The sequence below is a fragment of the Adiantum capillus-veneris genome, chromosome 23, assembly GCF_014529385.1.
Source record: "Adiantum capillus-veneris isolate H3 chromosome 23, ASM1452938v2, whole genome shotgun sequence".
Lineage (NCBI taxonomy): Eukaryota > Viridiplantae > Streptophyta > Polypodiopsida > Polypodiales > Pteridaceae > Adiantum > Adiantum capillus-veneris.
Window position 1 is genome coordinate 82,706,761 of NC_140953.1, and position 72,089 is coordinate 82,778,849.

Sequence of the window (72,089 nt, forward strand, 5' to 3'; positions counted from 1 at the left end):
TTTGGATTACAACGAGAATTCAAATGCTTCAAGCGACTTATAAAGTCTCTCACCGACTCTCCTTCCTCTCATTGGGCTTTCTGGAGCTGAGAGGCTACACCCCAAAGCACTCCCTCTCGTATGTATTCTTTTAAGAATAGTCTCCTAAGAGTAGGGTAAATCGTTTTTTCTTCCACCCTTAGGGTTCTATACCAATCCCCAGCCTTTCCACTTAAGGTTAGGCTTAAAGCATTGCTCTTATGTAGGTCATTGTGTTCTCCTAGAGAATCGCATATTTGTTCAAACACTTCGATATGCCTTCTCACATCCCCGTCTCCACTAAATTTTTGTGTGAGCTTGACTATTTGTACCGCCTTACTTCTAGGCTCTCTATCAGGCGTGTTACGCATATTCTCAGCAATGGATCGACCATTAGCTTGAGCAAATGTTTCCAAGTCACCTAAGTGAGCAGGTACCGTGGGTGAAGGTGTTCCAGAGACTACATGTGGAGTAGGTATTGGCATTGGGCTTGGCGCATAGGAAGCCCTTGGGTTCCATGTTGGGTACGATGTTGTGCCATGTGGTGGTCCATAGTTCATAACAGTGGCCCTAGGCATAGCAGACGTCAGATGTGACATGCTAATGCTAGCCGGTATAGTCCCATGGGAATCAGAACTTGTGTATTGTGGTTGTGGAGCATAGGTAGTTGAAACAATGGGAGGGGTAGGGACTACATGAGTGCGTGGACCCATAGGTGCATACAATTGGTACGCACTTGTAGGTACTGTTGCAGGCATTGAGCTACCATGTAGTGGTGCTTTACTAACAAACGAGGTCCATGGTGTGTTTCTTGGCATGCCCATCATTCAGGTAGGCATGGTATCCGTGGTGTCCTGACGTTGCGTTGGTCCTCAAAAATCAATTTTTAGCTACGTGTGAAGCTAAAACTCGTTTTTTTTAAAGGCGACTGAGGCCTAGGCCTAAGCGTGAGCTTGGGCTTGGGTCTGGGAGATATTCCCGATCCTGGTCCTACCTTTAAAAATTTTTATTTTATTTTTTTGTTTGTTTGTTTGTTTGTTTGTTTTTTTTTTTTTTTTAAAGGATAAGGCCGCCGCGGTCTGCGCGAGAGCAAACACACACACTCTCTCTACCTACTTCTAACTAATACACCTACTCTTACACACTCACACACTCTATTAACTCTCACTAATCTACTTCCTACTTACTGTACACAGAAAACTAACTACCTTAATACACAGAGAATAAACACAGAACCTTTGAAATCTCTATTAACAACGAAAACTAACTACCTTAATACACAGAGAATAAACACAGAACCTTTGAAAACTCCATTAATAAAAAAAACACACAGTATAACACGAAATCCCTCTTCTCAACACACACACACACTCCTTCCTTACCTTTCGTACAATACAAATTGCACCACAGAGAAGCACAAAGTGCTACTCGAGCTTCATGTATGGCATTCCCCGGCAGCGGCGCCAAAAACGTGCGCGTATGTCGCACGTGTCAATGCAAGGAACTTGCCGATACACCGTGTGCGAGCCACAAATGGCTCCAAGCACACAACAAGCCTAAACTAGTAAGCTCAAAGAAGGCGATGGTGTGTCACTCACCGCTCTACGCTTGCTTCGAGGAGGATTCCTCGCCGCGAAGAAGAAGGAGCCGCCGCTTTGCCACGCTCAACCACTTCGCCACCGCCGTGCCTTCGTAATGCTCGATCGCCCACACACTCTCTCTCTCTCTCTCTCTCTCTCTCTCTCTCTCTCTCTCTCACACACACACACACACACACACACACATACACACACACACAAGGACGTGAAGAAGAAGAAGATGGAGATGGAGATGGAGATGCAGCAAGAGCACTCTTCTATTGCACAAATGAGAAAATGAGTGGATTTAAGGTTTAGTTGACTTTTATATGAGCTCACCCCATTCACACTTGCGCGCCCATGCTTAGCCAACTAATCCCTTGAATGTTCCAGTTAAAGTGCGCCTCTCATCGACGATCACTCTTACCCTTTTCCTGTTGGACCGACAAGCCCGGTACCTAACTCTACCAACTTGGAGCCAGTCCCCCCTCCAAAAGGCATTTGTATTATAGATTCTCCCATCAAGAGAGACTTTGTTACAATACAATCTTTGTGTTCCTTGTGACCTTTGTGATGCTATGAAGATGGAAAGCACGAGCTTAACATAAACTTTGCAAAAAGCATTAACTATCCCAAGGCCTCAAACACCTTCTGTAACATTTAATGGCCTAAAAACTTGTGTGTAGCGGAAATTAGCATGAACATAGTGGGTATTTCATTAGAATAGATTCCTAATGATAATTACAAGAGTGCTTGGGTGGAGAGAGCAACAAAAAGCATAACACCTAGTTAGATAGCATGAACAATACTTTCAAAAGAGAGAGAAATTAAGCTATTGACAACAGTAGAGGACCGGATTTGCATGGAGCCGGTCCGCCCTCCAACAGGCTTTGTATTATGGTTTCTCCCATCAAGAGAGACATTGTACAATACAATTCTTTGTGGTCCTTCAAGATTAGCTTGTGCAATGAAGATGAAAGCTTCATGCACTAAGCAAAACACTTAGCAAACAGAACATCAATTATCCCCGGTCTCAGACCCAAGACCTCACACACCTTCAAAGATGGTGAGAGCTAGCAGGGTATGAGAGTAGATTGAGAGGAAGAAGGAGTATTCTTACGAGAAAGATGTACATCTCCTCACATAATCACTCATATTAGCATAGCTTAGCTTAGTAATTAGCATGGTAGAGGAGATGAGCATGCATTGAAGCTTGGCTCTTGGTTGGATTTGCATCACAAAGCCAAGAGTTGTTGGTGTAGGCCTCCCTTCTCACAAGCTTGGAGTTGGTGGTAAGCTTTCCATTAAAGCTTGACAAGGAGAAGAGTCTTCTTTACTTCACACATGAGATTGTGTGAGTGTGTGTGTGATAATGCCCTGCAAAAATCAGCCCCCTCTCTCTCTTGGGCGACCCCTCTTGCTATTTGCTCTTGTTATCCTCTCATTGGACCTCCCTAGGGCTAGCCAATGACAATTAAGCAGTATAAGTGATAGCCTTCTCATGTGTCCCCCTTTCCCATTTTGTGAGAGCTTCAGCTAATTCAATAATTCAATTAAACTCTCATTGGACCCCTTTGCCTCCTAGCCAATAGGAATCAGGCAAGCCATTGGGCTGCTGAATGCTCATTGGACCCCTTGGGAGACTGTCCAATAGTCTTCTAGATGACTTAATTCTCATTGGTTATTTTATTAAGTGTTTTTAAATTAATTAAACTAGATTTACTCTAGCCTAATTCTCATTGGTCCACCTCCAAGGCCATCCAATAGGAATTGGGTACAGCTTGTGGGCATCTGGGCTAGGGTGCTGACATGTGTCCCTCATTCCCTTTGTGTAAAGGGAGCTTGTGTGTGTGTGTGTGGCTTTCTCTCTCATCCCCTACAAGCAAGGATCGCCCCCTCCTAAGTAGGTATTGGTAAAGACTTTTTTGGACACACACAAAGCATCCAATTCCCGTATGGTTGACCTTTGGACACAACCTTTGAATTTTGGAACCTTAGCATTTTGGAAGTCTTAATGGGCTGAACCTTAGGGTCTTTTTAGGCCATTGTTGCACATGGCTCTTTTGCAGATGGCCCCCCCTTTGGATCCCTATTTTCCCTCCTTTGGATCCCTATTGTGGCCGGTCTGCTAGCTTAACCAATATTCTAGCTTTTTCTCCCCTGACACTTCCCCATATTAAATGATCAGTTTAACATGAGAAAATCATTTAGGAGAATTAGATATTGATTATTATGACATTACCTCTCTCTTGAAATCATAGTCGTCCTCGACTATGGTCTAGAGAAGATAAAGCATATTCATGAGTCCTTTTCTTAGCGGGTAGAGGATCCCTATGTTACCCTACGACATCATTCCACAATGGATGACTAGTCGATTTGGTGCTTGAGAGCCTGAGACTGCTGCAAGCATGTTTGCACATTAGTCCTATCCATCTTCCATAGTAGAGTGACAAGCTCTACTTGGTGTTTGAGAGACGTCGTCTCTGCAAACTTGATCTAAGCATGCATACTACTTCATTTTTGTGCACAATAAAGAAAAAGAGAGTCTTATAAGACAAAAACTTTGTTCATTTTTAACATTTTTTACATTTGCTTACTCTTGGGAAGCATTGTAAGCATTGACAAGGTTTAGGTTATCCTTTAATTGTATGCCTTGCATCCATCTAGCATCTTCAAAAGGATAATTCTTAAACTTAATAAGATATCGTCGGATAGTCTTACCGCCTCTTAGTACCTTGTCTTCATGTCGGAGAATGGACTCAAGCTGCAGTACCTCTTCTTGGTCCTCGATCTCCGGTGGGTCTTCAATAGTTGGTTCTTGAGGTGGCTCTCCTTTGTAAGGCTTTAATAGGCTCACATGGAAAGCATTGTGTATGATCCAATGATTGGGCAACTTGAGTTGATAGGCCATCTCATTGATTGGCCTAAGAATATGGAAGGGACCATAGTACCTTTTTGCTAGTTTAGCATAGTACTTTTGGTGTCTCGTAGGATTCTTGCCCGTCATGTGCCTTATTGAGCCTTGGGAAACTTTAATAAGACCTAATCATTTTCTTTAAAGGCTTGGGCTCTTCTTGTAGGTCTCGGATATACTTGTAGGTCTCGGCTATACTCATCTGCAGCGAAGATCTTCCCATGTACCTTAAGTAGCAAGGGACTTTTTGATCTTCCCTAAATTACCTCGAAAGGTGCTTTCCCGTGGAAGTATGTACAGTGTTATTGTAAGCATACTCCACTAAGGGTTAAGTACTTCTCCCATTGGGATCTTTGATCTACTTCCGTTACATAGGCTTTTAGTAAAACGAAAATTGTTAGGTTAGCTATTTCACTTTGGCCATCCGTTTGTGGATGATAGGCCGAAGAGAAGTTTAGCCTTGTCCCTAAATTTTCAAAGAGACCCTTCCAGAAATTACTGATCATTCTAGGATCTCTATCCAACACTATGGACATTGGCAAGCCATGGTACTTGAAAATTTGTGAAATGAAGAGGGTTGCCATTTGATGGGCTTTGATAGTCTTTTTGACATGTATAAAATGAGCTTGTTTACTGAACTTGTCTACTATCGTACATATTCACGTATTCCCATGGATAGACTTAGGCAATCCAAAGATAAAATCCATGGATATGCTCTCCCATGGTGAATTAGGGATTGGCAAGGGTTGAAGCAATCCAAGTTGCTTCCCTCTATCAAATTTTGTCTTTTGGAATACCACACATTTAGAAACATACTCTTGTATGCTCACTTTCATGGTAGGCCAATAGAAATATGTTTCAATTCCCTTTAAGGTAGACTGAATCCCTCTATGCCCCGCATAAGGTGGAGCATGAGATTCATACATTACTTTCTCACGTAGTGAGTTAGTGTCATAAAATCTAATATCTAATATCTAACCAACCCAAATGATTTTCTCATATTAAATTGATCACTTAATGTGGGAGAATAAACGGGAACAAGTGTTAAGATAGAGACATGTGCTTATAGATCTATCTCAACACGGGGCCAATGGTAAAGGGGCCCAAATGAGAGATGGTCTATCACAGAGCAAGGCTAACCAATGGAGCATAAGACCTTAGGGTTAGCTTCATTGAAGACCTCCAATAATGTGTGTAAAAGTCCTTTGACCTTAGGTAAGCTAGGGCTGAGCTTGAGGCGCTGGGACTCGACCCAGCTCGAGATGCTTGTCCTGCTTGTCATGCTTGATGACTAAGGTGATTGAGGTTCTTAATGATTGAGATGCTTGAGGTGCTTCACATGCTTGAGATTCTAGGGTTGCACTTGAGGTGAGAACCCAGCCCAAGCTTAAAGTGCTTAAGAGCCAAGCTCGTGGTGGGAACTGGGCCTATACATGAGGGCCTTAAGGTGTCAAAAAGTCAAAGATTCAATCCCTACAAGGAGGGGGCGAGCCCTACATGAGGGGGGATGGGAGAGAACACCCACACACTCACACAAGGCATGCATGGTACAAAGAAAGCAAAAGGGACACTTGTCAAGTTCCTCCTCATGTTGCCCTTATGGTGTGCCTGAAGCCTATTGGCTGGCCACCTAAGGGGTCCAATAATAAATTAGGAGATTTAATTAATTAATTTAGCATTTATCTAGCCTCTCTCTCAAAGGGGAAAGGGGGACACTTGTCTCAAGGCTACCCTTGCTGCTTGTAATGCCTCCTGCTTATGATTGGCTAGGCCTGGAGGGGTCCAATGAGCTTCAAGCATGAGCTACAAGGGGGGGTCGACCCAAGCAAGCTAGGGGGTTTCTTAGGGGGTATACTCACCCACACACACACTCACAAACACTCTCATTGTGCGCTATGCAAAGTGCAAGAGCTCCCTCTCCTTCTCCAAGCAAGTAGAGGTTGAGAGCCTACACCAACACTCTTGGCTATGGAGTGCAAATCCAACCAAGATCCATGCTTCAATGCTTAAGCTTGCCATCTCCTTCTTCTTCATTACTATGCTATTATGTATGCTAGCAACAAGAGTTATGATAAGTGATGAACTAATTCTTTCTCCTATGAAATGTTTCTTCTTCCTCTTCCCTACCCTCATTCCCTGCTAGCTCTCTCCACCTTCGAAGGTGGTTGAGGTCTTGGGACTGAGGCTTGGGATAGTTAAATCTTTCTTCAAGTTTATGTGATGCTTGTGATGCATGAAGCTTTCCATCTTCATTGCATCACTTAGGTCACAAGGAACACAAAGATTGTATTGTAACAAGTCTCTCTTAATGGGAGAAATCATAATACAAATGCCTATTGGAGGGGGGACCGGCTCCACATAATCTGGTCCTCAATTGTTGTCATGTTCTCTAAATTCTCTCTCTTGCAAAATTATTGTTCATGCCAAGTTAACTAATTGCTATGATTATGTTGCTATCTTCAACTATGTTCACCCGCTATGCTCACAAAGTCATTTCTCAAAAGTACTCTCATTAATTTCTGCTACTCTCAAGTTAAATAGACCAATTCCATTACATTGGTATCAGAGAATTTGGTTTCTCTTTTCTTGCTTAAGAAGAGAGGTCCTTAAGTAGCCTATAAATGGTTGATGTTGTTAATTATATTAGGGTAAGTGGAACTGGGATCTATTATCGGTTTTGTTGAGCCCACTATGTGGGGGATGGTGCACACCTCGGGAGATTTGGACTTAATAATGGAGTCTTTTTAGACTTGCCTACGGCTTTACCATTATTGAGCCATAAGAAGTCCGAAAGGAGCTAGCCCTCGGCAACTGTGCTATGTTAAACCTACTCCTCTACTCTCTATAATTAACCACTTTGAGCCGTGGTTGTAGATACTTAAGAGCCGATTTTCAAAGGCTAAGAGGAGTGGCAACTAAGGTTTTGAATTGCCAAAGCATACACTAAGTACATACATAAATTTTGTTAACATGGTTGACAATAATCAAGAGAGTAGAATGAACATTGATAGTGATTTGATTTTGCACATGAAGGTGCTAATGATGATGCTCCCATGTTTGTGAATTATCTCATCACTAGGTTGCAGCAAGCTATGGGCAACCCTGCTTTGCAAGCCGAAGTTACTCAACAACTTCGTGCTTATGGAATTTCCCTTCCTCTCCAAGAGGAGAGAGATCTTAGGAGGCCTCTTGAAGAGACCCCCAAAAGAAGACTCTCTCCCATTCGAGAGGAGGAATCCAAAGAGCAAGAAAGCAATGAAAGTTTAAGTTCCTCTGAAGATGTGGCTCCACGAAGACGGCGGTCTAGACGATCACCCACTCCTCCCAAGAGGAAAAGATCAACACATAGTCCTTCTCCTCATCACTTTGAAAGGCAAGAGAGGAAACAAAGGAAGAAAAGGGCTAGGAAGAGATCACCCTCTTCTCCTTCTTCTTCACCTTCCTCCTCTTCCGATGAAAGTTATGGCTATTCTCCTAGAGAATACAAGAGGGGAGGACATCGCAAATCATTTCCTGCATGGCGAAGGTCACAAAAGCTAAAGAAGTTCAAGGAAGGAGGAAAGAGTATCTCTTTTCTCACCTATGATGGCACCTTTGGTGCTACCGACAAAGTGTTGGCCTTCATCCAATAATTTGATGCGGCCTTTGGAAACGAGGGCTTCACAGAGTCCTCCAAGCTACGCCATGTAGCTATGCACTTCCAAAAATCAGTTTATCAATGGTGGGCTAGCCTTCGTGGCAATGGTGAAGTCCCAAAGACCTGGAAAACTCTATGAGTTTCCATCATGAAGCAATTCTTTGCAAGCGATGCAAAGGACAAAGTTCTTACCGAATGGCGCAGCTTGAAGCTTCTCTCTCATGAGTCTGTCCACAAGTACGTAGACAAGTTTGGGATTTACATCTCAAAGCTACTGTCTTTCAAAAGATAGACTTTGCTGAGTAAAGATAGCAATTCTGTGTGGGATTACCTGAAGAGATGGCCGAATACATCAACTCTCAACGGCCTGGTACTATTAGTGAAGTAATCCATCACACCATGGTTGCTTCACACATCAATTTCCATCAAGGGGCTAGACGTAATGTCAAGCCCATGGAAAACAAAGACAAAAATTATGCAAAGGGGAAAACCAATGTTCAAAATACTTCCCAAGTCACTTCCAACAACAACAACAATCGGTCCAAGGAGAAGGGAGTTTACAAAGGTAAAAATAAACTCTCCCCCGAAGAGCTTGAAGCTTTTCGCAAGGGCCATAAGTGTTTCAAGTGTGGGGAGCAAGGACATGGCTATCGCTCTTGCCCCAAGAAGAATACTCGCAATGAGACTCCTAGGGATTCCACCATCGAAGCTCCAAAAGAGGATACTCATTGCAAAGGATCATCACTTTCCTATGCTTGGGGAAAGGTAAGAGAGCATGATGCCTTCATCTTGTTTGACCCTGGCTCTACTCTGAACTTTATATCAATGGAGTTGGCCACGAGGTTGGGCATTCAAGCTTTTGAGATGGGAGATATAGTAATGGCTGATGCAGCTTTCAAGGGACAGCCAGCCTCCGTTACTCCCTTGATTGGGAAGTTGAGGCTTCATGTCCAAAGCTATGTCGACAAAGAAGACTTCTTCATCTCTCCTCTCCAACATGAGGATGCTATCCTAGGGTCGCCATGGTTTGATTGCATGGCTGCCAACATGAAGTTCCCTGAAAGGAGAATCTACTTCACCTACAAGGGAAAGAACATGTATATGGATGCTAGTGAGCGTGGTCACACTATTCCACTTGTAAATCCTCTTTCTTTTGATAAGTCAATGAAGAGCTCAGTTTCTGCGTACATGATTTTTGTCAAAGAGTCTCTGAAAGATACTAATGTTTCATCAAATGTAAATGGTAGGAATCAAGAAGAGTTAGACTTGTCTAATTTTCTAAAAGGATTCCAAGATGTGTTCATCGATGATATCCCTATGGCCTTACCTCCAACACGAGGGGATGATGACCATCGCATTGAGCTCCTTCCAAGAAGCTCACCGCCTAACAAACCTCCTTATCGAGTCTCACAAGCTCAACAAGAGGAGATCATGAGGCAAGTACAAGAATTGGTAGACAAAGGGATGGTGAGGCCTAGTTCCTCTCCCTTTTGTTCTCCAGTCCTTTAGTGCAAAAGAAAGATGGTACATACCGTATGTGTGTGGACTATCGAGCACTAAACCATATCACTATAGAAAACAGATTTCCCATGCCTCGGGTAGAAGATCTGTTTGATAAGCTACAAGGCTCTACCTACTTCAGTAGGATTGACCTTAAGAGTGGCTATCATCAAATAAGGATAGTGGATGAAGATATCCTAAAGACCGCGTTTCGCACAACATTTGGTCTTTATGAATATCTAGTCATGCCTTTTGGCTTGACTAATGCACCAGCTACGTTCAATCATCTGATGGAGAAAATTTTTAGACCTTATCGCAAATTCACTGGAGTGTTCTTTGATGATATCATCATCTACTCCAAGTCTTTGGAGGAACATAAGCAACATCTCCAAGTGATTTTTCAAGCATTGAGGGAGAACAAGCTTTTTCTCAACCAAAAGAAAAGCGAATTCTTCCTTCAAGAGATTCAATACCTAGGTCATATTATCTCTCACGATGATATCCATATGGATGCATCAAAGTTAGAGGTAATAAAATCATGGCCTAACACAAGAAATCTACATGAGGTAAGAGGCTTTATTGGTATGTGCGCATACTATAGACACTTCATAGCAAAATTCTCTCAAGTAGCAGGACCACTACATGACTTAACTAAGAAGAACGTTAAGTATGTATGGACTGCTAAAGAGCAAAATGCTTTTGAAAAGCTCAAAGAGAAGCTTACTTCCCAACCAGTCCTTGTGCTTCCGGATCTCTCAAATCCATTTGAGGTCCATTGTGATGCTTGTGGTGATTGCCTTGGAGCAGTTTTGCTTCAAGAAGGGCATGCCATAGCATATGAGAGCCGAAGGCTCAATACTGATGAACGAGTCTTGGGCATTTATGAGAAAGAGCTTTTAGCTGTTTTACATGCCCTAGACACATGGAAGCACTACCTATTGGGGACTCCATTTACCCTATGAACCAACCACCAAAGTCTCAAGTATTTCATGACGCAAACCAAGCTTTCCGACAAACAAATGAGGTGGGAAAATTTTCTTTCACAATTTAATTTCCATATTGCTCACATAGCTGGTAAGCACAATCAAGTGGCCAATGCACTTTCACGACGACCAAAGTTAATGCGGTGTCTATAGCTACTCACAATGATCTATCCTTTATGATAGAGGAGTATGCTATTGACCCTAACTTTAGAGACATAATGTCAGCCCTTGCTTTGGGGAAGAAAGAGGAACCATTCACCTTGCAGGATGGTTATCTTCTCCACGGCAATAGGCTATGTGTTAATCATTCCCTTCGTGAGAAAGTTATGTATGAATCCCATGCTCCTCCATATGCGGGGCATAGAGGTATTCAACCTACTCTCCGAGGAGTAGAGACGTACTTCTATTGGCCTACCATGAAAGTGGACATACAAGAGTATGTTTCAAAATGTGTAGTATGCCAAAAGACCAAGTATGATAGAGGGAAGCAACCTGGATTACTCCAGCCATTGCCTATCCCAAATTCACCATGGGAGAGTATATCCATGGATTTCATCTTTGGATTACCCAAGTTTATCCATGGGAATACAGGAATATGGACAATAGTCGACAGGTTTAGCAAGCAAGCACATTTTATTCCTGTCAAAAAGACTATTAAGGCACATCAAATGGCAACTCTCTTCATATCTCATATTTTCAAGCACCATGGATTACCCACATTCATCGTGTCAGATAGAGATCTTAGAATGACCAGTAATTTCTGGAAAGGTCTCTTTGAAAATCTAGGAACAAGATTAAATTTCTCTTCGGCCTATCACCCACAAACGGATGGCCAAAGTGAGATAGCCAGATCTACTCAAGACTTATGTTACCGAAGTAGATCAACGCTCACAATGGGAAAAGTACCCACCTCTTGTAGAGTATGCCTACAATAATACTGTACATACTTCTACGAGAAAAGAACCTTTTGAGATCATTGAGGGAAGACCTAAAAGTCCCTTGCTACTCAAAGTACATGGGAAGATCTTTGATGCTGATGAGTATAGCCGTGACCTACAAAATCTTTTCAAAAGATTAAGGAGGCTATATCCATCTCTCAACAAAGGCAAAAAGCTGCTGCTGATAAGCACAGAAGAGCCTTAATGTTCAAAGAAAATGATTGGGTCTTACTTGAGTTTCCTAAGGCTAGATTAAGGCAAACGACGGGCAAAAATCCTACGGGCCATCAAAAGTATTATGCTAAACTAGCAAAAAGATACTATGGTCCTTTCCAAATCTTAAAGCCCATCAATGAAACGGCTTATCAACTCAAGTTGCCCAACCATTGGCTCATACACAATGCCTTTCATGTAAGCCTACTTAAGCCCTACAAAGGAGAGCCACCAACTAAACCAATTATTGAAGACCCTCCCGAAGTTGAAGACCAAGAAGAGGTGCTACAACCCGAAGCTATCCTTCGGCATGAAGACAAGGTACTACGACATGGTAAGATTATCCGACGGTATCTTATTTAGTTCAAAAATTATCCTTTTGAAGATGCTAGATGGATGCAAGGAATACAACTTAAGGATAATATGAACCTTGTCAATGCTTACAATGCCACATTAGAGTAAGTAAGTGTACAAATTTCTTTTAAATGACTCATGTTTTTGTCTTATAAGACTAGTCCTCTTTTTCATTGTGCAGAAATTTAACTAGTATGCATGCTTAGAATCATGTTTGTGATGACAACGTCTCTCAAACACCAAGTAGAATTTGTCACTCTACTTTGGGAGAATGAAATGGACTAAAGAGCAGACATGCTTGCGGCAGCTATGTCTCCCAAGCACCAAATGGATTAGTCATCCATCTTGGAAAGATGTCGTAGGGTAAAAAGGGATCCTCTACCCACTAAGTAAAATTGACTAATGACTAAGGCTTTACCTCTTCTACCTCATAGTCGAGGACGACTATGATTTCAAGAGCGAGGTAATGTCATAAAATCTAATATCTAATATCTAACCAACCCAAATGATTTTCTCATATTAAATTGATCACTTAATGTGGGAGAATAAACGGGAACAAGTGTTAAGATATAGACATGTGCTTATAGATCTATCTCAACACTGGGCCAATGGTAAAGGGGCCCAAATGAGAGATGGTCTATCACAGAGCAAGGCTAACCAATGGAGCATAAGACCTTAGGGTTATCTTCATTGAAGACCTCCAATAATGTGTGTAAAAGTCCTTTGACCTTAGGTAAAAGCTAGGGCTGAGCTTGAGGCGCGGGAACCCGACCCAGCTCAAGATGCTTGTCCTGCTTGTCATGCTTGATGACTAAGGTGCTTGAGGTGCTTAATGATTGAGATGCTTGAGGTGCTTCACATGCTTGAGATTCTAGGGTTGCACTTGAGGTGAGAACCCAGCCCAAGCTTAAAGTGCTTAAGAGCCAAGCTCGTGGTGGGAACTGGGCCTATGCATGAGGGGCTTGAGGTGTCAAAAAGTCAAAGATTCAATCCCTACAAGGAGGGGGCGAGCCCTACATGAGGGGGGATGAGAGAGAACACCCACACACTCACACAAGGCATGCATGGTACAAAGAAAGCAAAAGGGACACTTGTTAAGTTCCTCCTCATGTTGCCCTCATGGTGTGCCTGAAGCCTATTGGCTGGCCACCCAAGGGGTCCAATAATAAATTAGGAGATTTAATTAATTAATTTAGCATTTATCTAGCCTCTCTCTCAAAGGGGAAAGGGGGACACTTGTCTCAAGGCTACCCTTGCTGCTTGTAATGCCTCCTGCTTATGATTGGCTAGGCTTGGAGGGGTCCAATGAGCTTCAAGCATGAGCTACAAGGGGGGGTCGACCCAAGCAAGCTAGGGGGTTTCTTAGGGGGTATACTCACCCACACACACTCACAAACACTTGCATTGTGTGCTATGCAAAGTGCAAGAGCTCCCTCTCCTTCTCCAAGCAAGTAGAGGTTGAGAGCCTACACCAACACTCTTGGCTATGGAGTGCAAATCCAACCAAGAGCCATGCTTCAATGCTTAAGCTTGCCATCTCCTTCTTCTTCATTACTATGCTATTATGTATGCTAGCAACAAGAGTTATGATAAGTGAGGAACTAATTCTTTCTCCTATGAAATGTTTCTTCTTCCTCTTCCCTACCCTCATTCCCTGCTAGCTCTCTCCACCTTCGAAGGTGTTTGAGGTCTTGGGACTGAGGCTTGGGATAGTTAAAGCTTTCTTCAAGTTTATGTTATGCTTGTGATGCATGAAGCTTTCCATCTTCATTGTCACAAGGAACACAAAGATTGTATTGTAACAATTCTCTCTTAATGGGAGAAATCATAATACAAATGCCTATTGGAGGTGGGACCGGCTCCACATAATCTGGTCCTCAATTGTTGTCATGTTCTCTAAATTCTCTCTCTTGCAAAATTATTGTTCATGCCAAGTTAACTAATTGCTATGATTATGTTGCTATCTTCAACTATGTTCACCCGCTATGCTCACAAAGTCATTTTTCAAAAGTACTCTCATTAATTTCCGCTACTCTCAAGTTAAATAGGCCAATTCCATTACAGTAAGTAACACATAGTCTATTGCCATAGAGAAGATAACCATCTTGTAAAGTAAATGGTTCTTCTTTCTTCCCTAATGCAAGGGCTGAAATCACATCTCTAAAATCGGGATCAATAGCATACTCATCTATCATTGAAGATAGATCATTGTGAGTTGCTATGGAAACCGCATTCACTCTCGGCGGTCTTGAGAGTGCATCAGCTACTTGATTATGCTTGCCAACAATGTGAGCAATATGAAAATGAAATTGCGAAAGGAAATTTGCCCACCTCATTTGTTTGTCGGAGAGCTTGGTCTGCATCATAAAGTACTTAAGACTTTGGTGATCCGTTCGCAGAATGAAAGGAGTCCCCAATAAATAGTGCTTCCTTGAGTCTAAGGCATGTAGAAGTGCAAGGAGTTCCTTTTCATATATGCCTAGAGCTTGCTCAACAGGGTCGAGCCTTCGACTTTCATAGGCTATGGCGTGCCCTTCTTGGAGCAAAACAGCTCCAAGGCAATCACCACAAGCATCACATTGGACCTCAAATGGTTTTGAGAGATCCGGTAGTGTATGCACAGGTTGAGAGATAAGCTTTTCGAAAGCATTATTCTCCTTAGCAGATCATGTGTACCTAATGCTTTTCTTTGTTAAGTCATGTAATGGTCCCGCAATTTGTGAGAACTTTTCTATGAAGCGTCTATAGTATGCACACATACCTATAAAGCTTCTTAGTTCATGAAGATTCTTTGGTTTAGGCCATCCTTTTATTACCTCTAACTTTGATGGATCCATTTGGATGCCATCTTGAGAGATAATGTGACCTAGATAATGAATCTCTTGCAAGAAAAATTCACTTTTCTTTCGATTAACATAAAGTTTATTCTCTCTTAAAACTTGAAATATTACCTGGAGGTGTTGCTTGTGTTCGTCTAATGAATTAGAGTAGATGATAATATCATCAAAGAACACTCTAGTGAAGGTTCGATGAAGCATGAACAACTTATCCATCAAGCGGTTGAATGTGGCTGGTGCATTGGTCAAGCCAAAAGGCATGACAATGTATTCGTAAAGACCAAATGTGGTGTGAAATGCGGTCTTTACAATGTCTTGATCAACTATGCTTATTTGATGATAGCCACTTTTTAGGTCAATCCTACTGAAGTAGGTCGATCCTTGTAGCTTATCAAATAGGTCTTCTACCCGTGGAACTGGAAACCTATTCTTGATAGTGATCCTATTTAGTGCTCTATAGTCGACACACATACGATATGTGCCGTCTTTCTTTTGCACTAATAGCACAGGTGAGCAAAATGGAGATGAGCTAGGCCTAACCATGCCCTTCTCAACTAACTCATGCACTTGCCGCATAATCTCCTCTTGTTGAGCTTGAGAAACTCTATAAGGAGGTTTGTTAGGCGGTGAACTTCCTGGAAGAAGTTCAATTGCATGGTCATCATTACCTCTTTTAGGAGGTAGCTCACAAGGGATGTCGTCAATAAAAACATCTTGAAACCCCTTGAGAAAATTGGATAACTCTAATGCCTTTTGGTTGATTTTATTTTCTTTTGCTAAAGCATTAGGTTCATTTTGAGAATCTTTAACAAAAATCATGTACACGGAAATAGAGCTCTTTATTGACTTGTTGAAAGCTGGTGTATGTACAATGGGAATAGTGTTACCCATTTCCTTAGCATCTATATACATGTCTTTTTCCCTGAACTTAAAGGAGATTCTTCTTTTAGGAAATTTAACATTGGCAGCCAGGCGATCAAACCATGGTGCCCCTAGGATTACATCCTCATGCTTGAGAGGAGAGATAAAGAAGTCCTCTTTGTCTAAGCATCACGTTCTCTTACCTTTCCCCAAGCATGGCATAGAGGAGATCCTTTGTGGTGAGTTTGGTGAGTCTCCTCCTCTTGGATTTCAACCAAGGTAGCTCTAGGAGGATCTTGGCGGTTGTTGTTTTGGGAAAAGCGCGGTACGCATGCCCTTGTTCGCCGCACTTTAAACACCGATTATCCTTGCGATAACGCTCAAGCTCTTCAGGAGAGAGTTTGTTTTTACCTTTGTAAACTCCCTTCTCTTTAGCTTTGTTGGAGTTGCCCTTAGGAGACTTTTGGACATTGTCCTTCCCCTTAGGCTCGTTGGAACCCTTGTTTTCCGTGGGCTCATTATTTCTTTTAGCCCCCGTTTGGAAATTGATTCGAGAGGCCACCATAGTATGGTGTATTACCGCCGATATGGTACGTGGCCTTTGGGAGTTGACATACTCCGCCATTTCTTCGGTTAAGCCCGCAAAAAATTGTTGCTTTTGCTCTCCAAAATCCAACTTTTTGAAGACAGTGGCTTTGAGTTGTAGGTCCCAAAACTTGTCTACATATTTGTGGATGGATTCATAGGGAGAGAGCTTTAAGCTTCGCCATTCGGTGAGTACTTTGTCTTTGGCATCGGTGGCCAAAAACTGCTTCATAATGGAAGCTCTTAAAGCTTTCCATGTTCGCGGAGCTTCACCGTTGGCTCGTAGGCTAGACCACCATTGTCTGGCGGACTTTTGAAAGTGCATAGCTCCATGGCGTATCTTAGAGGACTCCGTAAAGCCCTCATCTCCAAACGCCGCATCAAACTGTTGGATAAAGGCCAAGACTTTGTCCGTAGCACCAAAGGTGCCATCATAGGTAAGGAAAGAGATGCTCTTCCCTCCCTCTTTGAACTTCTTGAGCTTGGACGACCTCTTCCACGTGGCATAGGATTTCCTATGGCCTCTTCTTTTTTATGGTTCAAAGGTTGCACCATCACTTTCTTCAGAAGGTGAAGAATTTGAGGAAGGTGGAGAAGAGGGTGACCTCTTTCTCGCCTTTTTCTTGTCTTGATCTTCGTCGTCTTCACCTTCACTTTCATAAGAGGAAGAGGATGAAGAAGATGGAGAAGAGGGTTTCCTCTTTCTCGCCTTTTTCTTCTCTTGCTTTTTATCATCCCTCTTTGAATTATGGTGTGGAGAAGGGTGCGATGGTCTTCTCTGCTTTGATGGTGATGGAGAGCGTTTAGCCCACCGTCTTCGTGGAGCCATCTCCGCCGAGGTGGCGGGAGACTCACTTCTTTCTCGTTCCTTTGGTGGAGGCTCTTGAGTTCTCCTTTGGGAAGGAGATGCATCATCAAGAAGTAAATTCTTGAGTCCTTCATATGGATTCTCTTCTTCTTCCCGAATCGGAGAGAGACCTCTTTTGGAAGTCTCACAAAGAGGCTTCCTAGGTGTTCTCTCGTCATGGTGATGAGCTTGGAGAATCCCATGAGCACAGAGCTTCCGTTGCACTTCACTTTGGAGAGATGGATTGCCCATGGCTTGTTGAAGCTTAGAAACAAGATAGTTAACAAGCATCAGAGCATCATTAGTAGCTTGCTCATTAGCAAAATCAAAGTTATCAACATTAATTTCACTCTCTTTACTATTGTTAGCCATTCTAACAACTTTTAGGTGTAAACTTTTTAGGTGTACTTTGGCACTTCTTTACCCCTTTAGAAAAAGCACTCAAGCTACTATACCCGTGGCTCGAATACCATTAATTGCAAGGAATAGAAGAGAGGGTCGTTCAACACCAAAACAGCACTGGCTCCTGTCAAGCTTCTAATAGCTCAATAGTGGTTAAGCCATAGGCAAGCCCCATAGGACTCCACTATTAAGACCATAGCTCTCGACGGTGATGCCCCGTTAACTGCACGAAGGCAGGCACACTACAAGGATGGAAAATCCCTATTCTGCTTACTCACAGGCAATTAATAATACCAACCATTTATAGCTAGCTTGAGGACCTTCCTTCTTGAGCAAAAAAAGAGAAACCTTGGGCTCTGATACCAATGTAACATTTAATGGCCTAAAAACTTGTGTGTAGCGGAAATTAGCATGAACATAGTGGGCATTTCATTAGAATAGATTCCTAATGAGAATTACAAGAGTTCTTGGCTGGAGAGAGCAACAAAAAGTATAACACCTAGTTAGATAGCATGAACAATACTTTCAAAAGAGAGAGAAATTAAGTTATTGACAACAGTTGAGGACCAGATTTGCATGGAGCCGGTCCCCCCTCCAAAAGGCTTTGTATTACGGTTTCTCCTATCAAGAGAGACATTGTACAATACAATTCTTTGTGTTCCTTCAAGACTAGCTAGTGAAATGAAGATGAAAGCTTCATGCACTAAGCAAAACACTTAGCAAACACAACATCAATTATCCCCGGTCTCAGACCCAAGACCTCACACACCTTCAAAGATGGTGAGAGCTAGCAGGGTATGAGAGTAGATTGAGAGGAAGAAGGAGTATTTTTACGAGAAAGACGTACATCTCCTCACATAATCACTCATATTAACATAGCTTAGCTTAGTAATTAGCATGGTAGAGGAGATGAGCATGCATTGAAGCTTGGCTCTTGGTTGGATTTGCATCACAAAGCCAAGAGTTGTTGGTGTAGGCCTCCCTTCTCACAAGCTTGGAGTTGGTGGTAAGCTTTCCATTAAAGCTTGAGAAGGAGAGAGAGTCTTCTTTACTTCACACATGAGATTGTGTGAGTGTGTGTGTGATAATGCCCTGCAAAAATCAGCCCCCTCTCTCTCTTGGGCGACCCCTCTTGCTATTTGCTCTTGCTATCCTCTCATTGGATCTCCCTAGGGCTAGCCAATGACAATTAAGCAGTATAAGTGATAGCCTTCTGACATGTGTCCCCCTTTCCCCTTTTGTGAGAGCTTTAGGTAATTCAATAATTCAATTAAACTCTCATTGGACCCCTTTGCCTCCTGGCCAATAGGAATCAGACAAGCCATTGGGCTGCTAAATGCTCATTGGACCCCTTGGGAGACTGTCCAATAGTCTTCTAGAGGACTTAATTCTCATTGGTTCTTTTATTAAGTGTTTTTAAATTAATTAAACTAGATTTACTCTAGCCTAATTCTCATTGGTCCACCTCCAAGGCCATCCAATAGGAATTGGGTACACCTTGTGGGCATCTGGGCTAGGGAGCTAACATGTGTTCCTCATTTCCTTTGTGTAAAGGGAGCTTGTGTGTGTGTGTGTGTGGCTTTCTCTCTCATCCCCTACAAGCAAGGATCGCCCCCTTCTAAGTAGGGATTGGTAAAGAGTTTTTTGGACACACACAAAGCATCCAATTCCCCTATGGTTGACCTTTGGACATAACCTTTGAATTTTGGAACCTTAGCATTTTGGAAGTCTTAATGGGCTGAACCTTAGGGTCTTTTTAGGCCATTGTTGCACATGGCTCTTTTGCAGATGGCCCCCCCTTTGGATCCCTATTTTCCCTCCTTCGGATCCCTACTGTGGCCGGTCTGCTAGCTTAACCAATATTCTAGCTTTTTCTCCCCTGGCACTTCCCCATATTAAATAATCAGTTTAACATGAGAAAATCATTTAGGAGAATTAGATATTGATTATTATGACACCTTCGAAGGTGGAAGAGCTAGTGGGGAATGAGGGTGGGGAAGAGAAAGAAGAAACATTCCATAGGAGAAAGAAATAGTTCCTCACTTATGATCACTCTTCTTGCTTAGCATAGCATAATAGCATAGTAATGAAGATGAAGAAAATGACAAGCTTAAGCATTGAAGCATGGCTCTTGGTTGGATTTGCATTCCATAGCCAAGAGTGTTGGTGTAGGCTCGCCACTTCTCAACAAGCTTGGAGAAGGAGATGGAGCTCTTGCACTTTGCACTCCACAGAATGAGAGAATGTGCCCCTCTCATGCTTGGTCCACCTCTCTCTCTCTCTCTCTCTTATATTATTTAATTATTTCATTTGGACATGTGTCCTCTTTTTCCTCTTTGAGAGAAAGAACTTAATTATTTATTTTTATGTATCTAAATTCTCATTGGACCCCTTTAAAACCTATCCAATAGCATTTAAGCACATCATGAGGGCCACATGTGGAGGGACATTTGAACATGTGTCTTTTATGCTTATTAAGTCATTTGGATGAATTGAATACTTCAAGGATTTAGTCAATCAAGCAAGTATGTGTCTTTTATGCTTCTTAAGTCATTTGTTTTGAATTGAATACTTCAAGCTTTAATCAATCAAGCATGGAAATGTGCATGTCTCTTGAGAATTTATCTTTGAATTTAACATTTCAAAAACCTTAGTCATTTAAGGATAAAAATAACCTCAAGCTTTGGGCAAAGTTCCCACAACCACTTTAAGCATCTTAGCACCTCATGCTTGGGTAGGATTCCCACATCGAGGTTAGCCCTAGCTTGCGTAAGTCAAATGACTTTTTAACACTAACTTTTAGAGGTCTGTAATGAAGCTAACCCTAAGGTTTTTTGGCTCCATTAAATGCACATTGCTCTTTGATAGACTGCCTCCGCTTGGACCCCTTTTAAGATGTAACCATCTCTCCTCTTGGTCCCTTGCTGAGGTAAATCTAGAAGCACTTATTGCACATTGCTCTTTGGTAGGCCGTCTCCTTTTGGACCCCTATTGAGATGCAACCATTTCTCCTTTTGGTCCCCTGTTGAGATAGGTCTAGAAGCACATATCTATATCCCAACTCTTGTTCCCCTTTCATCTTTCCATATTAAGTGATTAGTGTATCATGAGAAAATCATTTGGTAAACTTAGATATTATATTTTTTGACAGGTACAGAGTTCCTTTCGTTTGTGTTGCAGATTGTCTCCATTTAAGGAACTTTCATGGTTGGAAATTTTCTCAAGCTACTCAAATTCATGCCATAAATTAGAGTAAGGGGCTATCTCGTACGCTGTGTGATGTATGCTGCCCCAAAATACCTTGACAAAAATACCAACCAAGCATGATAGAGACTCCTAGAGGAAGCTTATCGATTGCATGCTTTTAGACCTACAACAACATGCAAAGGTTTAAGAATAGGGTCTCATATTATTTACAATGTTCTAACACGACATACATTTGAAGTGATCTTCCTTGTAGAATGATCATTGTGGTGACTAAGTAATATGTACTATATATGTTAATGATTTCATTTGAATTATATCTCGTTGTGTTTGCGTTTAGTCTTGATGTCATGCTTTGTGTGCCACAATAGACTTTATACACATTCATGACAAAATGACAATGGAAGACATATAAAACTCTATATCAATAAGTTTTAAAGGTTCATTATCTGAATAAAAAATTCCACTTGTATGTGTTTGCTTGAACCATACAACTAGACTACATGCCTGCCTACGGGGCAAGGCATGACTTCCATTTCTTATAATCTTTTAGAAGACACATTGCTGACTGCCCACATTACATGACGTGCACTACATGGTCTATAATTTGTGTGATTTCTTTATTGCATAAGGAAAAGTTTAATTAATCTCATGGTTTTTGTTGTCGTTTATCAAAACATTGTATTCGACTTTGCACATTCAGACAAGACATTGTCTCGCTTAGAGCATTTTGATATCACTTGCCATAAACTGCTTTAAACACATGTTTTCTTCATTAGTAAATATTTGATGTCAAGATTTACATGTATTTGATAGAGACACATATTTTTGTTGCCTCTATTATGTCATGCGACAAATCTTAGGATGAGAATCTCAAGCCGTGGATGGCTAGGCTTTGAGCCCTAACAACAAGGGACTAGGTTGGGACCATCTATGAACTAGCCAAACAGCCATATGCTAGGTCCACAATGCATGATGGGTTTCATGAGAAGGACATTGCTTGAAGAAATAACAATTACACTAGGGTAAAAGACCCATATTAGAGACGATGAAACTTTCCTATGCCACTGCATATGCATAGCATCATAGATTTGGGCGTGAATGGGTGAATAGACCTGTCAAGATTAGGGCATTAATACTGAGCAAATTGATCCTCAAGCGATGAAGCATAAGAATTCTACACCTGCTTAACACAACTTCCAATACAAAAAATTAATTGCAAGCATTTAAGATAGTGGCAAACCAAATCAGAGACGAGAATGGATTGGGTTTCAACCTACGCATCCGTGAATCAGAGATTGCCACCTCAGATTTTCTCATATTAGTACTAAAGCTCGTTCATGTACCTTTTGGGGGGAGGTGCAACTTGCTATTGGTTACCGTCTACTTATTGACAGTTCTACCTTACAATGACAATGCAACTTCCACATCAATTTTAATTTTCCCATGACCAGACCAACGAAGCAAAGACTAGTTTCTGAAATTAGTAGGTATGGTTAGTTTGTCATGCACATTGCAGTCTTGTCAGAGAGAGAGAGAGAGAGAGAGAGCGCCTCTACTTTGAACGAATGGGTGCATATGCGCAGAGAGAGAGAGAGAGAGAGAGAGAGAGAGAGAATGCGGTGTGGACTCTGGAGACATTGATTTCATGCCTGCAGACGTGGCGCAAATTCAACTTTATAACAGTACGTGGCCCGACCAGTAAGCAGTGCCGTCGAGCCATCGAGAGAGCTTCAGAGAGAGAGGGAGAGAGGCAGTGCGATCGAGCCATCGAGGTTTTTGTACAGAGCTTTGTGTGTGTGTGTGTGTGTGTGTGTGAGAGAGAGAGAGAGAGAGAGAGAGAGAGAGCACCCGAACTACACGATTAGAGGAGAACCGCAAAACGAGCTTGTACTCTCTTTCGTTCACAGCAGGTGACCCATTTGTTCTGTAAGGCGTGATGGATCACACACACCTTTACAGCGTATTCCTTTGCTCTTTTCTTTCCCTTTCCTTCGGCCGTTATGTAGCATTTGTGCTCCATGTGCCTTTTGTTCGTCACCCGTTTGGCTTTTTGCTTTCCACAGCTTTATACATGCCATCTACAGTCTTTCGAGTTAATAATTGTAGGAAATTTGCTAAGTGCTGCTTCCCAAGTTGAAGGTGCAATAGCTTTGTCTGCGTATTCCTGGTTTGTCAGGTAAGCACCTTGATTTTTGATGTCCATTTTTAGTTTGCCTGCTTTTTCTCAGCCGTACCAGAGAACTGATTGATGATTTCTCCTGTCCAACTCTAGCCATTGCAAATCTAATAGCATTTGCCTTAGTTTCAAATGATCCAAACGGCTTCGCCCATTTCATCTTGTTTAGGCCAAGAGCTTGCTTCCAATAGAGGTGGAAATAGGTGCTAAATATTTTTGTAACGCATTGGCCTTCTCTTTTCCTAATACCATTGCTGTGCTATAAGCTTATCAAACATCATACAAAACAATCCAAACAGCGTTGCCCATTTCATTTTGTGCAAGGTAAAGAGGCTTTACTTTAAACTTAGGGGGAGATAGCTTGTTTCAAACTGCTCGAGATAATTTGTTACACCATTGGCCTTCTCTACAAGCCCATAACAACATTATACTTCAAGCTTGTGTATTTGTTTCTTACAAGCACACACCGAGCGCTTAAGCTCTCTTGGTACAAGAGAGGATCAGCCCTGTAAACTCTTGGGATTTTTTCTTTTCGTTTGGGAGCAAACATTGACTCGCACAACCTGAAGCAAGCTTTTGTCGCTTTCCTATTTTAAAAAGCCTAGCTTGGTGCGGATGCATCATCAATGAATGCTAGAGCCCTTGGTTTGAGGACGTTTTGTGACTGGATGCTTGACTGATACTTGTGAATTGTAAGCACCTTGCAACACTTCATAGGTATATATGGAATCCAAATTTGGTGACTAGGGCATTGAAAATCGCTAGACTTGTTCTTATTAGTTTCATCTTATACTGATGTATCTTTCACCTTCCTACTAATTTGTGGTGTTGATTTATATCCTATCACCAGATTTGTCTGATTGTCCTTTGGAGACATTGATCGAATGGATGAAACAGGTGAAAAAATTTATCAGATTACTTAAAAATCTTTCTAACGTGTTGCTTTTGTACGAGTCTCTGATAAACTCTTCAATTTACCACACAGTAGAAATGAAAGTGCTCGAAAGTGACAACACTATTTCAGTTGCTTCAACCTTTCCTGGACATCAGGAAGGTAACATCAAAATTTTTGCCTATTGAAGTACCCTTGAGCATAGTGGAGGAGTGTGAAAGCTCTTCTTAGAGCTGTAATATTAACCTGTTGGTAAAGAGTGGCGGGAAGGCAATGTTCACACAATTGGAGGGAAAAGGATTGAATTGTTGCTTTCAATTTATATGAAAATTTCTTCTCAACCTGCATCTAGTGACATAATCCGGCAAGGAGATACAGTGAAAACCAACTTGCTAATTGTCAAGCTACTTTTTTAATAGAAAGAGTCTTTGGAGACACTAGAATTCGTATGTTGCACCCTTTCAGCATGACTTATTTTGCGTCACCTGCAGGGCAGTGAAGGGGATCTTTTAAGTACGCAAGCTGCTTAGTTTTGCTATGCAAATGATTCTTAAAGTGGTTGAATGCAGAGGTGCAGGATAGGGACTACCATTTTCTCTCCTTGGCAGTAGAGGAGGCTTACAATGGTGTCAATTGTGGACATGGAGGACCCTTTGGGGCCGTTGTGGTGCTAAATGACGGGATCGTTGTCAGCTGTCACAACATGGTTTTGGAATATACGGACCCTACAGCACATGCTGAAGTTACAGCTGTTCGTGAGGTAAAGTGCTCAATTTTAATCTTTAAGTGAAGGGGTCTTGCTGCTTAGTGTGAGTGCATGCTTGACTCTGTACACCCTTTTAAGACACACTAGCAGCAGTCTTGGTCCGTATGTTTAATATAGCCATCTGTTAGGGTTTTTCAGCTAGTTGTGCAGACAACATTTTTGTACCTTTGCTTAGAGTAGAGATCCTATTGTGCCTAGTAATTATTGCACTAGCAGGGTTGGCCACTATGTGGCCAAAATTAATGGATCTATTTTGAAGCATGAGCTTCGTCGCTGGTACAAGCTGGTTTTAGGAAGGGCTACACCACCTTGGTTCGTATACTCACTATGGAGATCCTTGATGGGTAGTGCATGATCAACGAGAATGTATTGTTGTTCTCTGGACTTTTGCAAAGCACTTGACACCATGCCATGCACGAAGCTTATGAAGGCTTGTACAATATTGGTGTGCCCAAGGAGATGCAACGGGGTATATACTGACTCTCAGTGACGGAAGAAGACGTGCTCCAAGCGGTCTTTCAGATGTATTAGGAGTATTATTGGGGTAAAGTATGGGTGCGCGCACGCTTTTTGGACTCTATAGTCAACACGTGTGAGGTTTCAGACTATGCAGACAGAATGGGAGGCCAAGGGGCAAGCCTAGCCAGAGTGTTGATACTCATCCTATTAAAAGCAGATGACATTGTGCTTATTTTAGACTTTCAAGAGGGATTATGACAATATCTGGATGCATCACACTTCGCTTGCGTGGACGAGACTTCACAGTGAACCTTGGTAAACCCAAAGTTATGATGTTCAGCACACCCACAGAAGCACGGGTAACCAGATCACAACTGCAATTCACTTTTCAAAGAGCGACTTGAGTATGGGCAATCCTGTGTGTACTTTGGAGTCACTTTCAAAGGGCCATAGTTTTTTTTGAAGGAGGCCGCAAAGGCCAACTTTCCTTTTTCTTACGTTTTTCCCGGTGATTTGGCTTGTTTTGTCTTCCTTTGCTTTTTGTGCATGTGTGTCACAAACAGGAGCGCATAACAAAACCAAATAATACTGTATTTATATCTCTTAGAGGCCAGAGAGAGAGAGAGAGAGAGAGAGAGAGAGAGAGAGAGAGAGAGAGAGAGAGAGAGAGAGAGAGAGAGAGAGAGAGAGAGAGAGAGAGATTTATTAACCTCTTCTAGAGGCTGAAGTCGGCACATGAGACAAAACCATACACATGTGTGTATCCTCTGGATGCTAGAGGTGGCTATGATAATCTCATCAGAGGTGGGTGAGTACATGTGCATGTATAAGGAGGGGATGAAGCTCTTATCTGCAATGGATGTGAAACTATATGCTCAGGGAGTAAAACCATGATATACAAAACTAGCTCCATCGATACCAAACTGGGGGTGTAGGATATTATGCATAGTTGGATAAGGCAAGAGAAGCCTCTATAGTATAGTAGTAGCGTCGTAAATGCTGTATATCTCTCTCTGTCTGTCCTGCTCATGCAGTGTCCGAATTTGGTGAATCTCTTTGGTATGCTCGTTGAGCACAATATCCCAACACTCTAGGCCGCCTCCTAGATCGGACCTGATCTGCTTGATGTAGAGAGTTTCCCCTCGGTGCAGTAATGACAAGTGGTATTGGAGTCGCTCGATGAAAAAAGTCTGTAAGCTGAGAGTGCTGTCACAAACTGTTGACGTGTCAAGTCACTGAAGACGGAGGGTTAGGAGTCAGGACTCTGTGAGCCTAACCCTAGCCAACGTGTAGATCATGGCGGAGGGGCCTAAAACCGTAGCAAAAGAAGGAAAAACACAGAAGGTTTACCAACTTACAGATCCTTGCCGAGCGGCCAAAATTAAAATGGGAGAATTGAAAGTCCTCACCCTCGACAACTTACAGGATTCCGTGGCTGAGGGACCTAAACCCTAAAATAAAGCAGATCCTACACACAAACACAACTAGTGTAAAAGATAATGACGTAGGTTGTATGGACATCTCTGCGTTTTGCGCAGACAACTGATGATATGGCAACGCTAAATATACAATTGATGATGTGGCAGCACTGATAGCTGATGGCGTGGCACCACTATACGGATAGCCCTCTGGGCGCTTGCTTTTGGACCAGATACTTTTAGACGTGATGCTTTTCATTTACACTGCTTTCGATGGCCAAGGGCCTCTAAATTTGTGGTGTGGGCTCTCTCTCTGGCATTCTACGTGTGGAGATGCAAAGCAGAGCCATAGAGTTGTACCTTGTTAAAGCAATATAAAGAAATACCGAAAGAGGCACCATCGTTTGGGGCCATTGCAGTTTGGAAGTGGAACTCCACCACTTCGTGTCTTGAGTGGATTCTCTCTTTCTTTCTGCTCAATTGTTTGACGTGCTAAAGGTCTGTCTCAGGCTATTCTTTCAGTTGGCACTTGGTGCTCGTTTCGTTTCAGTGGTATTAGAGCTTTAGTTGTGTGCTTTTCTAAAAGCATACCGGTCCTCTTAAGAGTAGATAGAGCGAGATAATGCTTCTAGATTTTAAAGCATTATTTTTTCCCCTTTACGGGAGAGAAAGATACAAGGAAATTTTTACAGTTCATGCAATAGTTTGACAACATCCATACCTTGAGGAACTACTCAGAAGAATCAAAGATCTTTTGAGCCACCACTTTTCTCAGAGAGTGCCATGCAGTGGTGGATGTCTATAGCTACCAAGCTGCACACGCCAAGGACTTCACAAGCTTTCAAGGAAATTTTTACCCGAAGTTATATGACATCTTCCTGCCAAGTGCAGCTTCTGGCAGAGTGGGGTATCCTAAAAATTCTTGCCACAAAAACCCTAACAGATTACAACTTGAAATTCCTAGACATCTATCTTTAGGTGTCTCTCTTCAAGCTGAACCTTGGAGACCGAGTGTGTCACGTGACACATCCAACCCTATGTGTCCGTGGACAAGCTACAGCATGATCAAGGTTCAGTCAGTTCAGCCAAGTCTAGATTAGAGTGATCTGGCACGTTTTGTGAGTCTATTCGTAGACCGTGCATGCCCAGTCACTTAGTGTAGATGCATATCCTCTGGTTGCACACAGCATGATCATCAGTATTCCCTTCAGACTCCATCAGATCCAGTTAGGGGAATTTTCCAGTGCATTTAGCCTATTTTCCCTATTTTTGACATTTTTCACGTATTATTTTTAAGTGACTTTCCAACAAAAGTAGGTAGGGCAATTTTGCTAAGTTTGTATTTAAGCAAACTAGAGCTAGCACTATTTGGCAGAAGAGGCAGCAGGAGCACATGCTCAACAAGCATTCTTCTCAGCAAGAACCCTCAATCGCCAAGCTTCCCATAGCCTAGCGTTTTTGGACATCCTCAGCACTTCCCCATCCCTTCCCCATCCCTGGCGTTTTGCAGATTTGCATCACCGCCATAGACAGTCAGCCCTAGCGTTTTGGTCTTCACCAACACCACCTTTTGCCTGGCGTTTTCCAGTCTCCCATGATCGCCAGCAAATCCTCAAGGACCAGCAGTTTTCACTGACGCTCAGCAGTCAGCCAGCGTTTTTCATTTTCAGCCCCTTTGCTGCAGATGTTCAGCATTTTTCAGCATTAGACACGACATCAGATTCAGCCCTAGAAGCATTGCAGATATCACCATTTTCAGCCCTCGAAAACGCAGCCAAAACAGTCATTTCAGCCACCGAAACAGCCCCGAAATTCAGCAGATAGAAGACCACAGATTTCAGCCCTAAGGGCGTCGTCGTCATCACCGTCGTCGTCATCGGCATAGTCCCAAGTTGCATCAGTCCATTGCATCGTCATTGTACCACTTTGTGCAATCATAAGTAGACCACTCTCGCCGACGAGAGTGGGGCCTTCGGAGGAGGGTTTTACAACGTCTTTGGTGTCGTATCTCTCTTCTCTCTCTATCTCTCAGCCTCATACACTTGCACGCACAATGTCCATTCACTTTGTTTATGATCATAGTATTCTCTCATTAAGAATGGAAGGCTCTACCTTCCATAAGAACAAAAGGAACCTTGAGCACAGTTCGGAGCACTCATCTTGAGCAAAGCGCAAACATTCATTCCGTTGCACCTAACATTGGTATCAGAGCTTTGGCAGTGTTCTGTATCACTCAAGGAAAGAACCACAAGAACCACAATAATTTTTTTTTGCTTGTTGAGGTCGCACGAACCCAAGTTCGCTTGGACGTGTCGATTCCTAATCGTGTTTTGTTGAAGAGTGAAGGAATCCCAAGAAAGAAGGGCTTGTCCAACCTCCCCTTGTGTCTCTTTTCACTCATTGAGAGTAGACCGTGCACTTAGCAGCCGGCCAATCGACGTGAGGTGGGAAAAAGCAACCTTGGTGTGAGCGCAAGGCCGCCAAGGGGTGCGCCCGCGGAAAAGAGTAGAACTCGAGTGAAGAGAAGATCCTTCTCAAACGCGATTTGCAAGCAAAAGAAAACCTCAAGAACCTCAAGATCCTCAAGAACCCAAGAAGCCAAGAAGCCAAGACCCTCAAGAACCCAAGTTCCGCGTGGACTGAAGAACCAAAGATCATAGTGCATGGTCGTCACCCGAAGCGGAATGGATACTTCGCATACAGGTGATGAGCATGAGAGAGGCGACGAAGAATTTTCCCCACCAGGAGACTTTTTGACCCTCCCCCTTCGCCATCTACGCCATGAGTTGTACTAACTCCTATGGATGATGGTCAAGCAGATGATGGCCATGATGGACAAACACGAAGCAAATCGCCTTGCTAGGGACAGCAAACAAGAAGCAAATTGCCTTGCTAAGGACCGTGAGCGCGACGAAAGAGACGCAAGACTTGCCGCACAACAAGAAGACAATCACCTTGCTTTAGAACGCGAGCGCGACGCGCACACAGAACGAAAACAACAAAGAAAGGCGGAAGAGACGGCAAGAAGCGCGGCCTTGGAGGCCGAGCGTATAGCTCAAAGAGTGGCTTTGGAGATAGAGCGTGAAGCTCAAAGAGAGCTACGCACTCAAGAATTGTTTTGACAAGTGCTAGCTTCGAAGACCGAACCACCCAAAGATCGTGGGAGTTCCTCAAGTGGTGCAAGCCATGACATGGATTCCAACCATCCAGTCACAGAGAAGTTGACTTTCAGTAAGTATGACGGTAAGATAGATGCTACGGTTATTCATTCTTGGTTGCATCAATTTAATGCTTATTTTGCGACAACTAAGAAAACAAGAAATAGCAAAGTTTTGACGGCAGCTATTCACCTTGCCGGTGATGCCATCAATTGGTACCACGCATGGCAAGAGGCACAGCTAGCCGCGTACCTAGAGGAAGCCGACGAATTCACGCCCCTTTCCTTCAATTGGGCTGATTTCCAAGACAAGCTCAAGGCGCGGTTTATGCCACCTCAGTACCTCGCACGATTGAAGGATGATTGGCGCTCTCTCAAGCAAAATGGTATGCTAGTCATGTCTTTTTCTAATCGTGTTTTGCAGCTAGGCACTCAATTACGAAAATCGGATGATGAGCGCAAAGAGGCTTTTCTCTTTGGATTGGACGAGTATATCAAGTACGATGTCGAGGTTTTCGATCCAATCGATCTCAATAAGGCGGTAGCGATTGCTCACACAGGAGATGAAGCACAACAAGGAAAAGCCTAAGGAGAACAAGACTTCCACAAGTATCTCGCAGACTTCTTAGAACCCTCAGAACGGTAAGAACGGTAAGAATGGTAACTCTTCTAACCAATCTTCCAACTGTCTCTCAGAAAAGAATTCTTCCAATGAATCTAAGGGTAAGGCTAACACAATTGTTAAACCTAAGCTTACTCCATATGAAAAGGTAGCACAAGGAATTGTAGGAGGATACATCACGTCGGAAGAGCAAAGCACTTATTCTAAGGAAGGTCGTTGTTTTCATTCACATTAAGGGTCACATAAAAAGAACATGTCCTAAGCTTGAATCGAATGAATCTAAAGAATCCACCGAATCCACTTTCTCTGTCAATGCAATGAATGATAACACGAGTGTGCCCCACGTTTCTCCCGACCCTCCCATTGATGATTCTCTCATTAAATGTTATGGTTGTACGTCGGGGAAGCGTTTTGTCGTATTGTTTGACCCAGGTAGTATGCATGATGTGATCAGTCCCTCTCTTGTTGAGAGAGCCCGCCTCGAAGTTAGTCTGAGATTTCCTATCGAGGTCTCTGGCTTTCGTCCCGGTATGGACGCTCTCATCACGGAGGAGTGCCTTGATGTGTTGTTTGCAATTCAACAAAGTGCCTTCACTAGAAGATTTGTTGTTTCTCCTCTCTTAGGATGTGATATGATTTTGGGCATTCGATGGTTTCGTGAATGATGCTCTCATGAATTTTGCGGCTAACACTATAACTCTCAATGCTGACAATGATTCTCCTATTGTCATTCATGGAGAGGACATTGTTCATTCTCCATCTCTCATTGCTAATATGCAGGACAAGATTGAAAGGATTCAGGATAAGGAGACCCTCTCAGTCTCTTTTTCTCCACAGCATGACACACAGAATTTGCATGATTATGAGAAGCATGATGCTTTGGATGACAAAGATAAGCATGATTATTTGAATGATATTGTTAAGCACGATGATTCGGATGCCAATGACAAGCATGATGATTTGCATGATCAAGATGTGATTTCTCACGAGCATGATGAGTTGCATGAAGAAGATGCGATTGTTCTCAAGGATGATGTGTTAGTTGATGCTTTTTTTAGCGAAGCTAACCTCGTTGTAGATTTGGTCAAATCATGAAGAACCGATCTTGGCTTTCGAGTCGAGGTTCAAAGAACCCCCACAAGACGATTCGATCATTCAGGAAGAACCGATCTTGGCTCTCGAGCTTAGGTCCAAAAAACCCTCACAGGAAGTATTATGTGTTCACATGATTGATATGCATGCATTGTTCGAATGTTCCATTCGTGATCGTTTCCTGTATTTTAGTCAGCATCGTTATGTGATCCCTTTTCCTAGGCATGACATATTGTATGTTGGCCACGTTTCTCTCATGGTCGAGCACGAATGTGTGTGGATTGTTCATGAAAAGCTCAAAAGTATGTAAGGAATTCACATTTCATGTCTCTTCCTTGGCATGACACAGTGTCCGAACGAGCACATGAAAGTATGTGCACCAAGCATGGGCATTTCCATTGTGATTTGCCACAATTGATTGATTTCGATCAAACAGAAAAAATTTGATCTCATTGTTTGCATGTGTTTGCTGAATGGATTGTCACTCCGTCTCTATGTTCATCTACATTGCATACACAGTCTTTAGAGAAGACAATATTTTTTTCCTTCACCTTACATGGAATGGGTATGTTCATGGTCTTGTGTTGGAAATGGTTTTAGGAATTTTCAACCATGGAGATTCTTGAAGACGAAAGCAGCAGGTCTCTAGAAGAAGTTGAAGCAAGGAAGGAGCCACAGAAGACTTTGTGTTGCTTTTGGCGCGGCCCAAAAAAGCAAGCTTTGCAGACCTTTATGAAGTTCAAGTACCGCACGACCCACACATCAGAGTGGGCCGGCGAAGAGTCCCTTCCAAGATTCCGGATGCTATTGGTGATCTCTCTCGACGTCATACAGTTCGGTATCAGTACCTCACTTTGAAAAGGAGGGGATGTCACGTGACACATCCAACCCTGTGTGTCCGTGGACAAGCTACAGCATGATCAGGGTTTAGTCAGTCCAATCAAGTCTAGATTAGAAGTGATCTGGCACTTTTTGTGAGTCTATTCGTAGACCGTGCATGCCCAGTCACTTAGTGTAGATGCATATCCTCTGGTTGCACACAACATGATCATCAATATTCCCTTCAGAATCCATCAGATTCAGTTAGGGGAATTTTCCAGTGCATTTAGCCTATTTTTCCTATTTTTGACATTTTTCACTTATTATTTTTAAGTGACTTTCCAACAAAAGTAGGTAGGGTAATTTTGCTAAGTTTGTATATAAGCAAACCAGAGCTAGCACTATTTGGCAGAAGAGGCAACAGGAGCACATGCTCAACAAGTATTCTTCTCAGCAAGAACCCTCAAGCGCCAAGCTTCCCATAGCCTAGCGTTTTTGGACATCCTCAGCACTTCCCCATCCCTGGCGTTTTGCAGATTTGCATCACCGCCATAGACAGTCAGCCCGAGCGTTTTGGTCTTCACCAACACCACCTTTTGCCTGGCGTTTTCCAGACTCCCATGATCACCAGCAAATCCTCAAGGACCAACGTTTTTCACTAACGCTCAGCAGTCAGCCAGCGTTTTTCATTTTCAGCCCCTTTGCTGCAGATGTTCAACGTTTTTCAGCATTAGACACAACAACAGATTCAGCCCTAGAAGCATTGCAGATATCACCATTTTCAGCCCTCAAAAACGGAGCCAAAACAGTCATTTTCAGCCACCGAAACAGCCCCGAAATTCAGCAGATAGAAGACCACAGATTTCAGCCCTAAGGTCGTCGTCGTCATCACCGTCGTCGTCATCGGCATAGTCCCTAGTTGCGTCAGTCCATTGCATCGTCATTGTACCACTTTGTGCAATCATAAGTAGACCACTCTCGTCGACGAGAGTGGGGCCTTCGGAGGAGGGTTTTACAACGTTGGTGCAGCTAAAGTGGGTTGAAGCTAGCAGAGCAGGTGTTCTATGCCAGGCAAAGGGTGCAGTCGAGTGCAGTGCAGAAGGCTAGGGCAGGTACCAAGGCCCTAGGCAGCCCAAGGATAGCGAGAATGCATGCTTGAAGCGGCTTTTTAGGCCAAAAGTGCTATGGAATGGTTCAAATGGGATGGCGGGTCAAGGTATCCGTAATGCCAAGTCAAAGCTCTATAGTGTAGAGTTCAGCGTGCTCTAGAAGCCGGTCCAGACGGCTCGTCAAATGGAGCCCCGGTTTGTAAGATATTGCAGTTTAAAGAAAGGGTGTGTAGTAGATCCCAGACGGACAGGGCAGCTGGGGACAGGTGGCCCGGGTTGATGTCAGTACATATGTGTGTAGTGCTCGAGTTGTGGAGCATGCTTGTCTTCTCGGATTGCGAATCGGAGCTCTGGATGGCAAGTTATGGCCATTAGAAGATTTTTTGGGGGCCGAGTCTGAGCCCACTTGGTTGCATTGAAGGATGTGCCATCTGGCGTCATTTTAGCCTCGCCAAGGTTCTTGGCGGCAATGTGCATCATGGGGAATAGCACAAAATTGACGGTTCACCAATCGGGTTCCTGGTCCGCAAGATACTTCAGGTCAAAGTTGGGGGCGGGCTATCCCTTGAGCGGTGATTACAGATGTTATTCTTGTGTTTTGTCGGCCTTGTTTGGTAGACTTGGGAGAGTCAGAGTGCGGTGAGCACGGGAGGGTTCGAAGTCGGGAACCAGCTCCATCAGTTAAACCTTACGGCCTCGAAATTCGATTATCGGGTGCCAGTTGGCAAGCAGACAAGCAGTGTGAGAAGAAATTGGTTTTTTTTATGGAATGTTTTCAAACTTTTGCAAGGCTCTAAAGCCATGAGGTCATCGAGTGACACGTGGCACCCACGAATATCCCATACGCGCACGCGCGATTGCTGATTTCGGCGTATAAGAGCTGGGGCACAACTCCATTTGAGATATGTGAAGCATAAGGGCTCCTTGGGAGCTCGTGGCCATGGCGAGGGACCTGGAGGTGCTGTGGTGGCCGAATGCGGCGTTGAGCAGACGGAGACGCCGGCGGTTTTGGCCGGGCAAGGGCGGCGCAGGAGGCGCGCGGCCGCGTGGGTGCAAGTAGTGGCGATGACGTGACGCCTGACAGGGGCATTTCCCACGGCCCAATGGGCCCCGAAATTTCAAAAGGAGAGAGGGGGCAATAGCGATATCGCTATTGCCTCCCCCCCTCAGGTAAGAGGAAGGTCCCGCGGCATAGAGAGAGAGAGAGAGAGAGAGAGAGAGAGAGAGAGAGAGAGAGAGAGAGAGAGAGAGAGAGAGAGAGAGAGAGAGAGAGAGAGAGAGAGGGTGGACATTGCAAAAGGCGTTTGGGCCAAACAAAGGCAAAGGTAAGAGGGACCGAACAAGGGGGAAGACCAAAGGAGCCGAGGGACAACTCTAAAAGCCGAGGCGGCCAAATGGATCAAAGCGCTAAGGGCCAAGTAGGCCAAGGCCAAAAGGGAGCAAGAGGAGTCGGATAAAGAGAGAGAGAGTTAAAATCAAATCAATGGAGCAGTGCAAAGTGGAACTCCAAAGGGTAAAAGTGAAATGTAAAAAATAAAAAAATGAGAAAGCTAGGGGGCAATAGCGACATCGCTAATGCCCCCCTCCCCAGTGCAAAGAGTGAAGAAGAGAGAGGTAGAGAAAAGCGGTGCCCCCTTTCCCAAAGATGCCAATTCAAGGTGCTAGGTGGACCTATTAAATTGTAAATTCCCAAATTAAAGTCCCCCCCTATAAAAGTCAAAAATGGATCAAATTTGGGGCTTTTTTTCTTGGCCTTTTGGTGTGCCGTGTGAAGCCTGGAAAGTGGAATTCTCAAGCAAGCTAGCCCCTTTGTAACTTTTGCTTGAAAATGGCCATGGTGATGGCAGTGCAAGCCCGTGTATATGTTTTCTGAAGTGCAGTCAAGCCACAGTTGTCTCCCGTGCTGTTGTTTCCCCTTCCCCCCTCTCTTTCTCCTGCTTTCATGTTCTTCCTCGGTGCCGGCTGTGTGGAAGTGTGTGCCCCCCCGGACCGATGGTGTGTTGTGTGAGAGAGTGAGATTGAGGTGTTGTGTGTGTAAGGGTGGAGACAGGCAGTGCTAGTAGGAGTATCTTGTGTGGTGGTTTGTAGTGTGTGTGAACAGTGGCAATTGAGCAGGCGGTGGTGTGCTAGTGTTAAGTGTTTCTTTGAAGGTGTTTTTTGAGAGGATAGGGGTGCTGTGAATACCCTGAGCTATAGAGAGGCCCTTTTGTTTGTGCTGGGCGTGTTCCCCCATTCCCCCTCTCCATCTTCTGGTACCCCCACTGAGGAGCACACTGATTGCTCCTAGTTAATCGAAAAGAAGAGTTTTTTTGCATTGGAAGTCATGGCAGCTAGAAGCTATGGACCGATTTTCACAGGAGAAGAGAGCCCTGACGAGTGGATGTCAGATTTTGAGCTGTATATGCTGTCGTTGCGTATGTTGAACGAGGATAGCAAAATGCAGACTTTTCCTTTGGTGATGCGTGGTAGAGCCAAAGCATTGTACGACGCGTTGGAAGGTGAGCATGGCCGGCTCTACGGGCGAGGTTTGTTCACGACTTTCGCAAGGAGACTTCCCCAGTCGAGTTGGATGCAAAGCTGAAGGTGCTTAAGCAAGATGTAGGCGAAGAGTTCAATTTGTTTTTGGGCCATTTTGAAGAGTGTTGGGCAGAACTAGCGGCAGCCATGCAATTGGCTAATGGGGACTACTTCAAGCTAGACAAGTTCATGGCGTGCCTGCACCCCAAGGTGAGAGAGAAAGTTGATTTTGAGAGCCCAGAGAATTACAATGGTGCGGTAGCCATTGCACGGTCGAAGAGCAAAAAGATAAAAAAGAAGATAGAGCAGAGCGTGTCAGGCTATGAGACGATGGCCCATGTTCAACCGCAGAGTCCGAGAGAAGCTGTACATGAAGATAATCATGGAAACCGAGGTGTAGCTGTTGTGCCGCAAAATTGGGTGCGCACAGTGCAAGATTTATCTGAGCAGATGCAGGAGTTGCGGCTCAGTGTCATGGATAGAGGACAGCCAAGAGGAGCAAGGGGCAGGGCAAGGCCACTGCCAGGTAGGTGTTATAATTGTGGAGAAGAAGGGTACTATGCACCTGATTTCCTCAACCACACAGAGAGAGGAGGTATCTACCCGCTTTTTAATAGAGGTCGAGGTCAAGGACAATACAATGGTCCAAGAGAGCACGCGGTTGAGAATCCTGTGCAGCCAGCTCCACAAAATGGAGGTGAGGTCCCAAGAGTAAACATCATAGGGGTGGATAAGCAGGATGTCGAAGTGTTGGCCAATAAGAGAGCAAGAGCTGACAGAGACAGAGACAGAGACAGAGACAGAGCGGGAAACTAGAGCTCGCAAGGGCAAAGAGAAGGTGTACGAAGGCAGAGAGCAGCCTGAGCCTAGCAAAAGAAGGAGGCGTCGCAAGATCAAACAAGCGGATTTCCAGCTAGGACGAGGCTATCCCGAGTACAATCTGGTAAGTGACGTTCAAAATCAAAAAGCAAATATTACGTTTGGTCAGCTGTTAGCTTCAAATCCAAAGTTAAGAAGGCAGTGGTCCACAAGTGTTAGCACCAGGCTGCCAAGAGCTAAGGGGAATGTGCAAGCAGTGCAAAACATGGCCTTGAGGGTAGGTAGCCCCATTGATGTTCTTCCATTGGTGGATGCGGTTATAGAGAAGAGGATGCAGGTACAAGCCTACATAGACGGTGGAGCACAGGTTTGTGTCATGACGGAAGCAGCCATGAAAGAGACGGGAGTCAAGGCAGTAGTCAGGTCAAATGTGCGCATGAGGATGGCCAACCATACCAAAGCTAGGTGTCTGGGTGTGGCGCAAGATGTAAAGGTCAAGGTGATGGGCATAGAGTGCCTAATTGATTTTTTTGTGATGAAGGCAGGGGATAATGCTTACCCTATCATTTTGGGTAGGCCATGGCATTTGGCAATAGGTGCAAAGCAAGATTGGGAGAGTAAAGTGTTCACTTTGCCTGACAAAGAGAGAGGCAAACAAATTGTGCTTGATTTGAAGACCAAGGAGAGGAGTTCTCGTCCTATGGCAGTTAAAGATGAGGGCGATACGACGAGCTATGAGTACGAGACCGAGACGGGCTATGATGAAGGCTATACTAGCAGAGAGAAAGAGGAGAGCGAGGACGACATGCTGAAGATAGATGCAGACTTATTCGGGGTCACCATAGACGACTCTCCACCTAAAGAAGAAGGTATGCAGCCTCAAGCTCATGGTTTAAGCATAGAGGAGGTTTCAAGCATGTTAAGTGAAGACTTACCAAGGGTGAAAAGGAAGGCTATGTTCAATTGTGTGAATCCTATCCAAACCCATTCGTGACGGAGTACAAGCATTTGTGAGGTGCAAAGGGGGTGGAGCACAAGATTGTTCTTAAGGAAGGGCATAAGCCTAAAGCACAGAAGCTGAGAAGACTAGGGGAAATTAAAAAAGAAGCCCTTTGGCAGGAGATCAATAAGCTATTGGATGTAGACATCATATATCCTGTGAAGGAGTCAAAGTGGGTCTCTCCAGTGGTCATAACCCCTAAGAAGAATGGGAAATGGAGAGTGTGCGTTGACTACAAGCCATTGAATGCTGCGACCAAGAGGAATCACTATCCCTTGCCGTTTCAAGACGAAATCCTAAACCAAGTGGCTGGACATGAAAGATACTCGATTATGGATGGCTTTTCGGGGTACTTTCAGATAGGGATTGCACTTAAGACCAGTTGAAGACCACATTCATATTGCCATGGGGTTGTTTCGCTTACCGCCGCAGGATGCCATTCGGCTTAGGAAATGCATATGCCACCTTCCAAGGTTGGATGAATAGGTTATGTGGTCCATACTTGGGCCGTTTTATTAGGGTTTTCATGGATGATATCGGCTGCTACAGTTCAAGATTAGAGCACTTGTCAAAGCTCCAGTTATGCTTTCAAAGGCTTGATGAAGAAGGAGGTCAGCTGAATCCTAAGAAGTGCAAGCTAGCACAGCCTCGAGCGCAGCTGTTAGGTCATGTGGTATCGCAAAACGGTATAGAGGCGGATCCCGAGAAGGTGAAGGCGTTGGTGTTGATGGAGCCACCATCAGATGCTCAAGGTTTGGCTTCATTTGTTCATAAGCTGAAGTATTTATCACGGTTCTTTTGGATGCTCTCGCAATATGTGCATCCTCTTCAAAATAGGGCTGAGCAAGTGCATGGTTATGAGTGGGATGAGGAAGCTCAGGAGGCTTTTGATAGAGTTAAGGAGATTTTGTGTCAGTTGCCAGCGGTGTGTCCTCCCAATCGAGAGGACGACTTTTATGTGTCGACGACGGTGGGCACAGTTGCTATTGGAGCGGTTCTATTGCAAAAGGTAGGGAGAAGTTACAAGCCGATTTACTTCGAGAGCAGGGTGATTAGCCCAGGAGAGGCTACCTACACCGAAGCAGAGCAGTGGGTGATGGCTTTGGTCTTCGCTTGCAGGAAGTTCAAAGTCCATTTGATTGTGCGTAAGTTTTTTGTGTTGACGGCTAATAACCTATTGCCAGAGGTAGTGCTACATTTGAAGCCAGGAAGAAGGATAATAAAGTGGGTGTTGGAGTTACAGGAGTTCGAGTTCGAGTTTAAGGTAGATCACACTAGTCGGTCTCACCTGGCCAACATTCTTGTCAGCAAGGCCATTGATTTTCCGACCTATCCAAGAGTGGTGCGAGATGAAGCTAAGGAGGAACCCGACTTGGAGGATGCTTTTACTATGGGGTTCGACGGAGCTTATCGAAGGGTAGTGCAAAAGGCAGGAGGAGGTGTGGTGATACACGACCCACACAACAGAACTATATTCTCGAAGGCATATGATCTGGAGGATGTCCACACCAATAATGAGGCGGAGTATCTCACTCTGCATTTGGGTCTAAAGCAGTGCATAAAGTTCGGCATTTCAAGGTTGGTGGTGAAGGGAGATGCATTGCTAGTCATTAAGCAACTGTTAGGCCAATGGCAGATAAAGCGCGATTCTTTGAAGCATTGGTTCTTTTCCATCAAGAAGATGTTGAAGTCTTTTGAAGAAGTCCAATTCAAGCATGTGAGAAGAGAGCAGAATCAAGAGGTGGATCAACTAGCCAGCAACAAAGTGCAGGTGCATGTTGCAGGTCTATATGTGGCCCCAACCACTTATGCAGGTAGGGAGACTCTTAAGGAGATTGAAGGCTTTTTGAGTACAGGGCAATGTTCAGAGGGTTTGTCCAAGCTGCAAAAGAGAAGAGTGGTGCAAAAGGTCCGCAAATTCACACTGGTAGGTGAAGATCTCATGAACTATGGGTGTGATGGAGTGCTTAGAAGGGTGCTGTACAAAGAGGAGATAGGAATGGTGCTGGAGCAATGCCATGAAGAGAGCGGGCATCAGGGCAAAGACCAGGTTCTGTTTCGAGTGCTTAGAGCAGACTTTTGGTGGCCTTCCATTGTGAAAGATGTGCATTACTGGAGCAAGACGTGCCATGAGTGTCAGACTATAGGTGAGAGACGACTGGGAGCGGAGTCACAGGGCGCCATCATCGCACAAAGCGCCTTCGAGAAGTGGGGTCTAGATGCTATAGGCCCTCTCCCAAAGTCTATAAGTGGTAAGAAGTACGTGGTGGTAGCCATTGACTACCTTACAAGGTGGGTCGAGGCCAAAGCAGTGAAGGAAGTAAATGCTAATGTGGTGGCTCAGTTTGTGTTTGATAATATCTGTTGCCGTTTTGGTGTTCCATGGGTGTTAGTTTCTGATAGGGGTCAAGGGTTTAGAAGCAAGCTCATGAGCGCATTAGTGGAAAAGTTAAAGATTCAACATAGGTTTTCCTCACCCTATCACCCCCAATGCAATGGTCTAGTTGAGAGTGCTAATGGTCAAATCGCCAAGATGTTAACGAAGTATGTGTACAAGCAGGAAGCTGAGTGGGAAGCAAATCTGGAGAAGTGTTTGTGGGTATAGGACGTCCTATAAGGTGGCTACAAACTTCACTCCATTCGAGCTTGTCTATGGTAAGGAAGCGGTGTTGCCAGTGCATGCACAACTAGGTGCTTTAAAGGGTATGTGGCATGTCAATGCCACTCAACAAGGGGTTCTACAGGACCGGATAGCCAGTTTGGAGGCTCTACAGATGGACAGAGAGGCAGCGGCAGACTACTATGTGAAGCAGAGAGAGAAGCGGGTTGCCAAGTTCAATCAGAACTTGCCGGACAAGAAGATAGAGGAAGGAGACCTGGTCATGAAGTACGAAAGCTATCTGGATTTCACATTCCAGAAGAAGTTCAAGAAGAAGTGGACGGGTCCATATAAAGTGAAGGCGGCCTTTCCGAATGGGACGTATCAACTGTTAAGAGCAAATGGCAAGCTTCTCAGGAATAGGGTGAATGGTGTGCGGCTCAAATTGTATTTCGAGAGGAGTCTAGTGCCTGAAGTGCAGCAAATTATAGTCAAGGGGGGTGGGCAACCCACTTAGAGCATGCAGTGTGCGAGAGAAAGAAGATGAAGCTTTTGTACATAGCCTGTACATGTAGTTGTGGTTTTGTGAGTGCTTTTAATCATCAGTTTGGTGTGCTAGTTTTAAAGTTTGTACATATGCTTTTGGTCGAACATAAATGTTCGACGAGGGGGTTGGGCAATGGTGGTGCAGCTAAAGTGGGTCGAAGCTAGTAGGTGTTCTATGCCATGCAAAGGGTGCAGTCGAGTGCAGTGCAGAAGGCTAGGGCAGGTACCAAGGCCCTAGGCAGCCCAAGGACAGCGAGAATGCATGCTTGAAGTGGCTTTTTAGGCCAAAAGTGCTATGGAATGGTTCAAATGGGATGGCAGGTCAAGGTATCCGTAATGCCAAGTCAAAGCTCTATAATGTAGAGTTCAGCGTACTCTAGAAGCCGGTCCAGACGGCTCGTCAAATGGAGCCCCGATGTGCAAGATATTGTAGTTTAAAGAAAGGGTGTGTAGCAGATCCCCGACGGACAGGGCAGCTGGGGACAGGTGGCCCGAGCTAATGTCAGTACATATGTGTGTAGTGCTCGAGTTGTGGAGCATGCCTGTCTTCTCGGATTGCGAATCGGAGCTTTGGATGGCAAGTTATGGCCATTAGAAGATTTTTCGGGGTCCGGGTCTGAGCCCACTTGGTTGCATTGAAGGATGTGCCATCTGGCATCATTTTAGCCTCGCCAAGGTTCTCGGCGGCAGTGTGCATCATGGGGAATATCACAAAATTGACGGTTCACCAATTGGGTTCCTGGTCCGCAAGATACTGCAGGTCAAAGTTGGGGGCTATTCCTTGAGCGGTGATTACAGATGTTTTTCTTGTGTTTTGTCGGCCTTGTTTGGTAGACTTGGGAGAGTCAGAGTGCGGTGAGCACGGGAGGGTTCGAAGTCGAGAACCAGCTCCATCAGTTAAACCTTACGGCCCCGAAATTCGATTACCGGGTGCCAGTTGGCAAGCAGACAAGCAGTGTGAGAAGAAATTGGTTTTTTTTATGGAATGTTTTCAAACTTTTGCAAGGCTCTAAAGCCATGAGGTCAGCGAGTGACACGTGGCACCCAAGAATATCCCATATGCGCGCGCGACTACTGATTTCGGCGTATAAGAGCTGGGGCGCAACTCCATTTGAGGTATGTGAAGCATAAGGGCTCCTTGGGAGCTCGTGGCCATGGCGAGGGACTTGGCGGCGTTGTGGTGGCCGAACGCGGCGCTGAGTAGGCGGAGACGCCGGCGGTTTTGGCCGGGCAAGGGCGGCGCAGGAGACGCGCGGCCGCGTGGGTGCAAGTAGTGGCGATGACGTGACGCCCGACAAGGGCATTTCCCACGGCCCAATGGGCCCCGAAATTTCAAAAGGAGAGAGAGGGGGCAATAGCGATATCGCTATTGCCTCCCCCCCTCAGGTAAGAGGAAGGTCCCGCGGCATAGAGAGAGAAAGAGAGAAAGGGTGGACATTGCAAAAGGCGTTTGGGCCAAACAAAGGCAAAGGTAAGAGGGACCGAACAAGGGGGAAGACCAAAGGAGCCGAGGGACAACTCTAAAAGCCGAGGCGGCCAAATGGATCAAAGCGCTAAGGGCCAAGTAGGCCAAGGCCAAAAGGGAGCAAGAGGAGTCGGATAAAGAGAGAGAGAGTTAAAATCAAATCAATGGAGCAGTGCAAAGTGGAACTCCAAAGGGTAAAAGTGAAAGGTAAAAAATAAGAAAATGAGAAAGCTAGATGGCAATAGCGACATCGCTAATGCCCCCCTCCCCAGTGCAAAGAGTGAAGAAGAGAGAGGTAGAGCAAAGCGGTGCCCCCTTTCCCAAAGATGCCAATTCAAGGTGCTTGGTGGACCTATTAAATTGTAAATTCCCAAATTAAAGTCCCCCTCTATAAAAGTCAAAAATGGATCAAATTTGGGGCTTTTTTTCTTGGCCTTTTGGTGTGCCGTTTGAAGCTTGCAAAGTGGAATTCTCAAGCAAGCTAGCCCCTTTGTAACTTTTGCTTGAAAATGGCCATGGTGATGGCAGTGCAAGCCCGTGTATATGTTTTCTGAAGTGCAATCAAGCCACAGTTGCCTCCCGTGCTGTTGTTTCCCCTTCCCCCCTCTCTTTCTCCTGCTTTCATGTTCTTCCTCGGTGTCGGCTTTGTGGAAGTGTGTGCCCCCCAGGACCGATGGTGTGTTGTGAGGGAGTGAGATTAAGGTGTTGTGTGTGTAAGGATGGAGACAGGCAGTGGTAGTAGGAGTATCTTGTGTGGTGGTTTGTAGAGTGTGTGAACAGTGGCAATTGAGCAGGCGGTGGTGTGCTAGTGTTAAGTGTTTCTTTGAAGGTGTTTTCTGAGAGGATAGGGGTGCTGTGAATACCCTGAGCTATAGAGAGGCCCTTTTGTTTGTGTTGGGTGTGTTCCCCCATTCCCCCTCTCCAACGTCTCTGGTGTCGTATCTCTCTTCTCTCTCCATCTCTCAGCCTCATACACTTGCACGCACAGTGTCCATTCACTTTGTTTATGATCATAGCATTCTCTCATTAAGAACGGAAGGCTCTACCTTCCATAAGAACAAAAGGAACCTTGAGCACAGTTCGGAGCACTCATCTTGAGCAAAGCACAAACATTCATTCTGCTGCACCTAACATTGGTATCAGAGCTTTGGCAGTGTTTTGTATCACTCAAGGAAAGAACCACAATAATTTTTTTTTGCTTGTTGAGGTCGCACGAACCCAAGTTCGCTTGGGCGTGTCGATTCCTAATCGTGTTTTGTTGAAGAGTGAAGGAATCCCAAGAAAGAAGGGCTTGTCCAACCTCCCCTTGTGTCTCTTTTCACTCATTGAGAGCGGACCGTGCACTTAGCGGCCGGCCAATCAACGTGAGTTGGGACAAAGCAACCTTGGTGTGAGCGCAAGGCCGCCAAGGGGTGCGCCCGCGGAAAAGAGTAGAACTCGGGTGAAGAGAAGATCCTTCTCAAACGCGATTTGCAAGCAAAAGAAAACCTCAAGAACCTTAAGAATCTCAAGATCCTCAAGAACCCAAGAACCCAAGACCCTCAAGAACCCAAGTTCCGCGTGGACTTACGAACCAAAGATCATAGTGCATGGTCGTCACCCGAAGCGGAATGTATACTTCGCATATAGGTGACAAGCATGAGAGAGGCGACGAAGATTCACGCGAGGAGTACGGCCCACCTCAGGAGCTGATGAGTCAAACGAAACGAGGTTTTGCCATTCACTTGGGCAGTTTGATCTACCCCACGGATGAAATCATGACCGAATAGACTTTGACAAATGAAAATAGAGAGAGGAAGAGCAACCCAGAAAGGATGCACGTCCCAAACTCACTCCTCAAGAGAGGGCTCGCTACATAAAGGAGGGGAAGTGCTTTGGATGCGGGGAAACTGGGCCTATCTCCGCGAAGTGCCCTAAAAAGGCATAGAAAGAACAGAACGACAAGGACGACGAAGGGCCTGAGAGTTCGAGAGCAGTTGAGGAACCTGGAAGAAAAAGCAAGATGAAAACCGGATTGGTTCCAGATTGCGTGGGTACTGATCCCAGCACAATGGACGAGAGTACAGAACTTTACCGAGCTTGGGGCAAAGTAAAAGACCAAGAAGCCCTGATCTTCTTTGATGGAGGAGCCAAGGCCAACTTCGTTTCATTGGAATTGGCGGCGCGGCTTGAGATCACTCCCGATCGGATGGGACCACTTGTAGAGGTAGTTCTAGCGGCACCCGATAGGGACGTAGCCATTACACCTGTCAGACTCTACGTCTAGATGCTCTAATGAGTGAGTCCCTAAGGACTTATTTATTCTTACAAGGGATGCATGTCACAAGGCGGGCACCACGTGCCAATAGAAAAGAACAGACTGAACAACTTCAAGCACTTCAAATAACAACTGAACTGAAAGAGAGAGAGAGACAACATGTGACGTGGAGTGGCGGAATTCCACCCCAGAGAGTATTGGCCCCAAACCTTGGCGCCCCTTTAGGTATTTCTTTATATTGAATCAATACAGTACAAGCCGGTACTCCAGACTCTGCATCTTCTCCCGGAAGCATGCCAGAGAATGAGCCCTAACCTCATATTTAAAGGCCCTTGGCCCAAAAAGCAATTACAGTGAAAAGCCTTCAAAACTCAAAAGCTCCTGGTTCAAAAAGCAATGCCAAAACCTGCCAGCTTTTCGTAAATCGCGCTGTGTTCGTACAGCAGGCCACGTGTCAACCCACCACGTCAGTAAATCAGGGTTAGGGTTTTTGATTTTAGGGTTAGGGTTTTAGGTAGAATTAGGGTTTTTGATTTTAGGGTTAGGGTTTCAACAGAATTAGGGTTTCTGATTTTAGGGTTAGGGTTTCAGCAGAATTAGGGTTTCTGATTTTAGGGTTAGGGTTTCAACAGAATTAGGGTTTTGGACAGAATTAGGGTTCCAGCAGAATTAGGGTTTCGACACGTCAGCAGTTTGTTACATCTCCCCTTCTTGAAAGATAGTAGTCGTCTGCGATTACAGTATATCTGCAAAACAACTCAAGTTAGCTCAAAAATTTTCGAGGGTCATTTCGAGGGACGATCAGTTTGCTCTTTTTATTAAGGAGTTAGCTTCTCCTTTCTGCTCCTTTGATCAAGCAGTTAGCTTCACCTTTCGGCTGTTTTGATCAAGGAGTTAGCTTCTCCTTTTGGCTGTTTTGATCAAGGAGTTAGCTTCTCCTTTCTGCTGTTTTGATCAAGGAGTTAGCTTCTCCTTTCGTCCATATCGGAACTCTTGATATTCCGGCGTAGTACAATTAGCCATCACACCCAGACCGTACTGATCTTCCTCGGGTGTCTTGATGCACTAAAATTCACCAATCAATGAAACCAGTATCAAACCAGAGTCAAACAATTTAAATCGGCACCAAAATAGGTTCAAAACAGATACCATCCATTTCAAACAAATTTCAAACAAGATCGCCAAACAAGTTCTCAAACAGAAGTCAAACTCAAAAAGCAATCTCGACATCACTCGAGCTCGAAAAGTCGACTGACTTTTCATCTTGAAACCTGCACCAAAAATTAGGGTTAGGTTCCTTCCATGAGGTCATAGCCGAGCACAGCATGGTCCATCAGCTCTTGGACAAACAGTGTTTCTTTGGCGGCGATGGTGGTCCCAAGAGATAGCAATCACACCGAACCTCCAAGGTTATCAACTCGAGAAGAGACATCTACTGAGAGATGTCGAGAAATTTCAAGATATAATCTGCTAGGGTTTCAATGGAAAGCATTTCAGGATAGCCCGCTCTGCTAGAAGTTGCACTCCGAAGGAAGATGTCAGAAATCATATAACTTCGGGCAAAATTTTTCTTGAAAGCTTGCCAAGTACTTGGAGTATGTTGCTTGGTAGCTGTCAACATCTGCATGGCCCTGCCTCTGAGAAGAACAGTGACTCGAAACAAATCTTGGATCCTTCTTTTGCAAGTGATCTTAATGGCTTATGCCCTGTAAGACATGAGCGGTTTGCTCTGTCTGCTCTTTCGTAGGACCGGTATGCTTTCAGAAAAGCGCACGCCTGATGCTCTGATTCCACTGTCACAAGGCGGGCACCACGTGCCAATAGAAAAGAACAAACTGAACAACTTTAAGCACTTCAAATAACAACTGAACTGAAAGAGAGAGACAACACGCAACACGGAGTGGCGGAATTCCACTCCAGAGAGTATTGGCCCCAAACCTTGGCGCCCCTTTAGGTATTTCTTTATATTGCATCAATACAATACAAGCCGGTACTCCAGACTCTGCATCTTCTCTCGGAAGCATGCCAGAGAATGAGCCCTAACCTCATATTTAAAGGCCCTTGGCCTAAAAAGCAATTACACTGAAAAGCCTTCAAAACTCAAAAGCTCCTGGTTCAAAAAGCAATGCCAAAACCTGCCAGCTTTTCGTAAATCGCGCTGTGTCCGTACAGTAGGCCACGTAGTAAATCAAGGTTAGGGTTAGGGTTAGGGTTTCGGGTAGAATTAGGGTTTTTGATTTTAGGGTTAGGGTTTCAGCAATATTAAAGTTTTGGTCAGAATTAGGGTTTTTGATTTTAGGGTTAGGGTTTCAACTGAATTAGGGTTCTTGACAGAATTAGGGTTTCGACACGTCAGCAATTTGTTACAATGCCCAAAAGCAGAGCCCCAAAAGATTTAAAAAATAAAAGCAAACTGTCCCAAAAGCTGCCAACACTAATTCAGCCAGCCAAAAGCAAAGCAGCAGCGCAGATTGTGGAATTCCGTACAATGCCACGTCAGCATGTCAGCGTGATTTGCAAAAATCCGTACGGTGTTGCCATGTCAACCTGTATGCGCGTTTTGCGAGAACCTGCCATGTCAGCAGTGTGCGTCTGGGGGCCTGCCATGTCACCAGTTTGTGACAGAAATGGCCGATAGTCGAGAGTTTCATCCACAACAGTAAAGGCCAGGTCGACTCGAGTTGGCGGGGCACTGGAATCCGAGCAGTAAAAGGTTGTCTAGGCTCGGTTCAAAGTCATTTAGGCCCCACGCGACACTTATAAGTTGGTGGGTACTAGGAAATTGACTCAAAAGAGTCAAAGTGGACACTTGGCGGCACCAGATCAATTTGCCAGACTCATCCCAAGAGGGGGTGCCCATTTTTGAGAGAGGAGGGCTGATTTTCTTCATTAAGTGCCTACAATGTGTGTGTGAGTAGTGGGTGCAGGTCTTACGGCTTTAATGGAAAGCTTGCCTTCTCCCTTGTTCTATGTAGCACGATGAGTCCGCTCTCGTGCATCTCTCTCCCCCTTTGAATACAGAAACATAATGCCCGGCTCAAGGGCTATCTATCTGTATGTACAGTTGTCTGGGTTCATACATGTTTGCCAAGGCAAGAGCTTCTTGCACTGGTATTGGATTAGCTAATTGCTAATCCTCCACAGGTACAGGTGAATCCGGAGAGATTTCACACGAGAAATCTCGTCCGAGTAGCTCTACAGGTGCGGGAGCTCGAGGGCTTGCTACCGATGTGATTGGCACACGAAATGGAGCTTGAAACAGTAAATTATAGCTTGCTGTGTATTTTTGCAGGTTTAGGGTTTTGACCCTTTTTGATCCCTAATTACCTGAGGACCTTCGGGGAAGCGAGAGATCATTGTACAGGCGATCTAGTGTATTTTCGAGGCAAAAAACAAAGAATTTAGTGTGCGGTAGATTCTCACCAGGTTTGGAAAAGTGCTCGAATGCATTGGGAAAGTCACCTTTTGCACTGGGATTTTGCCTGTGAAGCCTCCTACTGCGGTTATGTTTCCGAAATCGCGCTAGAGTAGGTCATTTTCAGCCTGTTAAAAGCGGGACAGCTCGTAGGAATTTGCAAGTTTTCTCCCAAGTTTAATAAGAATAAAGAAATACCGAAAGGGGCGCCAGTCTTTGGGGCTATAGGGTGTCGTTGTCTGCTTGTAAGCACTCTAGCTGCCAAGCCGTGCTTTTGTTTGAAGTGTTAAATTCCAATCACAGGTTTATTCGTGGAGTTGCTTTGTGTCGTAAAGTTCAAGTAAATATTCGGGTGAAAGCTTTAGTGTACCGCCCTCAAGCGAGTCTACGGGCCGGTTTCACTTGTGCTGTCACGAGGACGTGGCAGTTATTAACCATGTCACAGAGATGTGGCAACTGCTAACCTTGGTTGTTGGTTTCTTTCCAATGGGGTTTTTTATTTTATTTGTTTTGAGACCCTCTTTTTGAAGTAGCAAACGGTCGGACATTGTATGGCCAATGTGAACGGTAGATTCACCCGCAGACGGGAAGTGGTCGGCACTAGAATTCGTATGGTAAGAGGATGTCTAGGCTCAGAGCAAGATCATATAGGTCCCCCCGTCGCACTTAGCAAGTTGGTGGATACTAGGAAGTGAACTCAATTAAGGTGTAAAGTCAAGTTGGGACTACCAACAAAAAGTATCCGATAGTTGGGCCACATTGCATTTTTGGATGCGGTCCCAATGAGGATAGATGGTCAGAAGACCAGTGGGAGCCCAACGGAAGCATCTCCTAAAATTTAGGGAATTGCTATTTTGGGCCGTGAAATGTGTTCGCGTCATTACCTCCGGTATGACTAGGGGAACACTTTATAACTTTGCCGCGAAGTCAACTGACGCGTCGGTTGGGATATTTTTAAGTGGTGAACCCGAAACGGGAAAATGCTTGAAAATGCGCCAAGTGTCACATTTTCGCGAACTTTCCTCTTGCAGAAAAATGGGCGCTGATTTTTATGCTGGGAGAGGCCTCATTTCAGCTTTTCTCACAGGTTACGAGCTATGGAGTGCTTCCTTTCCCTCTCATGTACAGTGTGGTGCTAGGAGTGATGCCCTGCACACTACACACTGCTCTCTCCCTCCTCTACGTGCAGTTATGTGATGCCCCACAAGAGGGCTACTCATTTGACTGATGTACAGTTGTGTGGGTTCATGCTTTTGTGCTAAGGCAAGAGCCTCCTTGAGCAGGAACAGGGGTAGCTAGCTGCTGCTCCAAAGCAGGCACTGGTGAGGGTCATAACCTCACCATACAGGTGCAAAATCAGCGCTGTGTATGCGCTGTATATTTACTGTTTTTCAGCCATACGGACGCCAGGATCATTGGGAATCGTGCCCCACTGGCAAAGGACAGTTAGGGGATTGTTTGGGGCTGAAAACAGGGCAAAAACCAGTAAATACAGCGTGCTGAATTTACTGTTTTTGGACAGGAATCAGAGGGTATACGCTAGTGCAAGTGAGTTCCAGCAGGGGAATTGGTTTCGCGCAAGTTTTGGGGCTGTTATGCTGCCGAAATTTGGCCAAATCAAATGGTATCTAGGTGGATACACGTGAAGGATTCCCAGGACCTTACCTTGTAATTTACCCTCCTAAAGAATAAAGAAATACCGAAAGGGGCGCCAATTTTGGGGCCTACAGGTTGTCGGCGTCTGCTCGGAGCATTCTAGCTTCCGAGCCGTGTGTGTGATCAAGTGTTAATTCCCGTTACAGGTCTCCTTTGCAAAGTGCTCTGTGTGTGTGTATAAAGTAAAGAATTTCGGGTGAAAGCCAACGCCTACCGCCCTACGGGCCGGTTTCATGTGCTATCGGTTCTTTAATTAAAAATCATCTTTTTGAATACTTGATTTTTGCTCGTGATGTTTCAGATAATTGTTAGTCAAATTTATATTTGTTAGATAAAGAAAGGTCAGCCTTTTCTTTCTTGGAGAGATACCTACAACTTGAAATTATAACACACACAACCAACCTCCGTATGATGGAGGTAGCCCAACCCCTTAAGGTGGAGTTCAAAGGTGGTGGGTTCAACACCCTTTGACTACCAGAAGACATGTTCTAGCCCTTAGGGGTGTTTCTCATGTGGGTTGGCCAACCTTAAAAGGTCAACATATTTGCGAGAGCCAAGTTGTAGCTCACCAAATAGACCTCACTACAGGGTTAGTGCGGCCCAACAAAAAGAGATTTTTAGCCAAGTAGAGGAGTTGTTGAAAAAAGGGTTGATTCGACCTAGTTCTTCACTCTTTTGCTCTCTAGTGCTCTTAGTGCAAAAGAAAGATGGCTCTTGGCTCATGTGCATTGATTACCGTGCATTGAGTAAGAACGTTATCAAGAGCAGGTTTCCTATTCCAAGGATTGATGATATTCTCGATCGCTTAGAGAGTGCGGCAATTTTCAGGAGGATAGATGAGGATGTGCAGAAGACTACGTTTACGACGACATTTGGTCTATATGAGTTCTTGGTGTTGCCATTTGGTCTTACAAATGCTCGTGCTACGTTTAATAGGATGATAGATAGGATTTTCTGTGCACATCAAAAGTTTGTTGGCACATTCTTTGATGACATGATAGTCTATTCGAAGAATGAAGAGGAGCATAGGCATCATTTGACCATTGTGTTCAAAGAGTTACGCAGTAATATGTTGCTTATCAATGGCAAGAAAAGTGAATTATTCTTGGAAGAGATCCACTTTCTGGGGCACTTAGTGTCAAAGGATGGTGTCCGAATGGATCCTGCTAAGGTTGAAGCAATCAAGACATAGCTGAAGCAATCAAGACATGGCCAGCTTTCAAGACTGTGCATGATGTTCGTAGCTTCTTGGGATTACCTTCCTATCACAGAAGGTTCATTCGAAATTTTGTTGAGATTGCTTCACCCCTACATGCTTTAGAAAAGAAAGAGGTCACTTTCAAATGGACATGGTGCTAGTTTTGTTGTCCAAACAGACCATTAGACCTTGCGATACCTCGTGACACAGTCAAAGTTATCTGAAAAGCATATGCGATGGGCAAACATTCTGTCTATGTTCCACTTTAAGATTGTGTATGTGGAAGGCAAGAAGAATGTTGTGGCTGATGCATTGTCAAGAAAGCCACAAATTTCAGCTGTTTCAATTCCTTACCATCATGAGCTTGATGATATGTAGAACTAGTATGCTACCGATGAAGATTTTGCGAGGATCTTTGAATAGTTGTTAGATGGACAACGCCATGAGCACTATCTACTCAGGGACGGGTCTATGATGATGCATGGCAAACTATGTGTTACAAGGCCACTGCGACATAAGGTTATGGAAGAAAGTCATGTCCTAGTGTATGCAAGGCATAGTTGCATAGATGCGACAGTGAAAGCGGTCGAGACATTCTTTATTAGCCTACTTTGAGGAGAGATGTGGATGCCTTTGTGTAAGCATGCATAATTTGCTAAAAGGTCAAGTTTGACGGGCAAAAGGCACCAGGTTATTACAACCATTGCCTATTCCAGACAAGCGATGGGAAAGTTTAGCTATGGATTTTATCTTTGATCTTCCACGAACGCAGCCAAGGAATGATGGTATATGGACCGTAATTTGCAGGTTCAGCAAACATTCCTATCAAGAAGAGATAAAATTTGATCAGATGGCACGATTGTTCATTTACAATGTATTTAAGTACCATGGTATGCCACAGTCAATTGTCAATGATCTTGATCCTCGCATGACAAGTTTCTTCTGGAGAGGTTTGTTTGGAAACATGGGCACTACGCTTAAGTTTTCATTCTCATTTCATCCACAAATTGATGGACAGTAAAAAAAAAGCCAATTCTACTGTCCTAGACTTGCTCAAATGCTATATGTCAGACAATAAGGACAAATGGGAACAATACTTGCCTCTCCTTGAGTATGCATACAACAATACGGTGCATTCGTCAAGAGGCAAGGCACCCTTTGAAATTGTTGAGGGTGGCAAAAAGGTTCCTCCCATCTTGCACACAAAGGATAAGATTTTTGAAGTAGATCGATACATAGAAACTATGGATGAAATGTATAAGAAAATTAAGCTTGCTTTGCAAAAGGCTCAAGCAAAGCAAAAAAGGGCTGCTGATCGTCACCGACGTGAACTCTTGTTTTCACGTGGTGATTGGGTCCTATTGCGATTTGAAAAGGCAAGATTAAGAAGATGAAGGGCAAGGAAAGGTTGTTTCCAAAGCTCAGTATGCGCTATTATGGGCCTTTTCAAGTAACTAACAAGATCAACGATGCTGCATATAAGTTGAAGTTGCCAGACAATTGGAAGATCCATAATGCGTTTCATGTGAGTCTTCTAAGACTCTTTGTGGGAGGTGTGCCAGAAGATATGGCAGATGAAGATCAACCTGAAGTTGAGGAACTTGATAAGATCTTAGTACCTGAGCAGATTTTGGCACATAAAGAAAGAAAAGTTAATAGACATTATTTGGTGAAGTTCAAGAACTATCCGCCTATGGATGCAAAGTGGATGGAAGAGAGTGAATTGGTAGAGTCACCAAATGTATTGCAGCTTTACCTTGAAGCCTTTGGTTACAACCCACGTATTCCCCACTCAAATCACTTCAGTGAAGCAAAGGTCAGAGGTTTTGATACATGCACAAAGGAGTGGTGATGCTGGAGCTAGCACTTCACATGTACATACGGATTTGGTGCAATAGAAGTGTACGTTGCTTGACAAATGTCAAAGGTACAATGGTCACTTCTATAATAGACAAAGATGACAAAAATATGAAGGTTTCATTAAGTCATTTGTACATATGTTTGAAAGTCTTTCTATACATGCGATGATAAAAGGGTGCTAATCACACTAAATGATCTGTGGCATGTATAGGATGCATGCGATCGAGGACGTTGGCAATTTCAAGAGAGGGGGGTATATCACGAGACTGTGACAAACACTAACTTTGTTTGTTGGTTTCCTTCCCTTAATTTTTATTTAATTTTTAAGACTCTCTTTTTGAAATCCCAAATGCCCAGACATTGCATGGCCAGTGTATAATGGCCGATATCCGAGAGTTTCACCCGCATGAGTCAAGTCCAAGCAACCACGAGATGGTTGGGCTGATCGGCACTGGAATCTGACTAGTAAAGAAGTGGCTAGGCTCAATTGAAGTCATTTAGGCTCCTCGGCAGGACTTCATAAGTTGGTGAGTACTAAAAAGTTAAACCAAATGGGACAAATTGGACACATCGACACAAATCCAACACTTGTACAAAGACTATGCACTTGTACAAAGACAATAGTCACATCACATTCAAATCATATCACATAGAGTCTAGGACCATGATTCTTGGCAACATATTAGCAATCGTATCTAGATCCGCACCGCACCTCACTGATGTCGGATAACTAATCCTATATTGTGATCATGTCTATAGATTTCTTCTGATGTAGGACGATGATTCTTGGCAACGTATTTAGTAATCGCTTAACTAATCCCATATTGCGATCATGTCCATAGATTTCTTGAGATTGAAATGCTGCAGTCATTTCGTCAATCATTCCATCTACACTCAAGCACAGTCACGTGCGAATAATCATTTCCGGGGATCCAAATCCATCAATGAGACAGTGGGTTCATACTAAACAAAGTGTTTCAATCATTCAGTTCTAGCTGTGTGGCCATCTCATGCCGCGAGAACTCTTGATGCGCTCACGACAGTTCCCTTCAATCATTCATCATGATTCCAAATTCATGATTCTCTTTGTTGTCAGGTTCATTCTGGAGTTGTCATTGCTCCGAATTCATCATCATCATCGATTTCACTTGTTATCTGCACATAAATAGCAAGTTCTAGAAAACATTAATTTCATACATAAATGAGAATCATCTTCGGAAATTTCTATTTTAAAGTTCTTCATTCTCACAGTTCATACTGAACACTGTTTTAATCGTGTAGTCATCTTATCCGTCCAGAAGTCTTGATGCACTTAGATCCCTGTGTAGCCATCTCATCCCGCAAGAACTCTTGATGCGCTCACCCACAGCATCCAATCATCTTATTCATATTGTATTAGAATCATTCATCATTTAAATTTCAAAATTCTTATCTTGAATTGACGGATTCATTCATGAGTTGTTGTCGCTCCTGATTGCTTTCAGATGCAAATATCTTGCCATGCCATCCTCGATTTCACCTGCAAAACAGACAAAATTTCAAGCAAATGGTTCACCTCTTTGCAAAAGAGTCGATGTCCGGCTCCATGCTTCCAAATGCTCTCATATGCATGTTCCTCGCTCCTAGTAGTTATCTGCACATAGATAGCAAGAGCTTCCAAAAACATTAATTCCACACATACTAAATTTTCTGCAAAAACCCTAATTTCCCAGAGTTGTTGGATATAAGATCCGTTCGTGTCAATGCGCAGAGCTTGTTGAGAGGATCAACTTTACCTTCTGTCGCATATCCAAATTCTCAATTGTTGAAGAGACTTTCAAAGGTCTTCTAGCAAACTTCCCCGCCGCAAATTTTTCCTATTCTTCATTCTTTTCTTCAGTTCTCGCGCCGGATTTCAACTTTTCTTTGCTTGCCCACCGAGAGATGTTATCTTTGTCAGATTCTCCACAAGAACCCATGTGTAATCTGGGATTCTTTATGGATTATGCTCTTGTAAGACAGAGCGATGAAGACGAGAGTGCGCCTGATGCGCGCTGCCACATCATCCTGCTGCCACGCCAACACCTCTGTCTGGGCAGTACTGCCACATCATCAGTTTGTGACAAAGTATCTACTCCTATCTCTTCTGAAGGTAACTTTCACCTCTCTTTGCCCTCACTAGCTTCTCCATGAGGGTTAAGGAATATACTTTGGATAAGAAAGAAGCAGGGAACGAAGAAACCAAGTAAGACGCATTGTGTTAGTGTGGGCAACTGATTCTGGTGTCATGTTTATCATCTGCTGCACATGACATAAATTTTCCTGGACATACAATTGAAGCGAGTGCATACCATGATAGGATCCGTGTCCTTCTTACAATCGACCAGTTCACAAGCTAGTGTGGGCACATGTCAAAGTGGACAGCGGTGTGACACTAGACCCAGTCACACCCACATTTGAGGTGCTGTGGTCATGAAACCTGGAGAAAGTTGAAATCTTGTTTAAACGATCAATGCAGCCTAGATGTACTGCATTAGTATCAGAATCATAACGGAAATATGGTTATCGTCATGCTTATGATTGGCTTTTAAACTTTAGAGACATAAATTATGCTCAGAATAAGAAAGTTGGCATCTCTTTATTTTTTTACGATATTGAATTTTTCATTTGCGATTCTTGTGCTGAAAAGTAGGTCTCAATCAGTCCATAGTTATTTGCTTGCCTGCAAAAGTTAGGGCATCTTTCAAGACCCTGTCACTGTTAATGGGTATACCCTTGTTTCACTCAATGCTGCTTTGAAGAGTTTTGGTTTGCTGTGATCACTTATGAGATAGGTTTGAAAGGCTATGTGAATGTATTTTTAATTGTAGTCTTCTTTGGGATTCTTTTTTTTGGGGGGGTGCTGATCAGGCTCCTTACATTTCTTCTGATGTCATGAGTGGGGTTTTGAGCTGACTTAAGCTTGTTATGACAGGCATGCAAGAAACTAGGCCGCCTCGAACTTTCGGACTGTGAAATGTATGCATCTTGCGAGCCATGCCCAATGTGTTTTGGTGCCATTCATTTGGCACGGATAAAGGTATGTGAATCATGATGTTTGCAACGGCAAAGATTGGCTGATTCACACAATGTATTGAATGCAAATTTTCATTTTCAAACAGAGACTGGTTTATGGGGCGCAAGCTGAAGCTGCCATTGCCATAGGCTTCGATGACTTCATTGCTGATGTTATCAGAGGCACGGCTCAATATCAAAAAGCAAACTTGGAAATAAAAAGGGCAGATGGTAATGGCGCTGCCATAGCTGAAAAGGTTTTCATAGATACCAAAGCTAGATTTCAAATGTACTGAGATTGGTGCTTCTTGGTGTCCTCATTTATTCTTTCTCTTGGCCATGGCAGGGGTCTCTTTAAATTGCAACCCCGTATCATGTTGCGTAAAATGTCCATAAATTCTTCTCTGAAGTAGTCACATTGCATCGTAGTCTTGCACCATTAAAGAGCCATGGACTTGTCTATGGGTTGAAGGTATGTCAAAATGGTTGGTGCAAACCTTGCTTCATCTAGCCATACTTGTTCCGGTTTTCAAAATGTCTCTCATGCCTCAAATTGTTACGTTTTGTCTGTGTTTAGTATGTATGATGAGAAAGAACTGTTTTCATTCGATGAAGCACAAATTCAAAAACTTGACTGGCTTCAATGCAACCCGAGTATGATGTTATTGCAAAGAATGGCACATGGTCTTTGTGTGGTTCACCTCCTAGAATGTGAGTTTTCAAGTTAAAAGCAAGACTTGTGGTAATGTTGCTCATGTTGCTCGCTATAAGGTTAGACATGTGGCAAAAGTGTATGCTCAAGAGAAAGGTATTGATTTTGATGACGTCTTTTTTATTTAAAAAATCGACACACTAAGGGTCCACAGAGGGAGATGCGTATCCCTTCCAAATATTAGCCATGACACATGGTCGGCAATGGCTAGGTACAATCGGGCAAAAGCTACGTGTAGGCATCACCATGGCCACCTAATGGATGCACCACATGTACTAGGAACAACAGAGAGAACTTGTAGCAACAAGGTAGGATCCTCCCTTGGGCTGCACTTGAGTGTTTGGGTAAGAGCCTTAACAACGTGAATGTGAGGTGAGCACAAGGTGTCCCTCTAGAGGGGATTCAACGGGGGATTTGAACCCACAACCTATAGGTTGAGAAGCCAAAGCCTTATGTTAGACAAACTTTTTGGGGACATTTTGATGACTTTTTACTCACTCTCATTGTATGAATGCTATTCATGGCATTTGTGCATTAGTAGGTCATACTGGTTGGAATGTGCATTAGTTGCACATAAAGATTGTATTTTTGAATGGTGGTTTTCATTAGGAAGTGTATGTAGCGCAGTCTCATGGTTTTATTTAAAAAGGGTAGGAAAATGAGGTGTGCATGCTTAAGAAGGCTTTGTATGGCTCGAAGCAAGCTTAAAATGAGGTGTGCACGATTAAGAATGCTTTGTATGGCTCGAAGCAAGCTCTATGTGTTTGGTATGAAATGGTTCGAAGCAAGCTTAAAATGAGGTGTGCATGATCAAGAATGCTTTGTATGGCTCGAAGCAAGCTCTACGTGTTCGGTATGAAATGGTTCATGCTTATTTGATTGCACATGGGTTATAGAATAGTCCGACTGAAACCACATTACATGTAAATTGTGAAGATCACATTGTATGTGAAGCATACAAATGAAGTATTTCTAATCTTTGTACTATTTTGATGACATGTTCATTTGACCAAATAAGGAGTATATTTCTAATTTTAAAATTGATTTTAGTGCCTCTTTTGAAGCATCAAATTTGAGGCTTTTGCATCATTATTTGGGCCCATAATTTAAGTCGGTTGATGAAAGTATTGTTTTATGTCAGAAAAAGTATAGGGAGACATCTTTACATAAATTTGGCCTTGGATTGCAAGCCTATTACTACTTATTTAAAGTAGTTTATTCTTCATGATGTTGGAGACTACTTAGATGTCACGCTCTATCAAGTGATTGGTTGCTAGATTTATATATGCCTTATGAGGCTAGATGCTTAGTATGAAGTTTCATAGGTCATTAGATTTATGCATTGTTTCTATCGTAAGGGAGAATCATTGCCACTAGATTTTACATGATTTTCAAACTCAATTGGAGTAGGTGCTAGTTTTTGTTTCATGCTTGGTAGCTCATGCATATCTTGGTTGAGAAAGAAACAACCTACATTGGTCACTAGACTTGAGTAAAGGGTAATTGTTGAGCACATTTGGCTTAGATGCCTTATGATTGACTTGGGTGCTAGAGTTTTTAAGACGCTTGAATAATTTGTGTCTAGCTTGTAATTGATTATGTGGAAAGTTTGTGGAGATTCCTCTTGCTATGATAAGACTGTGTTATGGGACGATAAGCTTAAGTAGGGGAGTGCTAAGAAATTGGAGATGAATTCCTTGAAAAAGAATCAAATCAGGACTTAGAACCTTTGCCAAAACGGAAGAATGCTTGGCCATATAAATGGTTCTATAGGTTAGTTTGAGAGTGAGCTATGGTGCATTGTTTGACATGGAGTGTCTGCTATCATGTACTCTTGGTAGTAGGGAGCAGAGAACTCATCAAGGACCATTAAGTAGATAAGGGTGGTATTGTGAGTGTTTTGGTACAAGTTGTACACAAAGACTTCACAAACCAAGCCATAGGAAAGAAAGACACAAAAATTGCACAAATACTTGGTGCTTGATCTTGTCTTTTGGTCTTTCAAGTAAAGTTCTCTTTCTATCCCTTCATTAGCAACAAGACCATATCAAGTTTTGATGCAAAAACTTGTGTGACATGAACCACAATTTGTGCCATATCAACATCATATCAACAACTAGCTCTAGGCTTGGTGATCATAGCCATATAGTCTTTGTTAAGTTTGAATTTCATATGACTACTCAAAACTTCCTTTCAATTTGTAAGCCATACCTTGAAAAAGCCAATCATGTAGCAAAATCTATCCAGCTTTGGCAAATGATTGCATTCAATCAAAAGTTAGTGTACATCAAATAAGCAACTTGTAGTGTAGGGTACAACATTGCCCCTTAGTAGGACCAAATGTGAGACCATTTGGATACAGTAAGTTGGTTTGAAATTGTGTGTCATTTGCAAGCACATTTGAAGCCATAAGGTCATCCAATAGAATCAAGATAGTCGAGTGTCTAATGAAGAGTGTCAATCAATATGAGACAGATTTTTTGTCCAATTTTCTAGAAATGGAAATCCTGGACACTTCCTCAGACATCATATATTTAATGGTGAGTAACTGAACTAATAGTATGAACATGGGAGGAGGGAGCTCCAATGCTGAATCAACTACCTTGGTGATTTCCTTATGACACTCAAGTTGCAATTCAAAAATTCACCCATAGCAAAGATCCGTATAAATAAACGAATCGAAATGTTGTTTCGAAGACCACTAACATGTTGAAAGATGTCTTAGAGTAGAGTTGCTTGTGCAAGAGAGACATGTGTCATGGTTCATAGAGAGCTTGGCCAATAAACACATGGAGAAGAGATGTTTACCTAAAGAAATGCTTAATCATTAAGGAATGCACAAAAGGCGATTTAGACCTAGATGACACGTATGAAGTCTATAAAGCTGATAGTGAAAAGACCAATGAGTGTGATTACAATTGAACCTCAATTGAAGGAAGAGGCTTTAGTAGAGTTGATAATAAGGAATATGAAGTGTATGTATAAACCACACCTCTATAGGCCTCAACAAATAGGAAAGTGTGAAATGTACGATGGAGGTCATCCTATGACCACTTACTTGAGGGATGGATCCATGCATGGAGAAATCCATTTTCCAATAACAAGTAGAGAAATATTATCTCTCCCGCAAAGCCTTAAGGTTTTGTTTGTATCATGAACTAGGATAGAGGAGCTAGTAAGTATACAACTACTAGAAACGAGATAAATCCAACCTCAATTTAGAGAACATAAACTAGAATATGCTTAGATTCTTGTTTTTTTGTCCTCTTATATTTCTGGAAACATGTACTATTATGGGGCTTGACTTTCTCTAATCTCTCAGGAAGCCTTGAACATTGATTTTTTTTCGAATTGAGCATTGTGATAGAAGAAAAAATCGATAAAAACCTTTGTATTATCCAATTCATCTTTCCACAATGAATCTAATTTTATATTCACATTTCAACATGATTATGTAAAAAATGTATCCTATTATATTACATGTGTCGTAAAGTACTCCTCTTCTTTGAGCCATGCAAGGAGTCTTGGGAGCAACTATAAGGGAGCAAATGAATGAATTTCCTATTGTTGGAGCACTTAAGTTCTTCTTCTCAATATTGGAGTCACAAAGCTCAAAACAAAACTAAATAGGAGCTCCCCTTTTTTGCCCATGGCCATATAGATCAAGATGGACATGTTGTTGCCTCCTTTACTTTGTCAATCTTTAAAGTATACTTTTTTTTTTTCATGTTGAATGTGTGCATATGTTGCACGTGTCAACGCAAGGAACTTGCCGATACACCGTGTGCGAGCCACAAATGGCTCCAAGCACACAACAAGCCTAAACTAGTAAGCTCAAAGATGACGATGGTGTGTCACTCACCCCTCTTCGCTGCTTCGTGGAGAATTCCTCGCCGCGAAGAAGAGGGTGACGCCTCTACGTCGCGCTCAACCGTCTCGTCGCCGTTGTGCCGCCGCAATGCTCGATCGCGCGCGCGCGCACACACACACACACACACACACACACACTCTCTCTCTCTCTCTCTCTCTCTCTCACGCATACACACACACACACACAAGGAGATGAAGAAGAAGAAGATGGAGATGGAGCAAGAGCACTCTTCAATTGCACAAATGAGAGAATGAGTGAATTTTAGGTTTAGTTGACTTTTATATGAGCTCACCCCATTCACACTTGGGCGCCCATGCTTAGCCAACTAATCCCTTGAATGTTCCAGTTAGAGTGTGCCTCTCATCGGCGATTACTCTTAACCTTTTCCTATTGGACCGACAAGCCCGACACCTGACTCTACCAAGTAAATAATACAACGTCCGTTGTAGGTGATAGGGTGTCCGTGAGTCGTGAGGGTTAACATGCCCCCCTTCCTCATGTAGATTCCATCCGTGGAAGCTATTGAGTTGTAGCGCGTTCGTCGAGGTGGAAGAGCATTTGAGATGAATGTCCTTAGCCTTCTTCAGTCACTGCAAAATCAAACAACATTGGCACAGTAATTGCATGCTCATATACAATTAAAAAGCATATGCAGTTTTAGGCAGACAAATTGATTGGTAACAAAATTTTAAACCATTTGTCAGCAATAAACATTAGATTGCAATATAATCAAATGCATAAACAAATGTAAATGTAAAAATTAAACAAGTCTGGGGTCGCTAATTTAACGATCGAAAGGTATTAGAGATCGACTATTAATACCATGGGTAAGCTTCTTAATTTTCTCTGGTCAATTAAGTTGTTTAATCGTGAGAGCCAAGTATTTCATATTCGAAGGCTGACCAGAGGCTATACCTAGAAGACCTTGTAGTTAAGCTACGATAAAAGGAATTTCTCATGAAATCATCGCCTGACTGATTACCTTTTCTTTGACCCCCCAAAGTCTTTTCAAAGTGATTCAATTTTGATGTGTGTGCTTATTTTGTATGCCTTGGGTTTTTTGCTTTTCAAGGAAAAGCGCCCACACTGGGAACCTCTAAGGCTCTAGTACCATAGGCGATACATGTGAGTGAAGTACCCAATCAAGCTAAGATTTCTCTTCCAGCTTAAGATTTTACATTGTGCCACTTTGATTTTTTGTTTGTTCATTTTCAGCATTTTAATTTTGTAACTTTGGGGGTCATATAACAATGTTACACCTCCCCAGGCTCATCACACTAGTAAACTCCCTTTATAATACTTAAGCTAAAGGTCAATAGGGTCAAGCCCTAGAAAGCCCTAGTACATTTCACACAAGGTTGCCTAAATCGGATTAAGAACCTAAGTAACCATTGGTTATTAGGAAGGCATTCCCCATGGTATTAAGAGAAGATCTCTAACACCTAACTTGGTCAAACTAGCTTAGTCGGACTTGCTTGATGTTTAAACCTAGACAAGTGATTATGACAAAAAATGACATTGAATTAAATGTTTGATACTAAGCAAATGTGTTGGATATTATGCTACCAATCACAATCAAAGCAGACAATCATAGATGCAAAAAAGATAAGGGGCAATGCTAATGGACAAGAAACACCTGTTTGTGTTGATGGTCGCGCTTGATTTGAAGAGTGAGTCGAGATAAAGATTCCATGAAGGTCCAAATCCTAACAACAACAACACGCTCCTGTACACACTAGGAAACACAAGGAATACCTCCAGAAGGTACATCAGTGGGAAAAGGTACCAACACTTATTGAACAAAAAAAAAACAAAACATAAGGAACCCTAACCTACTTATTTGCACTCCCCCTAGAGAGTCAAGGGAATAGGATATTGTAGAGATTGGGGGGAAACCTTAAGGCTAAACCCCTATCCTCATCGTCGAGATAAACAAAGTCATCATCCATGAGACCATATGTGCCATCCGTATAGTCATGTAAATCTTCTTCTTCATCATAGGTACCCATGTTTACTAAGAAGGTCACTAGACGCCTATAGTCATCATGGTCAAAAGGGTAGGCTTGTGCAATGGGAGAAATGCTCTCTACTAAGTATGGATCAGACATGGTTAAGAGATGTATCAGCCATTCTAACTCCTCGAAATTCCTCTCACATGCTAGCGTACCTACCAAATCCCATTCACATGCAAGCATCGGAAAGACCATGTGAAACATTTGTGAAAAGTAACGAGGGTACATCTCACCCAAGGCAAGAGTGGATGACTCTAGCGTACTAGCCATATTTGTACACGCAAATAGATGATGGTTAGAGTGCAATATTACAAGGGTCATGTTCTTGAGCATAATGTGTTTTTATGATTTTGTGTTATGGTTCTTGCTCTTTTACTTTTTTATCTTGTTTTTGTGAGTATAAGGCTTTATATATACATTCCCTAAGATTGGAGATTGAGAGGTCAGGGAGGAAGGTTGAGGGGGAAGCAAGTGAATGATGACTGTCAGCAAACACTCCCCCCTTCCTTGGATAGACTATACCGTTTGAAATGAGCTTGTCATCCTTTGAAACCAATTGTTCTAGTTGGTAATAGGTGGGAATTTTTGCTAGTAGTTTTCTATTACTTTAGGTGCCTCGTCGAGTTGCAAGGGTGGTAAGGTACTCTCCCAGGATCGAACTTGAAGTGGTTCATCAGGTGATTCTTGAACCATGGGAGGTGTGGAATCCTTTGTAACTTTATGGAGGTCCATTATTGTAGGTGGAGGCTATGGAGAAGCTTTTACCTCTATGGATGCATTACACGAGGAGCTAGAAGCTTCATGGGACTCCCCCCTTCCTGAGCTAGGTGGAACAAATTGTTCTTTCTTTGGTACCCAAACTAGCTCTGGAGCGGGTGTGTAGCATTCTGTGATTTTTTTCTTTCTGCGATTGTTGATTTGTTTTGGAGCTACGGGATTGGGCTCACATGGGTCAGGTGACACGTAAGAACACAATCTACTTTTTGGCACCCAGATTTGATCATTTCCTTGATAGTAGCGTTGGGCTTCCAATAGTCGTTTAGGAATCCAACGCCACATTTTCTTACTTTTCTTGGAGCGAGTGGTACGTTTCTTACAAGGCTTCTGTTTTTTAGCATCAACCATGGTCGCTAAAGAAGATTTAGGGACCCACTTGTATGTTTTCTTCGTTATATTAGAATGAGTTTTGTCAGAAGCTATATGCATTGCTTGTAGCATATTTAAGGGTACGGGCATTTCATCCCCCTCAGGTGTTACCCAGGTCGTCCCCCTATTTCCCGGACCCAATCCACATTGTCTGACTCAGTCATCCCAGGTAGTACATCCATATAAGGAGAATCTTCCCCAACATAAGTGTCCGCTTTACACGTGTAACAATACTGCAATGGGGCCGAGTGAACTGTGGTGTCAGATCTATGATCAATTATAAACCTGTTTCCTACAGAATGTGCTCGACCCGTCACAAGATCCACTCGAATGACAGAATCTTGGAACTGCAGGTAGACATGGTTCTTAGACCAGTCATGCACCATTTTTGCTTCCCTTATGAAAGGACGTCCTAAGATCATCTCCGATGCCATAGTGTGTTTGGAGAAATCCATAACAATGAAGGTAATCCTTATTTTATGTCCAAAGACCTTGATCTTGAGATCTTCTAGCATCCCAATAGGTTTAACAATAGATCCATTGGCCATCTTTACTACAATGGTTGTGGTCGCAAGATGAGGTCTTCCCATAGTTTCCCAACAATTTTTAGTCACAATGCTAACCCCAACGCCACCATCAAGGATTCCCTTCACAGTTAATCCCGTAGTAGTGATTGGTATGGTCGCATTGGATTCATCACCCTCAAAGTATTGTCCCAACTTGTTAACATGTATTTCTATAACAAGGTTCTCATCTAGGTTGGGTTGTGATCTAAGTGTTCCTCCTCTATTGGCATCTCCCCAGCTCCATCCATCTGTGCAAATTGTGGTAGCCCAAACTTTAGTTCTCCATTGAGGAAGGCTCAAAGAGCTGAGACTAGCTCAGGGTCTTTATATAGTTTGGAGATGATGGTGGTTCTAACTTCTGAAGACATGAAATCCATCAATTTGGCAATATTTAATGGCAACTTTTGGCCTTGAGTCCCTTGACGTGGGGAAGATGGGATCTCCATTTCTTCAATAGGATCAAGTAGTCCCTCTGTAAACATTCTTTCCATCAAGAAGTGAGTACTCCCACTTTCCCATGACTTTAAGTCACTTTATTCTTGGATGACACTAGGTATGGCGAATGGTCTATGGACTTGGTGAGGTTGATGTTGCATAGGGAACACGGTGTCTATAATCTGGATCTGCCTAGGTGCTAGTTCTAGATCCCTTTGGGTATCTTCTACCAAACTCCTTAATTGATTGACTCGCTCAATATCCTCTGTAGGGTTTGGATAAGTTCCTATCTTCTTCTTGGATCCTGACCATTGTGGCTCATGAAGATCTTCCTTGTTGGTTTCTATCTTAGTGGTCGTTTTGGTCTCCATGGTTTCTCCTAAATCAGAATCCTCTTCAGCATCATTCCTATATACGAGGTCGTCACCAGTCCCTATGTTGGTCTTTGAATTGGGGTCTGACTTCGCTTCTTTTTGCGATCTCTTTCTTCGTGTTTTCTTCTTTTTCTGAGATTGGGCAATTGATGCCGTGTCTCTTTCCTAAAGAATATAATTTTGTTTTTGGAGCATCGATCGTGTGAGTACGTTTACTGGTACCACAGGTGTAGTTTGTGATGGCTCCTCAGTAACTTCAATCAAGTTTAATGGCGTGATCTTCGGTGCGTTTGGATTATTTGGACATTGGGTAATCAAATGATCTATGCCACATCAATTACACATGAGTATCGGCATTGTAGACATGCTCACTTGATTGGTTTGCATTAGTGTGGCGTTCTTTTGTAGCCTAATAGGACACTCGGCTACACGATGTGGACCTCCACACTCAGCATTGAAGAGGTGGTCTCTTAGTAGTGTAATTGATATTTTGGCCTCTTGCCGCAAGAGCAGCTACTTGATATACAAGTTTGACTTGTCCCCAATAGTCCTCCATGTACTATTGTGGACTTTCTTCAAGCACATCCATCCCATAGGCAATATTAGGATCTATATCTTCCTCACATCTATTAACCCTCACGGCTCACGGACACCCCATCACCTACGACGGACGTGTATTATGTATTTGGTAGAGTCAGGTACCGGGCTTGTCGGACCAATAGGAAAAGGGTAAGAGTGATCGCCGATGAGAGGCACACTCTAACTCGGACATTCAAGGGATTAGTTGGCTAAGCATGGGCACCCAAGTGTGAATGGGGTGAGCTCATATAAAAGCCAACTAAACCTAAAATTCACTCATTCTCTCATTTGTGCAATAGAGGAGTGCTCTTGCTCCATCTCCATCTCCATCTTCTTCTTCTTCACCTCCTCGTGTGTGTGTGTATGTGTGTGTGAGAGAGAGGGAGAGTGTGTGTGCGATCGAGCATTATGAAGGCACGACGGCGGCGAAGCGGTTGAGCGCGGCACGACTGCAGCTTCTTCTTCATCGCGGCGAGGAATCCTCCACGGCAGGAGCATAGAGCGGTGAGTGACACACCATTGCCCTCTTTTGAGCTTGCTAGATTAGTCTTGTTGTGTGCTTGGAGCCATTTGTGGCTTGCACACAGTGTATCGGTAAGTCCCTTGCTTCGACAGTGTGGCAAGGAGCGCACATTTTTGGCGCCGCTGCTGGGGAAACGCCCTGCACTAAGCCCAAGAGGCACTTTGTGCTTCTCCTATGAGTTGTTTGTAGTAGGAAAGAAGAGGAAGAGGAAGAGGAATGAGTTGTTTTTCTGTAAATTGTTAATTTCTGTGTTGTCTGCAAGTTCTGTGATTTTTGCATAATGTTGTGTTTTCTGTTTGCACACAGTCTTTGCACAATTAGTAGTCGTTAGCTTGTTTGCAGTGAATGAATAAGTAGGAAGGCAGTTAGCAATTTCTGTTTGTACACAGTCTGCACACAGTTTCTGTCAAGGTTTGCCTGCACACAGTTTTTTGCACAGTAAGGTAGTGAGAAAGGAAGTAGGTGGACAGTTAGGTCACTGTCAGTAGGCAGTTAACAGATTAGTTAGTAGATTAGTTAGTGGTGAGCAGCACTGTTAGTAAGTAGATAAGGTAGTGAGCTGTCTGTGAGTTGTGAGCTGTTGACTGGGAGGTTAGGTAGGTGAGAGTGTGTGTGGCCAAAAAAGGGTCACCAAATCCGCGCGCGATCGTCGCCCAAAAAAAAATAAAATATATATATATATAAATTAAAAAAACTTCATACAAAAAAAAATTCAAAAAAAAAAAACCGAAAATATTTAAGCGTGAGTGACTGGGGGGCTAAACTAAAATTTTGATCGGGCCCACCAAGCCCAAGCCCAGGCCCAGGCCTCAGTCCTCAGTCTTATGATATATACTAGACTCACTCTTATATATATACCCTACCCCCTCAAGAGGGAATGAGAGCATGTGGGGCAAGTCCTCCACTCTCCTCCCTTCTCTTCCCACTTGCACCCTTAGACTTTCTAATTCGGGCCTAGTTCCCTACTAGAAATTGACGGTTTTAGGGATTTCGAGGGCATAAAGTGACCAAACGTAGGGCTGTAAAGCACGGCACGTCCCTCTGACCGAGACGCTCGTTTTGAGCTATCATACGTTCTATTCTATAGCTGGGCCAGAAAAAAAAGGACCAAAAAATCAAAAAATAAGAAAAGACTTGGGTTGCAAAACACCCAAAATTACTAGGTGAGCAGCCTTCACGGGCCCTCACTGACACTTCTAGGGGATCCAAGTCATATGAACCTACGCTCTGGACGAGTGTTAGAGCACGAGCATATTGGTAGTGCCTCCATTTACGTGGGCACCCATTATTCCTCCACCCTAGGTTCTGGACCTTCGGCCGAGACTCAAGGTAGCGCGACCCAAGATCCTCATATCGCGTCTAGTGATTCTTCCTCTGACTACGAAGTCATGGAGGGGTATCCTACACCAAACCCTGATAGTTCAAGTCAAGACATGCATGCCATGGGCCCACGACCCGGGTCCAGCGTGTTTAGCCGCTTAAAAGAGACCCTTAGTAGAGCTACTCGCTCCGAACATGCGGTTAATGAAATAAATGAAGGGAGTGGGGAAGTAAATTCGTCATTCATGCCTAAAATGGACCCTATGCTTCTTGAGAGTGTGCATGTGAATGTTCCATCCACTGCACCTCCTGATCCTTTAGGACTATCTCCCTCTGCGGTTTTACTACCTGATGATAGGAGTCTTGCCAAAGTACAAGAGATCGAACGCTATATGCAAGCAACAAGGGAGAGGGAAATTGAGAACCTACGAAGGCTAGAACAAAGTCGAGCCCTGAAAGCAAAGGCTCCTATGACAACAATCATGCCAGCCGAGCAATCGAGTGCTCCCAAGGTAGCAGTCACGGAGGGGCAAGCTATGGGGAGCAATAATGCTTCCACTTCAAGGGAAACCTCCAGCACGCCAGGCCTAGATGGGATATTCCTAAACGAAAATTGGGAGTATGACCTACAAGCAGAAGCTTTAACTGATCGGTACACAGGACACACCTATCATGTGGGTTGGTTAGATGTTCTACAATCCACATCGGGTGCTACTAGCATAGATGAGCAACAACAGAAAGTCTGTGATGTCCTCCATAGGATTGTGGAGTTAGAAAGACAGAACACAGGGATCAACATGCCTTCAACAGGCCTAATGAGATTCTTGGATACGGGAAAGGCCAACCAACCAACCCTGTCACAAATGGAGACTCCCCCAGTGAGCCCCATTGATCCTCCATATGTTGTTTCGCCAGGAGCCTCAGTACAATCTGAGCCCACAAGTGGCAGCTTTACCTTCCCAGATCTAGCTCATCTTTCTCTTAATGACACTACGGCTACCATGCATATCCCAGTGGTGAGCATGACAAGAAGTACACCATGGAGTTCATTTGTTAATACTGCGCCGATGCCTAGTAGCACAGTGCCCCCAACTATACCTACATGTATGTATCAATCATGTGCACCTGTCGTACCTCAGCCTCATGTAGCTCCTACACCTCCGATTATTCCAAGAGCTAACAATCAGCAATGGAATTATCCAAGCTCTTATACAAGTGGAGCCATGCCATTTAATAATAACATGCCATATCAGGCACCCCCTATGCCTAGGGCCACGCCTGTAAACTTTGGACCATCGTCTGGTACACCACCATATGAAATTTGGGACCCAAGAGCCGCACGTATGCCAAGGCCAAGGCCAACTCCCATCTCACATGTGGTTCCAGGAGCACATACACCCATTATACCTGCTCAAATAGGAGATTTGGCAGCATTTGCTCAAACTATTGGTCTCTCTATTGCGGAGAACATGCGTCGTGCACCTGATAGAGAGCCTAGGAGCAAGGCAGTTCAAGTAGCTAAGCTCACACAGAAATTCAATGGAGACGGAGATGCTAGAAAGCATATGGAAGTCTTTGAACATGTGTGCGATTCCTTGGAAGAGCACAATGAGCTACATAAGTGTAAGGCTTTGAGTTTGACCCTAAGCGGAAAGGTTGGAGATTGGTATAGAACCTTAAGAGTAGAAGAAAAAACGATCTACTCTACTCTTAGGAGACTGTTCTTAAAAGAATACATACGAGAGGGAGTACTTTGGGGTGTAGCCTCTCAACTCCAGAAAGCCCAACGAGAAGAAGGTGAATCCATGAGAGACTTCATTAGTCGCCTAAAGAATTTGACTTCTCGATGCAATCCAAACGAGCGATTCAACAACAACCAATTGCTCGATAGATTCATTAGGGGACTACGACATGAAAGTATTTATAATGGGCTAGTCATTAGAGGTATCACTACTTGGGAAGCAGTCACCATGAATGCAATCCAATTGGAGGATAATTTAATGATTGCAGGAGAAAGAGTGTCTGCCGAGCCGAAGTCTAGTAGCTCGCAAGCATCAGGGCATGAGCCAATGAAGATAAAGCCAATCGTGAAAGAGCAAACAATATCTGAGATGACTTTGGCAGATCTCACAAAGGCCATCCAAGAAATCCTTAGGGGTAATCGTGCTCCACAAAACACTCATATGTATCAAAGAAGGGAGCAACAATGGTGCTCAATTTGCTTGGGCCCACATACTACGAGTGAATGCCCTACTTTCAGAGTAAAGTTTAACGGGACTTGTAATGCGTGAGGTAGGTATGGCCATCAAGCGAAGGATTGCCTAATGCTTAAACGCATCATGGAAAATAGACTGCCTATAGCTTGGGCAGGCTCACCTCGAGTTCCTGCATTGATCCCTACCCCACCCATGGAGCAACAGTTGCCATTACAGCACATGGTCCCTAGAACCCAAAATGTGGTCCAAACCACACCGTTGCCACCTCCAGTGATAGAACCGCAACCCCCTCATCCAAGAGTTACACCTATGAACCAAATAGGTTGCGAGTCGTCTAATACTTATGTAGATTGCGAAGAGGACATAGACTCTAGTATCACCTATGGAGTCGACATGCTTGAGGAGTGTCCCATGTACTATATGGAAGACCATTGGGGACAAATCAAACCGGTATATCAAGCTACTGCGCTAGCAGCAAGAGGCCAAAACATTAATAGTTTTACCAAGAGACCACCTCTTCAGTGCTACGAATGTGGTGGACCACATCGAGTAGCTGAGTGCCCCATTAGAATGCAAAAGAATGCCGCACTAATGCAAACAAGTCAAGGGAGTGCATTGGCAATGCCAATACTCACTTGTAATCGTTGTGGCATAGATCATTTGATCGCAAAGTGTCCTAATAATCCAAACGCACCAAAAATCACACCATTGAACATAATAGAGATTGTTGATGGGACACCACCAACTATAAACATAGCACCAGTGAATGCACTCACACGGTCGATGCTCCAAAAGCAAAATTACATCCTCGAAGAGAGAGATGCTGCATCCATTGGCCGAGCAAGAAAGAAGAAAACACGAAGAAAGAAATCCCTTAATGCTTCTAGCTCAAAACCTAGTTCAAAGACTAACATAGGGACAGGAGAGGATCCCGTGTATATGAATGACCCTGAGGATGACTCAGATTCGATAGAGACCACGGAGACCAAAACTGTTACTACAAAGGAAAAAGCCAGTGAGGAGGATCACGAGAGGGAATTACGACGAACACCCAAAGAGTATTCAAAGTTAAACTACCCAGTTGCGAACCCCCAAGATAAGCCATGAGAGACAAAAAATGAGGATTGCAAGAGAAAGATTGGAACCTATCCAAACCCAACAGTGGAAATTGAACGAGTCCAACAACTGAGGGGTTTGGTGGAAGAAACTCAACGAACATTAGAACCTGAACCCAAACATATCCAAATGTCGGACACAGTGTTTCCCACACAAGTTCAACCTCACAAGAACTACAGGCCATTAGCTATACCCAGTATCATTCGGGAAGAGAGTGAGGGTAGGACATCTGAAAGTGGACACACACCTTTCCTACTAGAGAGAATGTTTGGTGAGGGAATGCCCGACCCCCTTGAGGAAGTGGAGATTCCATCTTCACCATTCTCTTGTCAGGGTCCTACGTCCCAGAAGATGCCATTAAATGTTTCCAAATTGATGGATTTCATGTCTTCAGAAGTTAGAACCTCCATCATGTACAAACTATATAAAGACCCGGAGCTAGTCTCAGCTCTTCGAGCCTTCCTCAATGGAGAATTACAGGCCGGATTACCACAGTTTTCACATATGAACAAACCTGACTCGGTAATGAATGATGAGGAACATTTAGCACCACCATCTGACGTAGCGGGACATGAATGTGTAATTGAAGTACCCGTTAACAAGTTGGGGCAATACTTTGAAGGTGATGAATCTAATGCTACTCTGCCAATCACTATTAAAGGATTAACTGTAAAGGGAGTCCTTGACGGTGGTGCGGGAGTCAGCATGGTGACAAAGAGTTGTTGGGAGTCTATGGGGCGACCTCACCTTGAAGCCACAAGCGTAGTGGTAAAAATGGCTAATGGATCTATTGTTACACCTATTGGAATGCTTAAGGATCTCAGGATCAAGGTCTTGGGACACAAGGTAAGGCAGACTTTCATTGTTATCGATTTTTCCAAGCATCCTATGTCATTTGAGATGATCTTAGGGCGTCCATTCATGAGGGAAGCAAAAATGGTGCATGACTGGTCCAAAAACCACGTCTACTTACAGTTCCAAGACTCTGTCATTCGAGTTGATCTTTTAAGTGGTCGAACGCATCCTCTAGGAAATAAATTCATCATTGATAATCGATCAGACACAACAATTCACTCAGCTCCATTATAGTATTGTTACACGTGTAACGAAGACACGGATATTGGGGAGAACTCTCCTTATATGGATATCCTACCCGGAATGGCTGAGTCAGACAATGTCGATTGGGTACACCTAGCAGCAACTATAGATACATGGGGAGCTAGAGGAACAACCTGGGTAACACCAGATGGGGAAGAGATACCACACATTGCACCAGTAAACATGTTAGGTGTAGTGCATGTAACATCCGATGATAAGAAAGAGGCACACCTACCTGAGAGTGAAACCGATGATTCCTCAAAGGCTTCAGGCCAATACACATCAGAGACGGAATCTCAGGGAGAAATGGATTCAGAACCTGAGGAAACATCGAGTGAGCCAAGTATAGAAACTGAACACTCAAGGTCAAGTA

General features: G+C 43.6%; 1 protein-coding gene across 15 annotated transcripts; it reads left to right on the forward strand.

Annotated features, from left to right (window-relative positions):
- Nucleotides 1-22,517: 22,517 nt before the first annotated feature.
- On the forward strand, nt 22,518-56,283 carry LOC147428077 (guanosine deaminase-like). 15 transcript variants are annotated; one of them, XM_086497729.1, is made up of 7 exons: nt 22,642-22,783; nt 22,937-23,049; nt 23,900-23,946; nt 24,035-24,103; nt 24,511-24,701; nt 55,669-55,773; nt 55,856-56,283. In XM_086497729.1, exons 3-7 carry the CDS (start codon nt 23,934-23,936, stop codon nt 56,042-56,044), a joined length of 567 nt encoding a protein of 188 aa, XP_086353855.1. In that variant the 5' UTR covers nt 22,642-22,783; nt 22,937-23,049; nt 23,900-23,933; the 3' UTR covers nt 56,045-56,283. The 15 variants fall into 15 exon arrangements, with proteins under 15 accessions (XP_086353863.1, XP_086353858.1, XP_086353855.1 ...); XM_086497736.1 differs by having other exon boundaries at nt 22,687-22,783; nt 22,980-23,049; nt 24,038-24,103; XM_086497730.1 differs by having other exon boundaries at nt 22,698-22,783; nt 22,980-23,049.
- The last annotated feature ends 15,806 nt before the right edge of the window (nt 56,284-72,089 follow it).

Excerpts from the sequence above, each read along its gene's own strand:
- LOC147428077 (XM_086497732.1), top strand. Across the intron at positions 24,702-55,668 it reads AAGTTACAGCTGTTCGTGAG|GCATGCAAGAAACTAGGCCG; the intron begins GTAAAGTGCTCA and ends TTGTTATGACAG. Across the intron at positions 55,774-55,855 it reads TTCATTTGGCACGGATAAAG|AGACTGGTTTATGGGGCGCA; the intron begins GTATGTGAATCA and ends ATTTTCAAACAG.